This window comes from Crinia signifera, chromosome 9, assembly GCF_055691185.1.
Source record: "Crinia signifera chromosome 9, ASM5569118v1, whole genome shotgun sequence".
In the NCBI taxonomy this organism is placed as follows: domain Eukaryota; kingdom Metazoa; phylum Chordata; class Amphibia; order Anura; family Myobatrachidae; genus Crinia; species Crinia signifera.
Window position 1 is genome coordinate 103,405,785 of NC_139225.1, and position 72,089 is coordinate 103,477,873.

Genomic DNA, 72,089 nt, shown 5'->3' on the forward strand with positions numbered 1-72,089 from the left:
TGGGTAAAAATAATTTGACACATAAGAATTGGTTTCTTTGGTCCTATGCTCATACATGACAATACACCTGTTGTCGGTAAGAACTACTTCCACTTGTGCCTTACTGACACAAACAACATCCTCATCAACTTCCTTATTTGTGGCAATCGTTTACACTGCAAAACCAAGTCGATTTTCCCATGTAATTGATTGGCGATTTAATTTTTTTTTTTAAACTCTCCCAAAATCTCTCACTTTCTGATTTTGATACCGTATTACATTTCACCCTTATACTCCTCAGTGGTATGAGACATTTCTGAACACACTGTTTGTTCTACTGCCTTATTGAGAGTTTTTTTTTAGTGCATATTTTCCAGTATTCATATTTGTGACATGTCTTCTAGACTTCTAGGCAAAAGAAGATGCCTCATTGACAGTGGTAAAACCACCAATCATAAAGAATGCCCAGGTCTAATGCTGCCCATACACGCTGCGATCCCATCGTGTGTTATGGGCTTAAATAGCATCCATCACATCGCATTGCATGCCTTGTGCATGCCTTGTGCATGCCTTGTGCATGCAATGCGATGCGATGTGATGAAAGGCAAGTAGGAAGCGCGCACCTCAAAGCACACATTGCACCGCCGGGAAACGCAACGTGTATGGGCGGCTTAAGTCTTTCTGTGACACTTCATGTGGTAAATGGCATGTTAGAAGTTTTATGTTCTACAGCTTTAAAAACGCTGCTGTGTGCTGGGCTGTCATGTGGCCAGGGATGCACGTAAAGTATTATTTTTTATCTGTATTTTATTTTAAGGGTGCATGGACATGTCTCCCATAATTAGGACATGTCCCCAGAAAAATACTTGGTCCCGACTAGGCTCTCTACTGCCCTGCCTCAACCCCCCCATACCCAGCCACCCATTACCATCCCCTGCATACTTACCCGTCAGAGTGCCAGCTGTCTGTATTATGACGTTGGCATCCTGATCCCTTCAACTTTCCAGAGCTGGTCTTCATTTGGGAGTAGGGATGGCAGTATTGGTATATTGAACACCGGCATCCTAACTGCTGGATGCCACCTTGCAGTTTTGATTGACTTTGTCCTATTCTTTGATCAATTCACATAAATACTCGCAAACAGGAAAATCTTATCTACAAGATAAACATTTTTTTTTACCTTTCGTTAAAAAGCAGTCTAAATGCAAACTGTATAGAGTGGATCCCTTCCTTCTGTTTTTACAAAAGTTTAAAACAGAATTGAATTCTGGAAACCCATTTTCACTAGAATCTGCCTGTCAAATAAAGGTGTCACTCTGAATGTATCTAATGTCTGATATTTTTTCATTTGATTTTGTGTAATGCCTGATACTGTTCAAAAACATTTTTCAAGATAAATGTCTATAATAAAATATGTTTTAATGTGCAGTTATGAATTGCCAGATGGAAATGTAATTTTATGTTACTGTAATGCACAATGGCAATTTACAATGTAATGTACTGTATAATGCAAAATCTGCACATGTTTTTCAGGGAGCGGATAAAGAAAATCCATGCACTTGTTTAGAAAGACGCTGTTTAGTTAGTATGATACTGTATATAATTTTATCTTCATATACTAATGTACAGATGTGTTCTCCTTATACACTGCCGCTTTTATCACACCAAGTAGCCCTACTCAGAATGGCAGACCCAGAAGTCATATATGTTCCAAGTATCTTATTTGCTCGAATACAAAAACTGTAAGTGATAAATCTACTAGATTGTACTGATTGATTTGATGTGCAATAAATGTACAACTGAACCTGAATCCATTTACAAAGTGCTACAATGCAGTGGTCATAGTTCCATTGTGCTTCATCTGTGACTTTGTACCAGTTTAACCATTTCGGAGGTATGGTATGCCCAGAAATTTGCAGCTTGGCTTTCCCGGAAAATTTCGGGGCATACCACAATACAGTATGTAGGTGAGCACCAGTGGTGCCTTCAGCACTAACGTGCACCTACTTGCTGTTCACCTCCCCCCTCACCTGTCCCATCCCAGTCATCCCAGCACTCCCAGCCACCACTGATCATCAGTCTCCGCCACCTGCCGCCGCCAATCATCACTCCCCTCTGTCGCCACCCAGCACCAGGAAAATCCACAACTCAAGGGTTTAAACCTAATTCCTGTGTGGTTTAAGTTGCAGCCCAGCATCTCCAGCATATAAATGGGCTGATTCAGACCCGCTCAAAGCGGGCCAAATGAGGCCCCATCACCTATGTCTGGGGTTTGCGCTTACATGTTAATGAGCATGTACAAACCCCTGGAGCGAACAGCTTTGGCGATTTTCACACTCGCTGGGTCATTCGCTCCAGAGGGGCGAGTGGGGGCAGACAGGGGGCTGAAGCAGGGGAACACTCAGTGTCTTATGGGTGTACCCATAAAAACTTGTGACGTTCCCCTGGGAATGCTGGTGTGGCATTACCTGTTCAGAGCAGGTGGCTGAAATCACAGGGTGTCAGCACCTTGCCCCATATTCCTGGATCAGCTGCAGAAATAAAAGTCAGTTTAGGTTGACTTTTATTACCAAAGGAATGAAATATCATTTGATGGTCAGCGACCATGTGAGTATACACAGCGAAGCGCACAGCTCTGGATGAGGCTTAAAGAGAGTTATGTCACTGCCTCTGCAATGCACATGAGACAAAATAAAAAAATGATACTCTACACCTACTGTAGGTGTATCACCGTATGAAGCTAAGGGGTTTATATATGAAAAGTCATGTTGTTAAACCCAAATTATTTTGAGCATGTTAATGCCAGATATTTAAAAGTGCAATGCTTTTACTAGCTGTATCGTTCAAGCAAAAACATTGTTCTTTTAATATTCCAGCACAAACATGCTCAGAAGTGTCAGGTTAAAATCCTTCCTCTTCATAAATTAACCTCAAGGTGTATATGGATCCATTTATAATACTTATTGGTTGTATATGCAATCTTTAATGGCTGGGGGTGCCCGATGACGCTCTGACCGGGGGATCCTGACAATCAGTATCCCTACTGCCGGTGCTCCGACAATGGGGATCCCGACTCACAGGGGCTGTTCTTCCTTGTGGGGGTCCATGACCCACATAAAGGGAGAATAGAACCTGTGGCGAGTGTAGTGAGCCAACAAGCACGCAACATGGTGAGCACAGCGAGCCCACAAGGAGCTACTTTGCGCTTGCCCCCCTGTCGGAGCAATGGCAGTTGGGATTCCAACCATCGGGATCCCCCCTGTCAGAGCACCATACCACATCCAAATTACCATTTTTTAAAGGTTGAACACTTGATATGCCCAATGATATATATGTTCCTTAAAATACAATAATATTTGATAAAGCCACCAAAACATCTGGCAAAATTTGCCAATAGTTTCTTACAACTGTATTCAAAATTTCTTAAAACATCCTGAACACAATGACTATTTTGAACTGCTTAAAACCCCTGGTAATATCCCAGATACAAGTCACATTGGATGTCAATTCTTTATATACTATGATTTCAAGCTTTTAGTCAAGCTCTTCAGAGTAGCCTGCATCATGGTCCGTCCTCTGAACTGATGAGTTTGGTGTTAAGTAAGAATTATTTTTAATATGCTGGTGAATAATGTATCCAAAATACCAGTGCTGCCATGGGATCTAATTTGGTGCTAATGTTTACCAGTGTTTATGGTACATCTGGAGAACATGTATATTTACCCTAAATATGGTGATAAAATAATGTATTTTAAACATTTTATTAATTCATAGTTCCTAAATTAAATAATTTGGGCAGTCTTCTTGCTTTTAATTCCACCAACAAAGACACTTTTTGGATGTGACGTATCATAGAAACCAATGTTTGGGTACTTCTCTTTAATGTTTATCTATCAGGTTCAACCAACACTCTTATGCTGCTTTCAGACCGCATAACTGGCTTTGACCCTGTATTTGGAAACGTTTCCAAAAACGGGTCTGCCAGGTATAACCCCTTTCACACCGCATCTCTTAAACTTCTTAAATGGTATATTACCGTTTAAGTGGCTTTTTTTGACACTGGCAGACCCGTTTTTGGAAGCTTTCCAAATACAGGGTCAAAGCCAGTGCGGTCTTCAGCGCCCCCCCCCCCCCCCCCCCGGGTTAACACACACAACCCCCCCCCCCCAATGTGTTTAAGGAACCCCCCCACCCGACAACTGTCTTTCGTATGGGGGCAGCCATTTTCTTAAAGTCACTTTTCTTATAAGAAAAGTGACTTTCGGAAAATGGCTGCCCCCATATGAAAGACAGTTTTTTTTAAACAGGTTTTCCTATGGGGCAGCCATTTTCCGAAAGACACTTTTTTTTACAAGTGCAATGCATCCGTCCATACTGCCTGGATCCTCAACGCGTCGCAGGAGGTACCGGCTGCCCCGGGGGGATGTTAACCGGTGTGTGGCAGGGGGGATGTTAACCGGCGCGGGGGGGGGCTCCAGGGGGTGAAGTGCAGTGAATTTTGAATGAGCACTCATTAAATATTCACTGCGCTGGGTCCGCTCATTGGCTGGGTCACAAATACCATTTCGGACCCGATTTTGATGCCAAAATACCGGGTCTGAAACGGGTACGACCATCCTTTTTAACCGTTTTAAAAAACTGCTTTTTTAAAATGGTAAAGTGGTTCTGCACCTTTCAGACCGCACAGATTACCATTTTCAAACGGTTAAAAATCGTCAAAATACCGGTTTTTAAGTGTGGTCTGAAAGGGGCATTATAAACATGTTGCTAAACACTCTTTTACAGTTTGGACACTCTATTTAAAATTTAAAAATCATAAAAAAAACATCAAATCTGATAATTGGATACTTAGATAATCTTATCTATTTAAGGGGAAAGGGGTAGGGTGATGGACCAGTGCACAGGTTGAATTTGAATTTAATAATACTTAGTATGTTCAACCCACGGTTAGGTTTATTTTAGAGGGAGAGTGCAAGTCTCATCCCTCATTTAGCACATGGGTCCGTATTCTAGTTCACTCTTTCTGACAAAATCCTTCTTAGATGGACAAAACCATGTGCACTGCAGGGGGGCATATGTAAAATGTGCAGAGAGAATTAGATTTGGGTGAGTTATTTTGTTTCTGTGCAGGGTAAATACTGGCTGCTTTATTTTTACACTGCAATATAGATCTCACTTTGAAGTAAAACCCCACCCAAATCTAATTCTCTCTGCACAAGTTACATCTGTCCCACCTGCAGTGCACATGGTTTTGTCCATCTAAGAAGGATTTTGTCAGAAAGAGTGAACTAGAATAAGGCCCATGGTGTGGAGGTGCACCCTTGAGAGTAGGTTAAGTATTTCAAAAGAAGAAGGGAAATACTCTCTTTTTTGTCAGGGTACTCCTAAAACAATGATTATAAAATACAATCTATGTGTATAATTTGTGGTTGTGATATGAGTTAGGATAGGACTGGCAAGGTTATCAACTCAAATAAAAAAAAAAAACTATATGGTAGGTAACTTATTAATAACACGTAACAGCAGTGTATAAAATACATGAGAGAATAGCACCATGCCTTCTCTCATGTATTTTATCTATTTATATCAGGGGTTCCCAATCTTTTTCTAATCACGGCACCCTTGAGTATCAGAATTTTTCCAAGGCACCACCCCTAGGCCCCAAGAAATATATATCAAATTAAGTAGATTGTGTTTATATGTGCTTCTTAGGTTCAGTTATGTGGTAAAGGGCAGGATTTGCTTCTGATTGTGCACATTTTATGATTGGCAGCCACCAGCACTGGTTTTGTCCAGAAATAATTGATCATAGATAATTTAATTGGTCCTGGACGACCAACCCAAGGCACCCCTGCAAGTGTCCCGAGGCACCCCAGGGAGCCTAGGTGCACAGTTTGGGAACCACTGATTTATATGCTTGAAACATGTCTCAGTAACTTTAATCGCTGGCCTGGATGTTTTTACACATCAGACACTTTGTTTCAATTTATAAACTCTGTGGTGGCTGGTTTTGAAACATTTGTATCACACTTTCCCTCTCTATGCCAAATGTTATGTCTGCTTACCTTGTATCAAAATAATATTTATGATCTAGGTATACTAGCAGTACTTTGGGTACACACAGAGTGTCCCCAATAAATGTACCATATTTAGAGAGTGCTACTACTTCTAGAGAGTACAACCCTGATCCAACATTATCACTCTCTAACATATTGTATTTTGTGTGTATTTGTTTGTGTGTCCATGTCTAATGCTCATTTTAAATATTAACAAATAAAGATTATGTTTTAGTATACTCAATTCAAACAAGAGAACATCCCATTCACTGCTGTTACATGATACTAATAAGTTACCTACCATATAGGTTTTTTTGAGTTGATAACCTTGCCAGTCCTATCCTAACTCATATCACAACCACAAATTATGCGCATACTGTAGATTATATTTTTATAATCATTGTTTTAAGAGTGCCCTGACACTCTTCTTCTTTTGAATTACTTAGTTATTCTTGTCTTTTAACAACCCCCCTCCCCCCAACCACACACACACATATACACACAAACTGTCCTGCCAAACCATGGGTGCGCCTCTTTGGTTTCTAAATGCAAACCAACTTGCTGCTTTGTAAATTTAATCAGATAAATTGGAATTGGTCTTCAATAGCAAATTTAGGGTTCATAATATGAATTTGGCACTAGGGAGTGTATTGAACCATTTTAAATTCTTTTTTTTCTGCACCTATATAAAGGGGTACTGTATTTATCAAAGTATGGAGAGAGAGATAAAGTGTAAAGATATAAAGCTAATACTAACTAACTCTAAGAGGCTTTGTTTGAAAAATTATATTTAGGAGCTGAATGATTAGTGATTTATTTCTCTCCACTTTAATTATCTTAATTATTTGATAAATACCCCCTCTAAACTCCATAGCGTGCCACTTAATTTTACCCTGGGCTGACCTGGCAAGACATAGGAGTCTGAACCAAAAGTTAAGAAAACATTTTTTATTGTGAACAGTATTTTTATACTACTAACATTAACACTTTACAGGCAAAATTCAGTCAATGGCATACTGTAAAGCTGGCCATACATCTACAGATCGATTGTCAGATTGGGCTGGTTGGAACAAAATCCTGGTAATGATGAGAGCAAAAATGCTAAAAAACTGCCAAAAGCTGTCATTCAGATATTAACAGGTTTTTGTTCAAATCAGCCCAATCTGACAATCGATCTGTAGATGTATGGGCCCCATTAGTCTCTGGATCAGTCTATTTTTCCTACATACAGGCATACTTAATAAAATTCCGTACGTACAGACAAACTTAATATGATGACATACAGTCAGACATACTTAATAAGATTCCCGAAATACATACAAACTTCATATGATTCTCTACATACATACATACAGAAATACATATGATGATCCCCTACATACAGTACAGACATACTTCTGGGAGCAGACTTCCTGCCATCCAGTTAATTTATCACCAGCGGTGTCTGCAGAAAGTTCATAGCATTATCAAAGATCATAGCCATCCAGTCCGCAGCCTTTTCTCCTTGTTACCATCGGGTAGAAGGTAAAGGAGCACGGCTGCCTGCACTACTGTACTCAAAAATAGTTTTTATCATCAACGTATTAGGTTATTGAATTCTAATCCATAGCACTGTATTTTCAATCTCGACTTTGACACTTCACTACTGATGAATCATATGTATCAGTTATATATTTTTTATTTAGATTCAGTTCTTTTAAATGTGTTATTCTTATACAGAATATGGAGCCCCTCTCAGTCAGCTCCAGCGCTCTTCAGAATGTCCCAACTGGTGAGCACTGGCTGAGAGGGACTCCATTAGACTGGGACACGCGAGCATCACACACGCAGGTGCATCCCAGTCTCTCAAGGTGCGTGTGAGACTCTCGCGCATCCCAGTCTAATGGAGTCTAGTGGTTAGGGAGGGTGTGGGGGGGCAGCAGCGACTGTCGGGGACCAGCGGCGAGGTGGCTCAGTCGGAACGGGCCGCGCCTCCATCTAATGGATGGCGGGGCCTGGCAGCTGGTGGGGGCTGGCGATTCTATCTATTTTTGGTGTGTTGACCGACATTTCGCCCAGCACATGTCTTTATATCTCTACCTTGTGTTAACTGCATATGAAAAATAAACTGAACTTGAACTTGAACTACAAAGTCTCAGCAGCTGTGCAATAGTGTCCATTGCTGAATCAGGCATATTGTCAATATTATGGTTGCTGTTTGGTACTGCTTTACATCACTTCTTGTGGATCAGAGAAGTTGACAGGAGTTCTATATTTACACAAGACGCTTCTTGTGGCATTACCATATTATTGCACAAGTGCTGCATACAAAGTCGCAGTGGCTGTGCAAGAGAATCCATCACTGAATCAGACCCACTGTCAGGAATCACATTGCTGCTCTATGCCACTTCTTGTAGCCCAAAAAAAGGCGGCTAGCTTCTAGAACAAAATTACACTACCTATAAAAGTGACATTAACATTTGATTCAAAATAAATTATTTACTTAATATCACAATTATTTATTTACTATTATTAAAAGGCATAATTGTGTTAATGGTAAGACAGACATAACAGGAGCACTTTTTATAATGTTGATATAATGAAAGAACAATTACAACAAAAGTAATAACTTGCAAAGACATTCTTCAAAAATTAATATTTGCTGGCTCTTATAAGAGGATAAAGTCATTTTTAATCAGTGGTATTGTTAAAATGTGCCTGGCAAAGATCAAAGCCGTTTTTTCTTACTTATCCACTACTGCTAAAATATTTTTGAATAATGGGTTTCACAAACAATATCCGTGTTGTTTACAATTAATGTGCTAATTGAGAATTTATGCTTACAAGAAAGACTGCTCTCCAAGCAATTATACATGTTAGCATGATTGCTAATAAATCAGCTTGCTGTCGCTATAAAAATTGGAAATTAATATACCTCCTAAGATACTGTATCCTCTGCAAGACAGGCAAAGGGGAACAAGCTGGATTCAAATGGTGTATTATCCTTAAATTAAATTGCTTTTTAACACTTATAAAGATGTATTTAATTGGAATACTTGTAGAATATAGCTTACACAAATCACTAATTATATAAAATATATGTAAAGTAGTTTGTATGAGAATTTATGTGAAGCACATAAACCTCAAGCACACAAAGAAACATATTTTAATAATAATTATTTTAAAAGAATATTTAATTTGCGGGGGGGGGGGGGGGTTCCCAACTATGGATACAGTTTTCTCTCTAAAGGTGCTCACTCATGGGCCAGTATTGTAGATGACTTGGACAGATGCGTATTTTCAGAAGGCCACCGAGTGTTCTTAGCCCCGCCTACGGATCGCTCACACCGTCCGAATGTGGTAAGATGCAGAGCGAATGGATGTTTCATGTGAACAACTCCCCCATCTGTGGAAACCTCCCCATCCTCCAATGGTCACTGACCATCGAATGATGGACCGAGCGGTCAGACAGCTCCGAGTGCTCCAGACCACTTGGACATTTCTCCGTGCGAACGCATTGATATAAGCAGGCAGCTGGCATCTGGCTGTCAGCTGTCCGCCCCCCACACGTGCATCACGGCCGGATTACCATACGCACGCCCAGCATTTTAATGGGAATGTCCATGAAACACAGGGTGTACGCATATGGTAATGAGCCCAAATAGCCCTTCGCGCCCCTCTCTACCCCCTGTTCGGATTGTTCCAACCGATCGTTTTCTGTACGGAATTCATGCCGTATCTGGATGTGCGTGGCATTCGCACATGCGCAGAAATGCCTCTGCACATGCACAAACACAATACATCCGCCAGCCTTCCCACTCAATCAGAATAAGGGCCATGGTGCAATATGTGCACTGTGTATTTTGTATGTATCTAGTTCAAATCACATGCGATAGGCTACATCAGTGTGCAATTTGAACTACATGCGATGTGATCTAGTACAATAAGTACTGCATGTACATACATTTTGTACTTTGTGATATGCTATAAGTGGGAGCGCGCATTGCAAGCCTACAGAAATGAACTAAAAGGTTTAAAACGTATCCGACCATCGGACTGTGTGTGGGCACCTTTATAAGACTATAAGGCAGGGGTGGCCAACCTTTTTGCAAAGAGGGCCAGATTTGGTGAGGTGAAAATGTGTGGGGGCCTACAAATCAGCCTGAACCATGAATCACATCAGAAGACTAAGCAACTTGTCTTACCTGCTCTATTGTGAAGGGTGATACTGAGATCTTGACAGCAGTTAATAGTACAGGTCCGCTCCCCCTTCTCTGTATGTCCCCCACTCTGCCACATTCAATCTATTTCCCCCAGCCTGCTCCCCCCCTTCTCTGCATGTCCCCAACTCTGCCCCCTTCCAGTGTATTTCCCCCAGCCTGCTCCCTGCATGTCCCCCACTCTGCTCCCATTCAGTGTAATTCCCCCAGCCTGCTCCCCCCTTCTCTGCATGTCCCCCACTCTGCCACCTTCAAGTGTATTTCCCCCAGCCTGCTCCCCCATTCTCTGCATGTCTCCCACTATGCCCCCATTCAGTGTATTTCCCCCAGACTGCTCCCTGCTTCTCTGTATGTCCCCCACTCTGCCCCCCATTCAGTATATTCCCCCTGCCTGACCCTCCTTCTCTTTATGGCCCCTTTTGTAAGCCAAGCAGGCACCACAAGGAGAGAAGACAGATGCCTGTGCTCCCCGCTCCTGCCTTCGCCCTCCTCTGCTGAGTCTGCTCTATATGCTGCTCCTTCCTCCCAGGATACTGTGATCGCGCGCAGGTGGATAGATTGCAGATGGAAATGGAGTGGAGCCCTTGCGGGAGACAGGGGTTGGACACATACTTACATGAAGATGCCGAACAGTAGCTGCCGACACCCTCTCACCATTGCACACAAGGTAATGCCCGCTTGCTGTAGGGCCCGCCTTTACAGTCCCGCACTGTGCGTCCTGCTTCTAATGCTTGGCTTGCTTCCGGCTGGAGGCTGCGGGCCACTTAATTGTGACATCATGGGCCGCAATTGGCCCCCATGCTGGACTTTGGACATGCCTGCTATAAGGCTATAAATCTGAATAATACAGCTGTTAAAACTAATGTTACTAATAACATGCCTAAAAGTTATTTTCTACATTTCAAAAAAAAAATCTTAAACATCTTCATTTCTCCTTTTAAACTGTTGTACAGTTTGTTTTATTTCCGGTGGTTGAAATTGAACATGGTATAGTCAATTTACCTATATCCCAAAATAGTTTAATTCTAAAAACACAAAATGGCACACAAAGAGGAACAGCAGGTGCTGAATTACCTTAAGGAAACAAAGCAATAAATAATTATATTATGTATACTGACCGTTACTTTTGCATTGTAGCTAACTCCATAATGACCATACAGTAGATACTGTACAGGGGGCAGGGCCAGCGATGGGGGGTCAAGGGGGACAAGTGTGATGGGCCCCAGTGATCTGAAGGGCCCAGAGCTGACTGACTCACTATGTGCCATTGCCATCTACTGTGTGTGCGCCCTTCCGCTTCGTGCTCAGAGCCGTCTACTCTGTGTGTGCAAACTGCTTGGGGCCACAGGCGCACAGCTGTACACACCGATGGTGCTGTGGCCTCAGTCTCTGGCTCCTGTATTTTTACTGCGCATGCTCGGTCATCTGTTCTGCGCTCTTCTAACAACCTGCCCTGTCTGCTCGTAGTGCTCGGTGTTCTTTTGTGAAAGTGGCAGGCCAGCAGCAACAGCCAGGAGCCAAGCCAGCAGGATTGAGAACAAGAGAAGTCTGCATCGGAAAGCAGGATCTGGAGCAGCAAAAGGTTAAATGAGGCTCATGCAGAAGTGGGTCGTGTGGATTTGGGATTATGTGGGGGCCCCAGAAATATCATTGTACAGGGCCCCAAGATTTCTGTTGCCGGCCCTGACAGGGGGAACCAGAATTTGGATCGACATGCATTAGGTTGTAAATCAAAACAGTTGGTCCATCATCATACATTAGGTTGACATGGACAATAAGTTGACAAAAGCAAAAGATAGACTCAGTAACGGTCAACACCACAAAAGGTCAAAATTATTATTATTTTTGTCATTTTTTTAACTTTGGTTTAGTTGCATTACACACAAGAAAATTCAGAGGGTTAGAGTGTGGCTGCAGTGTGACTGATGACTCCATTACTTACTGCAGTGTTAATAATTGGGCTTAAAGTGGTCCTGGAAAAGTGGTGCTCAATTCTCCTGTCACCAGTGTCATTGCTGGGGTTATCAGCACCCCCTTGTAAACTAAAAAGGTGTACCCAATAGTTCCCCAATTCAAATTATGCCACACATTAGCATAATATTATTTACATTACAGAGCATGTAGTTACCCTGTTTAATGCCACACTGAATTGTTATGCCCCTTATGCACATTACATCACTCAGTAGTGCCACTATTTTTGTTACACTTGTAGTACCTCTTAAATGTTTTGCTATAAAGTAGTGCCTCTTGCACATAATGCCCAAGAAGAAGTGCCCCTAAAAAACATAATGCCAACAGTAGTACCCCTTATATGCATCTCTATAACTGTCATTACAGCAGCTTAATCCACATGTGGCTCCCGTAGCTTCATGCCCTGTATCCCTTCAGCTGCTTCCACACCCCGCTTCAGCAAGCACAGGACCTGCTCCTAAGTGGTTTAGCAGTGGTGATAGGATGTGTAATATACCAATGAGAAGCAGTGCAATATCTGTGCCACTTTTTCTAATAAGCCAACGGCTTCCAGTAAGTTCATGTGGAAAACACACAGTAATACATACAATAAGCATACTATGAAAACACTTTATATTACAAAATAGAAGCCACTTAAGCCACAACCGACACATTTTACCACTGTCTGGACTTTGGTCATATATATAAATTGGTTGTTGCCAATTGTTATTTCTGTTTTGCTCTTTTGTCCATTTTTGTGCAATTTGCTAAAACATTAAGGTTCTTTGTACAAAGAAAAATGAACATATTGAACCTTACTTTATTTGACTTTTGTCTCCTGTATTGCATATCTTTGTACTTATTTTTGTTATATTAATAGGATGCACCAATAAAATATTTTCAAACAATGTTTAACTCTAAATCCATTCTCCATGCTATGTAGCTGTATTATTTATTTATTAACAGTTTCTTATATAGTACACATATTCTGCAGTGCTTAACAGAGCATATTTGAACATTCACATCAGTCCGTGCCCCAGTTGAGCTTACAATCTATATTCCCTACCACATGTACACACACACACAGACATTCTAGGGTTAATTTATTTGAAGCCAATTAACCTACCAGTATATTTTTGGATTGTTAGAGGAAACCAGAGTACCCTGAGGAAACCCACGCAAGTACGGGGAGAAAATACAAACTCCGCACAGTTAGGGCCATGGTAGGTAGTATCAAACTAAACCATAATCCTTATTCTATTCCAGTGGTTCCCAAACGTTTTGGCATCACAATGCCATAGAACAGTGGTCTCCAACCTTATTTGAGCAAGAGCTACTCGCGACAGAAAAAGACAAAAAAAACCTCGAGGAGAGCTACTAAAATTTTACCAATTCCCCTGATACTATCCTGCACACCGTAATGCCCCTGTGCAATATGCTGCACACTGAAAAGCCGACACATTATGCCACAAATTGCAATGTACCTCACACCTAATGCATACCTTCCAACTTTGGCAGTGGATATAGGAATATATATGCGTGAGCACCGTTTTGTGACTGTGAGGGCAAGGCCAGTGCTGTGTGAACTGCCCCCAGCTCCACTGCCAGCCTGATTAGACCATTGCACAGTGTCTAATCCCCGCAGGACAGTCCCCCCAAAAATGGGATGTCACACAAAAATTGTTTGTGTTGGGAGGAATGCATTATGCCACACCGCAATGCCCGACACCCTGGTGTTATTGCTCGTTGCCAAGGGGGGTTAATGTCCATTGCCAGGGGTTCTTGCTCAATGCCAAGGGATCACTGCCTGCATCTTCCCCCACACACCTCTGTAGGGCTGGATTAAGGTCTGTGGGCGCCAGGTACCCCATCCCCCCCCCCTCAGACAGGGGCATCATTTCCCCTGCCCCCCTACCTGTGCAGCGCAGGGAAGGGATGAAGGGATCCAGACAGTAGCGCTGACGGGCAGGGGGTCCTTTGCTGCGTATGTGAAGTCAGCGTCGGGGTCCCTGCGGCGGATGAGAACTAGTAGTACCCATCCGCTGCAGGGACCCCGCCGCTGATCTCACATACGCTGCAGGGACCCCCTGCCCACTGCTGCACTTACGTATGTAAAGCAACGAGAACACCATCTATGACAAATGTAAAAAAAAAATAAAGAAAAAAAAAATATGTCACTTTATACATAAGATATTTTACTGAAATGTCCAATAATATTATCATTAATAATGTATAAATTCTATGGTCTCAATTTTAGTCATATGGGATGAAAGTTTAGAAGTTCTCTCTCCAACTTAAGTTCACTTCTCCAGTCTGCAGTGGCACCATACCCTAATACAGCTGTAAGATGTACACCACTGCTTGTGCCTGGCTGGCATCATAAAGGTTTATTGTGAAAGCTAATGGATGGGTTACACCGCGCTCACCCACGGGGGGGAAGATGGCACCACTCTCACATTACATATTAATAGAACAATGGACGCTGCAGGGTTCTGTGCAATGCAGACACAGAATGAGATCTGTGATTAGACTTCACAAAAGATATCACTTACCACCAGCCAAACCCGCGCCCTGCTCTCTATTCATGAGTATTTCTCCTCGGATGGAGGGAGCTTCCAGGGCATTGCTTCTGCAGCTTCCAGAAATAGCCATGCTGAGATCCAGCAGCCCATGCCCTCCCTCCGCTGCCGCCAATGCTGCTCCACCATTCAGTCTGTCATTCCGGGATGCTCTGTCTTCTGTAGGGTAGCGCTGGCGGGCAGGGGGTCCCTGCGGCATATGTTAAGTCAGTGGCGGGGTCCCTGCAGTGGATGGGAAGTTACTACTGCCTGCCTGCGCTACCCGACATAGGACAGATCATGATGCGGTATGACGGACTGAATGGTGGAGCAGCATTGGCGGTAGCGGAGGGAGGGCATGGGCTGCTGGATCTCTGCATGGCTATTTCTGGAAGCTGCAGGCGGGCAATAGTGGTCGAGCCACCCGTTTTGCTCAGGCGAGCTACTGGTAGCTCGCGAGCGACGGGTTGGCGACCACTGCTAGAATATCTGATTTTTTTATGGCACCCCTAGGCCAAAAGTTTCCTATTGAGAGTTTTGACATTTTATTTTTAGAAACAAAAATTAAATTAAGTATATTGTGTTTATGTGTCATCCATAGGGTCAGTTATGTGGTAAGGAACAGGATTCACTTGTGTACTCATATCTTATGAATGGAAGTCAGAAAAACTGGTTTTGTCTATTTCATTGGCCATTAAAATTTTAATTGGTCCTGGAGCACCAACTCGGGCACCCCTGGAAGGTTTGGAAACCACTGTTCTATGCTCTTGATGTAATTTAAATCTAATACTCTTCTGTAATATGTAATACATTTAAAAGTTTAAATAGTTGTTAAATTTTTAATGCTTTTAAGACTATTGAATATACAATAAGTAAATATAGCTCCAACACATATATATTTATATACAAATTTAACCTACAAAACAAAGTTTACTGCCATGCATTCAGATAAATAGACTATTGAGAAAATTAGAGAATGTATTTTTTATACAATTCCTTCTGTCTGTCCAGTCTTCTTCCTAATAGACACACTTTCTCCATTACATTACCTTTTAATATATATATATACTAAATATGAGAAAGATAACTTTTACGGGTGAAATAATTCTATGATGCCTTTGTCTGAGCTTATACTAAGTTAAAGGTCTTGGGCCCTTATTCAGATCACTTTGCTTGGATGCGATTTTGGGAAGCGTATCAATGTTGTGCGTCTACGCATGCGCAGAACCATTTCTGTGTATGTCTGTACGTAGGGAGCATGTGAACTCGGGGAGAAGTCCAGTCGCCGAGTGCTCACTCCTGGCCTTCCGAGCAGGGGGTGGAGAGGGGCATTGTGGCCTTATTAGAGTCATTACCATATATGCATGCCCTGCGTTTCATGGGCGTTCAGATGAAAATGCAGGGCGTGTGTATGGAAATGCGGTTCTGATGTGCATGGGGGGGGGGGGAGTTCAGCTGACTTAACCGGATGTCAGCTGCCCACCCATATCCCTGCTTTTCATCACTCATATGTGCGAGTGGTCTAGACTGGTGCTTTCCACATCATTCGATGGGGGAGGTTCCCACAGGTATGCAAACGGATGTTCACATAAAACATCCATTCACATGCCGAGCGGCCGAATTCTTTGTGCGAATAGGTGGCGCGCGTGATCCATTTGCTAGGCGGGTTTGGTACATTTGCTTTGGCCCATACACGCATCCGAGCGAAGCAAGCTGAATAAGGGCCGTGGTCCGTAGATTTGCAGAAAAATATTGGCCGTGTAATCGGTTGCTTTGTTTCAGAGTTATGTATAAAATCGTCCGTCCGCCAGCCATTTTCAAAGCATCTTTATTGTGCTTTGGAAAATGTGACCGTGAATTCTCCCAGTTTACCTGCTGGATGACCTGGAACATGTGACCTGCTGAGTGGTATGGAAACTGTAACAGCTATTTGAGGCACCCACTAAGGAGGGACTTTTTGAAATTTGACTCCTACGATCATGAAAAGGGATAAGATATTTTTCCCAGCAAACCTTTGCCCGTTTGATACTGGGCAAATCAGCTGGTGAAACCTAATTTGCATTTCATAATCAACTGTTCTTCTTTGCTGGGAGTTGTTTGACTACTTTTTACCTAATTCTATGGTGAACCGCCCACAATCTGGTTTAATACCCATGTAGGAAAAAGTCTTAGCCATTGTCTTATTTATTTATTGTTACATCCAAAATGTTTGTACTTTTTCACCTTGATCTATCTGCAGCCTTTAACAGATAATAAATTTTTGATACTCCAGCCCTTTCTTCTTTGGAAACCCAGATTCTCATAGAATTTAGGGCCTAATTCAGACCTGTTCGCTAGGCTGTGTATACTCGCATTCTAGCGAACAGGTCAGCTATTTGTGACCGGATTACAAAGCCTTTCTGTCTAGTAGTTTCACAGTTTTATTTTAACTGCAAATATGTTCTCTGCAATCTCAAGATTTATTTCCTTTCCTTCTCATAACTACTACCCCAATTGGATTCCTTTCTAATCACAAATATTTTCTATTTTCCATTTCTGATAACCGAGAAGTACAAAGTCAAGAAGAATGGACTACTATACGTGTCATTCTGGTCTAAATAATGTTATTTGATTTTTTTTTTTTTTGTTTAAGTGGCTACTGTACATCACTTTTTCATTAATTACTTAATTAATTTATGTTCATGCCTCCATTAACCCTTTAAGTGCCAATGTTGCTGTGAGAGATCCTCAAAATATCCACTAATAAATACCAGCGTCGCTCACAATGACTGTTTTTTTAGGGTGCGATATTTAACTAAACTTCAACTGATTGACTTACTTGGCTGTACTTGTATTTATTTATACTAACAGAACAGTTGCTGTAAGCGACACTGGCATTTTTAGCGGATATTTTAAGGATCTCTCAGAGCAACGTTGGCACTCAAAGGGTTAAATTTGTTTTAGATACTCAAAACATCAGTTACAGTATATCCCAAAACATCTAGCTAACATCTAAAGCAGTGTTTTTCAACCAGTGTGCGGTGGCACACTAGTGTGCCTTGAGCTGTTCTCAAGTGTGCCCCCAGATCTAGAGATACCCAATCCAGTTTACAGCCACCACCAGTTCAACTGTAATTTACTGGTCTCTTCTTTTTATCTAAAGGGCCAATGTATTTTATTTTTGTTACCTGTGGGGACCAGTGTGATTGTTTTTAATGTGGGGGCCAATAGGTTTGTTTTTTTCCTGTGGTGGCCAATGTGTTTTGGCCTGTGGGAATCTTAGGGTGTGCCTTGGCAATTTTAAAGTCCTATTTAGTGTGCCGCATGGTAAAAAGGTTGAAAATCACTGATCTAAAGAAATTTGTACTATTCAGAACTAATATTTACAGCATATCCAATTTTGCACAGAAGCATATATAGATAGAGTGGTCCCTATTAATTTAGGTTTATACATTTGTGTGTTTTAAACATTTGAAATGATATGCATGGAAAATCAAAAGTTGATTTTCATAATGAAACAGCCCTTTGCTGAACTTAGACATGTGAAACAATCCTTGAATGGAATATCTATGTTTTTATAGGAAAATAAGTATTTTTTTATGTTAAGTATTTTTAAGGGACAAGCAGTAACTGCCACTGACCCCCGCTCATAGCACATGGTTATTCCTAGGTGTGACCGTCCTACTTTCACTGCTCTGAGAAATACTGTAGTTGTCAAATTAAAAAAAGAAGTTCCCAAATTACTTCTGTACAGTGAATATGTGAATATGTGTAGTTTAATTTAAAAAAGAAAAAAAAAACATGTCATTCCTCCTGATACTTCAGATTCCAGCCACTATGTTAGTAGGTTAGTTGATTTTCATGTACATGCTTGCAGGAAATAAATTAGATTTTTAGTGTAGATTGAAAACTGGCAAACACAGTATTTCAGGAGAGGAAATTTAAAAACTTTATTTTTGAAAGGAAAAAGACAAATAAAGTCACCTTATTCCTGAAGTATGACAGCCAGGGTCAAGCTAGCCACAGGCCTGTCAGGAACATACCCATTGGGCTGATGTGCCTATATATTTTTTCTAAATTGTCTCTGCCCACCAGCGATCATCCCACTCAAACATTGCATTGTCCACATTCAAATTGTTATTCCATCTGAGTATTGTCCGCAGTGCAGCAACTCTGCAAGACATCATCTATATAGGTGTATTTACAGTATCTGTATGTCTTGCATAAGAATAAACATTTCATCTTTTTGTACTTTCATAAAGTACAACTTTACCCTCTCTCTGCATGAACCTACAGTAGCAACTGGACTGATTCAGCCCTTCTAAATGTATGTGTACTCTATAAATAACTGTTAATTATTGCTGCACTAGCAGTCATAACACTCATATAAGCATAATGGCAGTAGCAACCAATAGTTAGATGCCATTGTAGTAGTAGATGATAGTATAAGTAAGATGAGAAACAAATGAGGTAAGAGGGCCCTGCTGATGGGAGCTTGCATTTTAAAGGATAGGAGCAAACAGACAGAAGTAACACAGAAGGGGTAGTCAGTTAGCATTGAATCGAGCAGGAATTCCCAACCTTGGTCATCAAGGTATACTAACAGTACAGGTTTTAGGAATATCAATGTGAGTACAGGTGGCTTAAATAATACCTTGGTTATTTGAAGCCTGGATATCACTAAAACCTTAATTATTATTGAGCCTTGAGGACACAGGTTGTTATGGGATGTAGTTATTATCCCGGAGGGCGGAATCCCAGCGGTCGAAATCCCGGCGGTCAAAATCCCGGCGGTCGAAATCCCGACGTCGGAATTCCGACCACCGAAATCCTTGCACTTTTTCCCTCTATGGGTGTCCACGACACCCATAGAGGGAGAATAAATTAGTGAGCCGAGCATAGCGAAGCTCCGGGCCCACTGTGTGGCGAGCGCAGTGAGCCTGCAGAGGAAGGGGGGGGCCACGATCCACACCCCCCCTTGTCGAGATTTCGGCATCATGATTTTGACCGCCAGGATTCTGACCACCGGGATTTCATACCGATCCCGTTGGGAATGCCTGGAATAGAGGGTTAGGGTAAGAGATGGCTAAGATTTATGATGAAGTAGATCTTGAGAGACAGCATGAAGTTTGTAGATAGGCATAGCAGCATGTGCAAAATCTTGTACTTGGGAGTGTGAAAAAGTAATAAGTTGTCATAAGTGGCAGTGTTCATTTGTAGAGCGAAGAAGGAAGGTGGGGCCATGAAGCAAGATGATGTCAGATGTAAATGGGAAAGAAATGATTGTGGGCTTTGAAAGTGTGAATACAAATCTTAAAATGGATTCTGAAGGGAAGCTAATGAAGGACTTGCAGTTGAAGGGTGGCAGACATAATATGTTTAGAGGGGAAGAGCAGCATCATTGAGTACAGAAGGTTAAAGTAGTCCAATCTGGAGATGACCAGTGAAAGGATGAGTCTAAGTAGCATCTATTGTGAGAAAAATGTTTGATTCTGGAAATATTTGAGATGGAAATGAATGGTCTGCAATAGTTACTGAATGTGTGGTTTGAAGTAGAGGGAGGAGTTGAAGATAACTCCAGGACTGCACACTTGGGTGCTAGAGGACATAGTCATGACATCAATAGATAACAACATTGTGGGATGTGAGAATAAGGGATGAGCTCACCTAAAGATGATTTATACTAAAAGTAGAATTGGAAAAGTCCAAGATCAGAACATTGAGGGACATCTACTCTTAGTGGAAGTGAAGTCATGACATAAGAGGAGACAGTGAAAAGACAGTCAGAGAAGGAGGAGAACAGTCAAGACAGGACAGTCTATGCAGTCCAAGAAAGTGGGAAACATATTCCGGAGGAGAGGGTGGGCCCAGATGCGGGTCATGACTTCATCTGGTAAGTCATGGCCCTTCATATGGGAAAGCAGGTGCTTGGATGCTGAGGGTCTGTTGGGACATGATGTACTCAGCCTTTTTTAAGTGCTAATCATTTACAAGTCAAAACCACACCAAGTCAAAAAGTCAAAACCAAAAGATCAGGATTTGGCCAGGACACCTTGCACACCTGCCAAACTTGGATGCTATTACATATATCCCATTGTGTCAAATGAATAGAACTCAAGGAGTGGTTCTGAAGAATTGGTAGGAGTATTCAGAGGATAGAACAACCCCAACACCACTACCATACAACCCACAGGTTGGATGAGGGTGTGAGAATGTGAATAAAAACTGATCTTCCTAAAAGCCAGACATTATACTGGTAATTTATGACATAAGCAAGTACACTGTTTTGGAGAATGCTTAACCAGTAAGGAGCGTTAACAGTTTGCTTTAGTCCATTGCCTATGGCAGGTATACAGACAGCTGTTACTGTGTAAACAGAAGGAGATTCTACTTTCTGACATCATATAATATTACAAAGAAACTAGAATTGGTCATTTAAGATATTGATATCTGTGTGAGAACACTATTTATTATATACTGCAGATATAGCAACACCCATCTATCATCCCTATGGCACATAGATCAATACACAAGACGCACTGTGCCTAGTTGCAGGGTTACATATTATGTTGGCATTGCTGCAGAAGCTAGTAGAATGCAACTTCTCACTTTACATTACTTGACTTTAAAATAAAAGAACACAGTATAAGGAAATATTTAAAGCACAATATTGGACGATAGAAAACAAATGCACATACTATACTGTACATTTCCACATGATTAAATCAACATGTCTGACATAAGGCTTCAGTACTGTACAGTATATGTGTTGTGACAGCAAAATAGGGACAGAAGCTGATGCAGGGGACAGATGTAGAGCTATTTGTAGTGAGCTCTCAGGCTCTATGGGGATTACATAGAAGAGAGCGATCCTGGGGATGAGGAGGTCCTGAGCATTTGCTGAACTAAGCTCACTGTGTAAATGGTTTTGCAAGAATCTCTTCTGCAGAAATTAAGTTTCGGTATCACTTTCCGATCAAGCATTTTGCATCTCTATAAAGTTTAGTGCATTATATGCTCAATAGCGGTTTAGCTGACCGCCGACTGACCTCTCACCTTATCACCTCCTCCCACTCCCGTGTCCAAGACTTCTCTCGCGCTGCCCCCCTGCACTGGAACAACCTCCCGCCACCCATCAGGCTTTCTGATTCCCTTACCTCCTTCAAGCGCTCCCTCAAAACCCACTTTTTTCGACTAGCCTATCCCTCCTCCTAACCTCTTTTGATCCTCCTATCCTGCCTCTGTTCCCATCCATTCCTACTTATCCTATTGTTTTTCATTTGTCCACCCATCTCCATTTAGTATGTTAACTCATATGAGTAGGGCCCTCCTTCCTCACATACTCACTCTACCTCTTTACCTCACCAGTGCTCCTGCCCTGTTCTTCCCTTCCTCTACTTCATCTTCAGTCTCCTCGACAATTTCGACACCTACTTCTGAACTGATGCTGATTTTAGTTCTACCAGCTATACCCCTATTTATACTGTATTTTATCAACACACCCTGTACGTTACCTTGTAATTTGTTTTTTTGTTTGCTATGTACGGCGCTGCGGACACTTTGTGGCGCCTTATAAATAAACGTACTACTACTACTACATAGCATCCAATGTAGCTAAGAGGCAAAGCATAGCAGTTGTTCCCAAACTGTGTGATGTGGCACCCTGGGGTGCCTCTGGACACTTGCAGGGGTACCTTCGACTGGTGGTCCAGGTCCAATTCAAAATTTTTAATTGTCATTGTAATAGACAAGCCAGTGTTGGTGGCTGCTAATCATAAAATATGTGAACAAACAGAAGCGAGTCCAGTCCCTCACCACATCTCTGAACTTAAGGGGGACATATAAACACTATCTACTTAAGTTTATTTAATTTTTTTCTTGGCCTAGGGGTGCCTTGATAAAATTCTGATACTCTCGGGTACCATGATTAAAAAAGATTGGAAACCAATGGCATAGAGGTTAAAGCTTGAAGGAGGAGCCTAGCTATGTATACGGTTGAGCAGAGTCCCTAAACATTAGTCAACTCACATAGAACACACTCTGCGTAAAGCTGCCTGAGATATTTTTTCCACACCAAAATTATGTGTGCCAGCTTGCACAAGTTAAAAAAAAAAAAAAAAATTATATATACATATATATATATATATATATATATATATATATATATATATAACACATTTTAATGTTAAAAACAGCAGAAATATTACATTTTTATTGCTACTTGAGTGAGATCTGAACCCCAGTGCAGTGCCTAGCATGCTGTAGCCTTATCCACTAGGCCATTATGGCTCCTGTAACTGCAGCCTGTCGGTTCATTCACATCTGATGTAGTATAGTGATCCTGGAACCCAGAATTCTTTTGTAAGGCAGGCTGTAAATGATAGTCAAGGTTTGCCAAATTTCACAATGTAGTAATGTTATTGTATTAAAAAAAAAAGTAATGTAATGTGCACTGGGGTGTTTGTCAGGGCTTGGTACATTACATTCAGTACATTGCCTGTATCTGTCCATTGCATTCTGTAGTGCAATATAACTTGGTAGCAGCTATTCATAACGGTACTGCAGCTTTCATTACTGGAGCATTCGCCACCCAGCAGTCAAGCAGTGTAATCACCTGAGATGGCTGAGAGGCGCTACATCTATACAAAGGTGCAGTATTATGTAATATACTGCTGAGCATTTTGTGCAGAGAAGGTAGGCAGAGGAGGCAATGCCTTACCTGTAACAGACTTTTTGCTCCAAAGTTTTGACTATAAAAATTATTAGAATAATACAAAGAAGATATTTGTAATATATTCACAACTCCAGTTGTATTCTGGAGTATGACGAAGAGCTCTGCCTCACCTCACTGCACGTCAATGCGGCCCATAGGTTTTATAAGTGAACGAAAGGTGAATAAGGACAAAGCATGTGTAGTCTCGGTTTGTTGCATTGTTTAAGGGGCTGCACTATCTTCAAGGGTGGGCGAAAATCCAGATGCCGTTTTACAAAAAGGTTTTTTGTTCACACGGGTGCGCTCACAGGCAGGCAACAGATATATCAGAGATACAAAGGAGGTTTTCCCACAAACCCTCCGGTGAAAAGATTTAAGACAAAAGGTATATATCTCCAACACTTTAGTGCACCAGAACCTTTCACATGTGTTATATAAAAAAGGAATGGTCTTATCTTATTCCAATCGATAATGTTTCACTTCTCCTTCTTCCAAAATCTCTTGGTGTGTATCATACAAGAGAGAGAAGTAGAGCTTCCATAGCGTAATAACGTTTTTTTAATCACACAATTATTTCGATAATGTTTCACTTCTCCTTCTTCCAAAATCTCTTGGTGTGTATCATACAAGAGAGAGAAGTAGAGCTTCCATAGCGTAATAACGTTTTTTTAATCACACAATTATTTCACACAATGATAAAATACAAAAAAACTTTCACAATAAATCCTAAAAATGCAATTACCAAGCACTGTTGAGAACTATGATAATAAGTTCTCTATATAAGCATGAAAATAGGCCTATTGAAGGACCAGTGAGACCCACCACCAGGAGCGACAGCCGGAAGAAAGGAACGCCGCCCAGGGACCGACTGCAGGGTTCCAGGAAACGGTCTGAAACTGCCTGGAGTGGATCTCCTATTTTCATGCTTATATAGAGAACTTATTATCATAGTTCTCAACAGTGCTTGGTAATTGCATTTTTAGGATTTATTGTGAAAGTTTTTTTGTATTTTATCATTGTGTGAAATAATTGTGTGATTAAAAAAACTTTATTACGCTATGGAAGCTCTACTTCTCTCTCTTGTATGATACACATCAAGAGATTTTGGAAGAAGGAGAAGTGAAACATTATCGATTGGAATAAGATAAGACCATTCCTTTTTTATATAACACATGTGAAAGGTTCTGGTGCACTAAAGTGTTGGAGATATATACCTTTTGTCGAAAATCCAGATGCCAATGGTGGTCGCAGCACTGGCGTTGGTGAAGGCGCTGGATCCGCTGAAGAACAATGCAACTGAGCTGACGGGTGAAATTTACTAAGGCAACTACGCCTAAAAAATTTGTATTTTAATAGTAAAATACAAATTGTTTAGGCATATTCGTATTTTTGGCATTTACTATGCCAAAATACGCATATTCGTATTCATATTTACTGTATGGCACATTTGTATTTGTATTTACAAATAGGAATGTACTGTATACGCCATCGGAAAATACGAATAGGAATCACTGTTCAAAAGAATGGGGATTCCTAATTTACTAAGCGGCCGTATTGAAAATACAGCTGCTAATTAGCGTAAATTGTCCACAATGGCCGGCCAAATACACCAGGAAAATACTGGCATATTTGGCTTTAGCCTGCATGGATCAGTTAGATCCATGCAGGCTTTAGTGTAAAAAAATTAGAAAAATAAATAAATAAAATGGCGTGGGGTCCCTCCATGGCCATAACCAGCACCAGGCTCAAAAAGCCAGGGCTGGTTCTAAAAAATCAGGAAACCACCAACATAGGGCTTTGCTGACTTTTTGAAACCAGCTACCGGCTCCAGGGCCAGGGCTGGTTCCCAAAATAAAAGGGACAAAATGAATAGGGGTCCCCCGTTTTTTAAGAACCAGCCCCAGGCCTGACCAGCCAGCAGGGTAATGCCACAGCCGGGGGGAGACTTTTTATACAAGTCCCCCCAGCCAAAGCGTTAACCCCTGGAGCCTGGGGTTGGTTTTAAAAATTCAGCGAAGCCCTATGTCGGTGGTTTCCTGATTTTATTAGAACCAGCTCCGGCTCTTTGAGCCTGGTGCTGGTCACAGCAGTGGGGGTGGGGGGGGGGGTCCCACTCCGTTTCTTTCTTTATCATTATTATTTTTTTAATTCTGACTGATCCGTGCAGACTGCCAATACGAATTTGTATTAGCGACCGTATATATGGCTGCTAATACGAATGGATACGACATTGGGGATTACAAAGCAGTATTTGACTGCTTTGTAAATTCCCCCCTGGAATTCCAATTTGAATACGGCTAAAACAGCTGTATGCAGTCATATTCATTTGTATTAAGAATACGAATATGAAAAATCGTATTCGTATTCTTAGTAAATTTCCCCCGACGTATTCAGGATGTCATCTTGTGCTGAGCATGAATCTATGTCACAACTGTCTGAGGCCTCAATAACAATGGTTGATGCTGCAGCATTTTCATAGCCCTCACGTGCTGCACTGCCAGCACAACAGCTAGAGGAGAACAGTGAAATGGGGTTATCCAGGGCTGAGTTCCCAAAGATGATGTTGCACTGCTCATAAAAGGGCTGGTCCATACGGATATTCCATTCTTCCTGTGATTGAGGTCATGAACCTTGGAATACTGCTTGCAAAGTGCTATGAGTTTGTTCAATACCTGTTGCTGGGTTTTAATGATACCACAGGCAGACAGTATTTTGGAGATGTTATAGACACTGTCGAAGCTTTGACAGTGCCAGTTACTTGCTTTTTGATCTCCTCCTCCCCTCTCACAACCAGCAGCTCCAAAACTTCCTCATCATTCCAGTGCACCACCTCTCCTATCCTCTCCGCAGCATTAAATGGACATCACATGTCACATGATTTCATTCATGCTTTTTTCTGTCCTCTGTGAAAAACCCGGGTCTCGCCTGTTCACAATGTCGTACACCCGTGTTACCTGGAATAACCCTGCAAAAAACCAGTGTGAAATTACTGGTGCATTACACTCATTCACACTGAGACACGATACTGGAAATGACCCTGGCAAATACCCGGGTTTTTGCGGCAGCAAGAATGGAATATTAGAAGCTTGTACACAACCATGAGTGTGATCAGTGGTGCACACAGAGGGGGGGGGGACGGGGGGGTATTCTTTACCTGGACCCAATCCTGTTGGAGGTGCTCAGTGGTTGTGGGGGTCCCACTCATGTAACAGGCAGCAACACTGTACTTTGTACATAGAGAAATAAGTGGTTGCTGCCATAGCAGCCTCTCTGCCAAGCCCTGAACAAACTGGCTTACATTTTTGCACAGAGGGGCTTGTCCACATCTCACTGAGTTGGCCACACCCTCTCATAGGGCCTTATTCTAGTTCACTCTTTCTGACAAAATCCTTCTTAGATGGACAAAACCATTTGCATTGCAGGTATTGCAGATGTAACTTGTGCAGAGAGAGTTAGATTTGGGTGGGGTTTTACTTCAAAGTAAGATCTATATTGCAGAGTAAAAATAAAACAGCCAGTATTTACCCTGCACAGAAACAAAATAACTCACCCAAATCTAATTATTTCTGCACAAGTAACATCTGCCCCCTGCAGTGCACATGGTTTTGTCCATCTAAGAAGGATTTTGTCAGAAAGAGTGAACTAAAATAAGGCCCATAGTACCGGGGGACAACAAAGCTTTCAGCAGCCCTAAATGTAATATAAAAGATTAATTGAATATTGTCCTGTGATCTCCCATCACTTGACATGGGATATCAGGTGCAATAACAATTGGATATTGCTCTTAGTGATTTATGTTTAGGTGTTTTGGGTGCAAAACAGTGTATACTAAAAAATACACATAAATCAGTACACCTAAAGAAGTCCAGAATAGTTCATCCCAAATGTCACCATACAATATTATGACCATATAATATGGTCCTTTTTCCCGGCGGACCATAAACACACAAAATACATAATGCAGATACATAATGGTAGCAGCCTTTCTCTAGAAATATTTGTAGATGTTTGTTCACCTTTGAAAAGAACACTACTGGGCCAATGCTTTGCATGTGGTAAGTATAGTAATATGTTTTAAAACAATTTAGAATGTTTTTAAAACAGTTTCTGATCCTTTAGTGAACCCTTTTTTTTGTTATACATGACTTGCAGTAACACAATACAGTGCAAATCCATGTCAACCAGCAAAATGCCACAACTCTTTTACCATCTAATATCCTATTCTATGCGTGTAGATTATATGGACACTCATAAATAAATGATAAAATAGTAATTGTAGACTATGATTATTGAGATAATTTAGTGCAGGGTTACCCAACCCTGTCCTCATGGGTCCCTGGTCTGCCAGAACTGAAGAATTAATCATTGTAATTTAATTGTTACATAGATCACTGTGATGTAGGTGCCCTTTCATTTTCTCCCCAGGTAACCCTTTTGTACAGTATCACTGGAGAGTCGCCTCCAGTCACTTCCTTCAATGCTTGCTTTTTTGTGAAATACTGTAATATATATATATATATATATATATATATATATATATATATATATATATATATATACATATATACCGTATATGTGTGTGTGTGTGTATAGCTATCTATATACAGCATATGTGGTTTTCTCCCACGATCTAAAAATATACTAGACGGTTAATTGGCTTTCAACAAAATTAATCCCAGAATGAAAGTGTGTGTGTATATAGATGTGGTATGGAATATAGATTGTAAGCTCCACTGGGGCAGGGACTGATGTGAATGTTGAAATATTCTCTGTAATGCTGCAGAATACATGTGTGCTTTAAAGGTAACTGTTAATATATATATATATACTCAAAGAAATAGCAGGCATCACTCAGAGGCTTGTGATGAAAGTGTCACAGTGCTTTTAATTCACATCTACGTTTCGGGGCAGCCCCCTTCGTCAGGATAAGTGAGTCAAGTGTATAAACAGTTTAAATACATGTATTTAAACTGTTTATACACTTGACTCACTTATCCTGACGAAGGGGACTGCCCCGAAACGTAGATGTGAATTAAAAGCACTGTGACACTTTCATCACAAGCCTCTGAGTGACGCCTGCTATTTCTTTGAGTATACAACACACCCAGCGACGGCAGGGCCGGTGCAAGGCACCGGAGCGCCCCAGGCGAGTCGGGGTGGGGGTGTACCTGTCCTGCGGCTGTGTATATAAAGCTTGCGGCGGTGGCGGCAGCGGGTGGTCCCTGCAGTCAAGAAATAACGAGCGCTATCCGCCTGACTACGCGGAGGCGCTTCTGTTGTGAAAACACTGGCCGCACGGCGCACGCTGATTGGCTGAATCTCAGGCAATCAGCGTGCGGCCAGTGTTTCCACAACAGAAGCGCTTCCGCGTAGTCAGGCGGATATCGCTCGTTATTTCTTGACTGCAGGGACCCCCCGCTGCCACCGCCGCCGCAAGCTTTATATACACAGCCGCAGGACAGGTACCCCCGTGGCACGGCGGGGGGGGGGGCGAAATGCTGCCCTCCAGTGGCCGGCGCCCTAGGCAAATGCCTAGATTTGCCTAGTGGTGGCGCCGGCCCTGAGCAACGGGTGATCGGGATGGAACCAGAGCAAGTGACTCCTTGAGGAGAGTCTAGAGTGCCGGGACACGGAGATTGTATGTATGTATATATATATATATATATATATATATATATAAATATATATATATATATATATAAATATATATCTATATACACACGCACACACACAAAGCAATCTGATATTGCAGTAAATTGAAAAAGTATAAGCACAAACTTTAATGAAGAAGAAAGGCAGAGGATTTATTTAAACATACAAGGAGACATTGGGGGATATTCAATACCAGGTCATGACTGTCGGGACGTCCCGACCGCCGTGACCCTGTCTTGCTCTCTGTCTCCTCTACTTATAAACGGCAGGCGGGATTTAATGTTTTACTTTTTATTGTATATATTTTGTGTAATTGTGTTCATTCTTATGCTTGTATTCTGCAGAAATATTAAATATACTTTTGTTTATGTTCCAGTATTTTAAAGAAAACTTTGAAAATTGTAAAGTTTCTATAATATCATGTGACAATAAGGCTTCTCTTAAATTAAATTTTTGTGTAAGTACAGTAATACATTTTATTTTAGGAGTTAATAGCAATTTACACTACATGATTTGTTTACATTTAATTCCCTTTAAGACCAAAATCTGATGATGAAGAGAACACATTGCAGAAAGGGCCCTTAGCAGATGTTCAGATGATTCTGATCTCACATCAGGACAGAGCTGTCTGAGAATAATGGAGCTTCTTGGCAAAAAGGTAGAATCATCAAAACTCCCTGATCTGCAGTCATCATTATGCTGAGTCTGCAGTACCACAGCATACTGTTGTTCCCTTTTGCAATCTAGTATAAACAAGATTCCCAGAGCTGCAGAATGAGTTGGTGCATATTTCTAGCATTTCTGACCTATATTTCTTTTCATTTTTTTGTTGTTGTTTTAGTTGAGGCAGGAAGTAAAGTATAAAAGCTTGTGAATTTAAAAATGGTTGCTTGCATTCATGGATTAGCAAAATATTGTACAGAACAAAGCTTTACTCTCTGGTCTGTGCACTTATCCCCGTTAAACTAACAGATGTGTCTTAGGCCCTTATTCTAATCGGATCGGTACGGCCCGCGTGCGGCCGTACCGCCGATGTTTTTACTCTGCACATGCGCAGAGGTCAATCTGCGCATGTGCAGCCCCCTTCGCCGCAGACGGATTTCGTCCGCCGCAAAGGGGGCGTATAGGGGCGTGAGAGGCTTCATGCCCTCATTTCCCTATGTGTACGCCCCGCGTTTCATGGGCGTTCCCATGCAAACGCGGGGCGTATGCATGGTTATGAGGGCATGACGCAACTCATGGGGGCGGAAAGCTGACGTCGCCGGATGTCAGCTTTCAGCCCCCATACAAGCTACCACACGGACGATTGTCCATGTGGTCTCAGCTTGCGGGAGCTGCCGGGGCGTGCGGACCTGCCTTCGATGGTCGACGACCATCGAATGCAGGGGGCAGCTCCCACCATGGTGGAGGCGTACGCCTCCACCATTTTTATGCGGATCGCCAGCCGTCCGTGTACGGACGGCCGTGGCGATCCGTAGGGTGGGCGGGGATTGGTTTGTGCGGCCGGAGCCCCGTGTGCGGCTCTGGCCGCACCAACCAGAATAAGGGCCTTAGTGATGTCAGTGCAATGGGCCTATATCAGACATAATTGCTTGGCTGCACATGTGTACGGTCCGCAGTGAGCATTTGCGAGTCGTCCGTGCGACCACAAGCCATTCACACGTTGAGTTACAGGTGCCGAGAATGTGGGGCGGCACATCTGCATCTTGTGGGAGTGCCCCAGAAAATGCAGGCGCTGCCCAGCCATTTGGAGGGATGCCCATCGTAGCACCAAGAAAGTCTAGACTTACTCTGTGGCTGCAAATGGGGAAAACCATTTGATGGTGAATGATTGTGAATGATTTTCCCTCGTGTGAAGAATGAAGCCCAGCGATCAGATCTGAATCAGGCCCAAGGTTAAAAAGTATTATACATAACAATTTATTTTAGTTTTTGCAGCTGAAGTTACTGTTAATTGTGATAAGAGGGGAGATGGTACTAATTACCTGGAGTAGGCTAGTGGTGACCTGTGTTTTCACCCCATACCATCCCCATCCCACTTTTACTACCTGTCAGCCAACTGTAGCCTCTCTCTGCAGGTAGGCTGCTGTGCTGAGTGCAGCAGTCTCTACCTACCCAGGGGTATCGATCACTGATTCTGCCTTGTGGTTTACAGAACCTCCCATTGAAGACCAGCACCACTTAGCAGCACATTAAAAGTAAAATTTTTGTGTGCTTTTGTTTAAAGGGGGCATTGTCACCACCTCTGTTTAAGACCCCCCCCCCCCTCCCCCCTGCTTTACAGAGGCCCTGACATTCTATCTACAGCTCTGGTCACTGTGCACCATTGGTTTCCATAATAATAAGTACACCGGTAAATGCTGTTCAATAATACTGTATTTCTCAAATATAAAAATCTGCAACAAACTGTAGTAACTAATAATCAATTTCAACAATCTGTTTAATGCAAGTCAAAAGATTTCTGCAGTGTGAGTAATTTGTAATGAAATATGCACTACTCCTTGATCCTGGCTGACACTAATAGGGCCAATCAAATTGTCTCCATAATCTGTATGCACAGCCCTTTAACTGCCCACTTACTGATTGTGAACAGAGTAAATAAAATTAAAATGTTAAGACTTAACGTGCTCATAAACTGTACAATTATTGTATGAAATTTGGACTAGATCATATCACATCACATACCGTTTGCAATGCAATGAGATGTAATATAGTACACAAAGTATGTGCAGCACATACTTTTTGAGCTGTGCGATGGGATGTACACTGGAGTGTGCATCTCATTGCACCTGGCAATTGTACCGTGTATGGGCACCTTTAGTTACTGTATAATAAGTATGTTTTTTTTAAACATTTTCCTTGTTTGATTATGTAAGAAAAGTTTAATTTAAAAAAAAATTGTTCTTAGCATATCTAAAAATATCCGTTGTGAATGAAATGTTGTGGTTAAGCTCAAAATTATTTTTTTCATACTGACATACAGGTATATTTGAATATGATTTAAACTTGCTGTATTGAGATTTATTTTATTATAGGTGTATTTTATTCATTCTTGACCATACATTTTCTACTGCACATTTTTATTATTTGAGCTACACATTTTTATTCTTTGATTCTTCAGCTGTATTAGCTTGCTGCCAGCTGGGCATCATTCAGTGGCTGGACCTCACTTCCTAAAAGGCTGTAGTGCAGTGTGACCGCAGTGTCAGGCTGTGCAGGATACACAACTAGGGGTGTGTATTCAGACAGGGACAGGTGGCCTTTTCTTTAAACTGCCGGCCCCAATTGCTTAAAGGTTAACCAGCCCAGGAGTTATATCACCCCTACCCCTGGTCCAGCCGGTCACTACATGCTACATCTTCTCCTGATAGTTGTTTTAATTTTTTCCTCTACAAAGTTTGTCCTCTGTCCTTTTACAGCATTTTGACAATTTAATCTGCATCCACATGAGCAGGGAGATTATAAACCCATCTAATAAGTGAAAACTGGCTCACCATAATTTTGGAAAGTTATTTAGTACTTTCTAATGCATTCGACCCTACAAGTCCCAGATTTATTGCCATATCGAGTGCTCTCCTTGGTATTCAATATTTATTTTTACCACTACATTTGCTTTAGTTTAGAATGTATGGTAAATGTCACACAGTTCCCAAGGTATAATGTTTAGGACTGAGATAAAGTGATGTCTTGTATTACCTAACCTTGATTTTTTAACCCCTTCCCGCCGCAGCCTGTTTTTGCCTTCCTGACAGAGCCCTTTTTTTCAAATCTGACATGTATCACTTAAGAGGGGATAACTTTTTTTTGCTTTTACTTATCCCAGTGATTTTGAGATTGTTTTCTCGTGACACATTGTACTTCAAATTAGTGGTAAATTTGGGTCGATACAGTCTGTGTTTTTTTGTGAAAAATACCAAAATGTCGTAAAAAATGGAAAATTTAGCAATTTTCAAAATGTTAAATTTTCTGCTTGTGAGACAAATAATCATACCACTCAGAATAGTTAATAACTAACATAGACCATATGTCTACTTTATGTTTCCATCATTATTTCAACCTCCTTTCAATTTTTTTGGACACTAGGAGGCTTAAAATATGAATAGCAAATTCTCAAATTTTCAAGAAAATTTCAAACACTGATTTTTTTTGGGACCAGTTCAGTTCTGATGTGACTTTGAGGGACTTGTATGTGAGACACCCCCATAAATGATGCCATTTCAAAAACTGCACCCCTCACAGTATTCAAAACAGCATTTTGGAAGTTTGTTAACCCTTTAGGTGTTTCACAGGAATTAAAACAAAGTGTAGGTGAAATTTCAAAATTTCATTTTTTTTTTGCAGATTTTTAATTTTAATACATTTTTCTAAGGAACACAGTAGATTTTACTAGAGAAATGTGACTAAAAATTGATTCCCCCAATTCTTTTGTTTTCATAAATATCCTATATGTGGCCCTAGTGTGCACGTTGACCAAACCACAGGCTTCATAATAGAAGGAGCACCTACTTGATTTTGGAGCCTCCTTTTTATGAGATTATTTTTTAGGCACCATGTAGGTTTCTAGGCACCATAAGATGCTAAAAGTTAGGAACCCCCCACAAGTGACCCCATTTTGCAAACTACACCCCTCAGGGAATTCATCTAGGGGTATAGTGTACATTTCAAACCCCCAGGGGTTTCACCAATTGTGGTACAACTGGGCAGTGAAAATGAAAAATTACATTTTTTACACAAAAATGCAGTTCTGGCTCAAAATTTTTCATTTTCACAAGGAATGAAGGAGACAAAGCACCCCAAAATCTGTGCCCCAATTTCTCCCGAGTACGGCAATGCCTCACATGTGACCAAAAAATATAATTTGGGTGCATGGCAGGACTCAGAAGGGAAGGAGTGATATTTGCATTTTGCAGCACAGATTCTGGTGGAATGTTGGTGGGTGCTATGTCGCATTAGCAAGACCCCCGAAGCACAAATACAGTGGAACCCCCCACAAGTGACCCCATTTTGCAAACTACACCCCTCAGGGAATTCAACTAGGGGTATAATGTACATTTCAAACCCCCAGGGGTTTCACCAATTGTGGTACAACTGGGCAGTGAAAATGAAAAATTAAATTTTTTACACAAAAATGCAGTTCTGGCTCAAAATTTTTCATTTTCACAAGGAATGAAGGAGACAAAGCACCCCGAAATCTGTGCCCCAATTTCTCCCGAGTACGGCAATGCCTCACATGTGACCAAAAAATACCAGTTGGGTGCATGGCAGGACTCAGAAGGGAAGGAGTGATTTTTGGATTTTGCAGCTCAGATTCTGGTGGAATGAATGGTGGGTGCTATGTCGCATTAGCAAGACCCCCGAAGCACCAATACAGTGGAACCCCCCCACAAGTGACCCCATTTTGCAAACTACACCCCTCAGGGAATTCATCTAGGGGTATAGTGTACATTTAAAACCCCCAGGGGTTTCACCAATTGTGGTACAACTGGGCAATGAAAATGAAAAATTACATTTTTTACACAAAAATGCAGTTCTGGCTCAAAATCTTTCATTTTCACAAGGAATGAAGGAGACAAAGCACCGCAAAATCTGTGCCCCAATTTCTCCCGAGTACGGCAATGCCTCACATGTGACCAAAAAATACCATTTGGGTGCATGGCAGGACTCAGAAGGGAAGGAGTGATTTTTGGATTTTGCAGCTCAGATTCTGGTGGAATGTTGGTGGGTGCTATGTCGCATTAGCAAGACCCCCGAAGCACCAATACAGTGGAACCCCCCCACAAGTGACCCCATTTTGCAAACTACACCCCTCAGGGAATTAATCTAGGGGTATAGTGTACATTTCAAACCCCCAGGGGTTTCACCAATTGTGGTACAACTGGGCAGTGAAAATGAAAAATTAAATTTTTTACACAAAAATGCAGTTCTGGCTCAAAATTTTTCATTTTCACAAGGAATGAAGGAGACAAAGCACCCCAAAATCTGTGCCCCAATTTCTCCCGAGTACGGCAATGCCTCACATGTGACCAAAAATAACCAGTTGGGTGCATGGCAGGACTCAGAAGGGAAGAAGTGATTTTTGGATTTTGCAGCTCAGATTCTGGTGGAATGAATGGTGGGTGCTATGTCGCATTAGCAAGACCCCCGAAGCACCAATACAGTGGAACCCCCCCACAATTGACCCCATTTTGCAAACTACACCCCTCAGGGAATTCATCTAGGGGTATAGTGTACATTTCAAACCCCCAGGGGGTTTCACCAATTGTGGTACAACTGGGCAGTGAAAATGAAAAATTAAATTTTTTACACAAAAATGCAGTTCTGGCTCAAAATATTTCATTTTCACAAGGAATGAAGGAGACAAAGCACCCTAAAATCTGTGCCCCAATTTCTCCCGAGTACGGCAATGCCTCATGTGTGACCAAAAAATGGCAGGACTCAGAAGGGAAGGAGTGATATTTGGATTTTGCAGCACAGATTCTGGTGGAATGTTGGTGGGTGCTATGTCGCATTAGCAAGACTCCCAAAGCACCAATACAGTGGAACCCCCCCACAAGTGACCCCATTTTGCAAACTACACCCCTCAGGGAATTCATCTAGGGGTATAGTGTACATTTAAAACCCCCAGGGGTTTCACCAATTGTGGTACAACTGGGCTGTGCAAATGAAAAATTACATTTTTTTACACAAAAATGCAGTTCTGGCTCAAAATTTTTCATTTTCATAAGGTATGAAGGAGAAAAAGCACCCAAACATCTGTGCCCCAATTTCTCCCGAGTATGGCAATGCCTCATATGTGACCAAAAAATACCAGTTGGGTGCATGGCAGGACTCAGAAGGGAAGGAGTGGTTTTTGGATTTTGCAGCTCAGATTCTGGTGGAATGAATGGTTTGTGCTATGTGGCATTAGCAAGACCCCCGAAGCACGGTGAAATGATGAACCTAATAATCCATAGATGTGTAGTATATTTTAAAACACTCCTTTATACATAGGCCGGGTTTGTCGGGGCAAGTTTCACAGTGGAAAATAGTATCCTTTCTTATTCCCTTTTTATAGCAAACTTTGCACCTTTTTTGTGTCCTGCCCTTTTTTGCAGTGGAGGGGATTTCGTTAGGAAAATGCTGCCCTGGTACAATACGGGGGCCAGTACTAGAAGTACTGGGGCCCTCTGACTGCTGGTTCCCAAATATTAGGCCCTTTATGACTTCCTCTTGAAAGTGCATAAATGTCCCCCTCTGGCTGGTAGAACGGAATAGCACGTAAGCGTTATACAGTGCCATCTGGATGATATACACGGCCAGCTTCTTGTACCACATTTTTGTTTTCCGCAGGGCACTGTACGGCTTCAGTACCTGATCTGAAAGATCCACTCCGCCCATGTACTTATTGTAATCTAGGATACAATTCGGTTTTGAGGTGTGGGTACTGGTACCTCGTACAGGGACGGAGGTGGTACTGTCTCCGTGAATTGTTGTCAGTATAAGGACATCCCTCTTGTCCTTATATTTGACCAACAACATATTTTCGGTGCATATTTCCCTGCTTTCACCCCTTCTCAGTACTTGGGCAATGTGCGTTTTTGGGAGGCCTCTTTGGTTCTTGCGCACAGTACCGCAAGCTGCTGTACCTCTTGAACCAAGGGCCTTAAACAGGGGGATGCTAGTGTAAAAGTTATCCACATAGAGGTGATAACCTTTATCCAGGAAGGGGTGCACTAAATCCCAGACAATTTTTCCACTAACACCTACGAGGGAGGGGGGGCATTCTGGCGGTTCAATTCTTGAATCCTTCCCTTCATATACCCTAAACCTGTGGGTGTACCCTGAGGTGCTTTCACACAGTTTATACATTTTTATGCCATACCTTGCCCTCTTACTGGGAAGGTACTGGTGGAATTTAACCCTTCCATTAAAATGTATAAGGGACTCGTCGATACAAATAAATTTTTCAGGGATGTACAACTCTGCAAATTTGGCACTGAAATGATCAATGACCGGCCTGACTTTGAATAGCCGGTCAAAGGTGGGATCATCTCTGGGTGGGCACTGTGCATTATCGGTGTAATGTAAAAATTTAAGGATTATCTCAAAACGAGTCCGAGTCATGGCCATACGGTAAAGTGGGGTGCTGTACAGAACATCTATACTCCAATATTGCCTAATTTCTGGCTTTTTTACTATGCCCATATGTAACACCAGACCCCAAAACGTCATCATCTCTACTGCATCTACAGGGGTCCACCTAGCAAATGATGACGTGGGGTTTTGAGCAATAAACTGCTGGGCATATAAATTACTTTGGTCCACCATTAAATTTATAAAATCATCAGAGAAAAATAATTGGAAAAAGTCAATTTCTCTGAGACCTGTTGAATCAAATTGGATTCCTGGGATGGCCAAAAACTCAGGAACCTGGGGCTCTAAGTTGTCTGGTGGTGGGGTCCATACGGGATCAATCATTTGGGGGGGTCTCAGCTGCTCTACGGGGGCATCTTTGAGGGGGTCCCTCATCACTAGAGGAGGAAGAGGAGCTTAAGACGAATCCTTCAAATTCCCCGCTTGCATCACTGGCTGTGTCAGAGTCAGAGGCAAGCATGGCATATGCCTCTTCCGCTGAATACATTCTTCTGGATGACTGGGATGACATTTGGGATGACATTTGGGATGCCATTTTTATTTTTGTGTTTCTGTAAGTGTAATGTTTCAACACGTGTATAGTGTAGGGGGGGTACAAACTTTATTTCAACACTGGGGGTATGTAGTGTGTAGTGTGTATGTAGTGCAGAAAAAAAAATACTTTATACAGGAATTTGATCCCAATAAAAAAATAAAAAATTGAAGGGGTAGAAAAAAAAAAAAAAGGTCCTGCGCCAAAAATTTAGCACAGATGTTGGTCAGTAACGTCCGTCACTGAACAGCGCTCAAAGGCAACAGGAATTTGATAAAAAAAAAAAAAAAAATATATCAACCCTGTGCCAAAAATGCTGTTCAGTGATGTACGTCACTGATCAGCGCTCAGCGGCCACAGGACACCCACAAAAGCAACGTGGGTGTAAAAACTATTTAAAAAAAATAAACCACAGCACTCTCCAAAAAAAACAATTTAAAAAAACTGCAGAAAAAAAATTATATCAACCCTGTGCCAAAAATGCTGTTCAGTGATGTACGTCACTGATCAGCGCTCAGCGGCCACAGGACACCCACAAAAGCAACGTGGGTGTAAAAACAAAACCCCACTGCACTCTCCAAAAAAAACCCTGCAGATCAGTGATGCAGTGATGCAACACTGATTAGCAGTGAGGGGCAGCAGGCACACAACTGTGGGTGCAACCTGACAGGGTATATATAAAAAAAAAACCCTGGACCCCAAAAAAGTTGCTGATCAGTTAATTTATACTGATCAGCACAAAAGGGGGGGCAGCAGGGGGGCAGCAGTCAGTTGCACAGGCAGCACAAGCTTTGGTGCAACTGACAGGTATATATATAAAAAAAATAACCCCTGCACCCCCAAAAAGTTGCTGATCAGCACAGATATACTGATCAGCACAAAAGGGGGTGCAGCAGACACAAAATATAGCACTCTCTATCACTCTCTATCACTCTCTGTCACTATCTCTCACTATCTCTCACTATCTGTCACTCTATGACACTGCAGCAGCAGCACACAGGAAGTGACAAGATCCAGGAAGCATCCAGCTGCTGGCAGCACGCTACCAGCGGTGATCAGGTAAGTATCAGGCAAGGATCAGGTATGTATATCACGACAGATTGGCCGGTGACCGCTCTGCACGCAATTCCAGACCAGAATGGCGTCTGCAGCGCAGTCACCGTTAGTTTAAATCACGCGCTATGGCTGTGATTGGTCCGTCGGTCCGACGGACCAATCACAGCCTTGGGGGCAGGTGGGGTGAGGTGTGGTCATCACCCCTCACCCCCTCACGCCCCCTCACACCCGGCGGTGATTGACACCTGTGTTACCGAACGTCTGATTCGCCGGTAACACAGGAAAACGCTGCGACTGGCTTTTCACATTGAACAGCCAATCACAGCGATCGCCGACGGGGGGGAGGCATCGCCGCCCCCCCTGGACATGCTGGGACATGTCTGCTGTCAGGGACAGCAGACATGTTTAAACTGTCACCGCGTCTATAGACGGGGGGACAGTTTAAAGTCATGACGTATATATACGTCATGTGTCGGGAAGTACATCCCGGCCATGACGTATATATACGTCAAATTTCGGGAAGGGGTTAATAGTTTTTTTTGGTACTTGTTTCGTTTCACGGCGGCAGCATGGCCGCCGCGAACTTCCGGGTACAGCACTCACCAAATTATCTAAAATAAACGAAATTAAATCTATGCCAACGTAGATAGCTCATACCCCTACTATCCACGTTGGCACAGAGTTGATTTTAGATAGCGTGGCGAGCGCAGCGAGCCACCGAGCCAGCAGCGTAGGTGAGCGAAGCAAGCCCCGCAAGGGGACTCAGACGCACGCCCGCTGCCGCTGTGAAACTAAACAAGTACCTTTTTTTTTTACCAATTTAGAGATGAATTCACTACTGTTTCTCCTAAACTGTGGGTGTTCTCTTTCTGAGAAATTGTTGTGCTTTAACAAATCTATATTAATCCTTGGATGACCATATGAATCATTTCATGCACAGGAGCCACTACAGTGGACAGCTGATCTTAAGTCATTCTTATCTATAGAAACATTTTATTTACATCACTAGTGAATGGTATTCTCTTCTTTGGATCTCTACCAAACTTTAAAGTTATGCCACCTAGTGGCAGCATTTAATTCATACATAAACAATAGGGTAAAAAAAATGGCAGAAAAACTTTCACCAGCACCAAATAGTTCTGGGAATTTTGTAAAATATATATTTTTAATTTACTTTATCTTTATTTACATTTATTCACTTTAAAACAAACACCGCATTGTCAATTTCTTAAAAGCATTTGTGAATAACAGTGACAGTGGTAGCAGACAATGTGTTATCACATCAGTTTACTATAAACATTTAGCTTGCCTTCCATCTCACTTTGTCAATGGCCCCGGTTTCAAAGCCTAACCACCCTTAATCACCACTATTAAATATCCATTTTCCTTTTCTATTGTTTCATAATGTATTTTGCATGTATCTATATCAATTTACTATATAATAAACTTTAATCAGTATTCAAACCTTTATATTTATTTTATATTCCATTATTAATTTTGTGTTTTAATATATACTTAATACTTTGAAAGCAAATGTTGACTTCCCCTCATATCCCTTAGTGTTACCTTTATATCATATATTATCAGTGATTATCAATTTAGCTAAATATATCCCAACTTAATTCCTATTCTACTATGCAAGTGGCACTCAGGAGATGGAAGTTCACAATTCTTAATCCTCAATGCATGGTTTTTACCTATTTTGATTTACCAGTTGTTATACCACTTGTGTTTTATTTTCACCTTTTACTTACTTATAACCCACCCCCTAATCTCACCCTCTCTGCCCCTGTTAGGCTAACCATAACTCCTTCCTCCTATCTCCAGCCCACTACTTCAAAATCACTTATGGGCTGTATACCTTAATCCAAGGATAGCCAACTCCAGTCCTCAAGAGCTACCAATAGTTCACGTTTTCAAGCTCACCTCACCACCACAGGTGTACTCAGTACTAACACATTTTAAAAGATCCACAGGTGGAGCTAAATACTTCACTTGTTATTCTGTGAGGAGACATGGAAAAGGGTAGCTCTCATGCTAATTATACATATATTTCATGCTTTATTAACCAGACTTTACCAATTCCAATGATTTCAATGTCATAAATTGCCCAACTTCAATAATGCCTTTACCCCCCCAAACCTTCCATACTTGCATTTTTTCCAACTCTACAAGACTTTGGGTGTTATGCAATGGCGTCTCCGTATTCACCCCTGACTCCCCATTAACCCCTTTTATTGTCTCGTGCCATAGCTGATTGCCTGACTAGCAGTGACCACTTATATCATATTCTTCCACTCAGTAACATCTGCAAGGTGGTATGCCCAGGAGATATGTGCCCTAATAGTGCCTGTATTAGATTGCTTTGCTTCCACTTTCCTATCCACACTTTAAGATGAGCCATTTGGACGGACAAGTAATTTTTCCAAAAGTCCTCCTTGATCTGTAGGTCTCATGAGTGCATCCATTTTAAGCCATACCCTCTTATTGACGACCCATAACAAAGAGGATATTAAACCTTCCATTGCTTTAAAGGTACATCGGGGGAGGCATATTGGTGGGTGTTGTTTTATATATGGTATTTTTGGTTGTATAATTGTCTTGACTAAGTTTGCTTAACCTGTCAGAGTTAATGGTAACCTACTCCATGGGCCTATTTAAGATTTGATGTAATTTATTTGGGGGATTACACGAAGAGTCTCAAACATCGTAATGTCCCTAGATACCCAAATTTCCATGTATTGAAATTCCTCCACCCATTTTAAAGGCAGAGTATCCAAATGTACCGGTGAACAGGGACCTCCCAGCTGTAGAACATAAGATTTGCCCCAATTAATCCTGATGGATTGTATCCAAAATCCCAGGTATTTTAACATGACTATGTAATAAAATAAGATGTCATCTGCGTATAAGGCAATATGTTCTTCTAGCGCTCCTAATTTTAGGCCCTTAATCATTGAACTTCCCCTTATTAAACATGCAAGCGGTTCCATAGCTACTGCATATAGGCCTGGAGACATCGAGCAACCTTGCCATGTGCCTCTTCCAAAAGTGGGTAATATGTAATTATTGACCGACACACTTGCTACCATTGCTGTATATAGCTGTTTTACCCACTTGGTGAATACTGGGCCTATTCCCACCCATTTCATAGCTTCTCATAGAAATGCCCACTCAATGGTATCGAACGCTTTAGCTGTTTTGAGAGATATTACGGCTGCCTCTTCCCTATCCTCTTGATGGTTCTGGAGATCAACATGTAGTCTTCTTAAGTTAGATGTTGATCTCACAATCATAAAGCCTGTTTGATCACTTTGTATAAATTCATTAAATACCTCATTTAACCTGGTTGCAAGAACTTTGGCAAGTATGTTAACATCATTATTTAAAAGGGAGATCTCCCTGTAGGATTCCAAAAGTCTGGGATCTTTTTTGGGTAAAATTATTATTAAGGCTTCTGTCATTGATGTTGGTAGGACCCTTTTGCCATATATTTCATTAAATAAATCGAGAATTTTTTTGAGAAAAGTATTTGTAATGCTTTTTATACAGCTCTGAGGAATCCCATCCATTCTGGGCGCTTTCCCTCTAGGAATTGACTTTATAGCCTCTTCTATTTCCAGGAGAGTTAATGGGTCATCCAACCTATAGAGTCAGGGGACAATGTTGGGTGCTCAATTTCTCCTAGATATGTACAGATTTCTTCAGGAGTATATTTGTGTTCAGATGTATACAACTGGTGATAATATTGCATACATTTCTCAGCTACATTTGGGGTCTGACAATCTACTTTCCATCATATATCTAGAAATTCCTTTACTACATCTGCTGGTCGATCCATTTTTTTTCAAGCAAAGATTTTTCAAGTATACCTGTACTCCTCCACAGAATTAAATTGCAAACACAAAAACATCTTCTTCTGGCTTTATGGGGTGAGGCAGCGCTTGCCGGAGCTCCGCTGACTAATTGCATTTTATCAGCTATCGCAGGCTCCACACACTGCAGCATCCTCCCCTCCCCACTCGGTGCCTCCTATGGACAAATTTATGATGCCTGCAAAGGAGCCGACCAGGAGAAATGGCACACTGACCCCAATATCGCTGAGCTCCCAGAGCCACCTAACCAAGGTAAACCAATCCCTAGACGTGCCTGTCACATATGGCGATGTAGTGGATTGCATAGAAAGCCCCATGGCCTCCTTACATCCCAGCTAAAATCTCTCACCCAGCATGTAACAATAACCGACGACCACCTGGGCTCCCTCTCTCATGACTTTGAGGACATGAAACATTCCGTGAAATTGCTAACCTCTGATAACCTCTGATAATTACCATATCCAGAATAAGCTAGATGATATTGAAAATCAATCAAGGAGAAATAATATCAGACTTGTGGGTCTCCCAGATTAGATTAAGGGCACGGCTCTCTCTCACTTTGTTAAAAACACCCTGCCCTCCATTTTGGGCATTGAGAAAGACTGCAGGGGCATGGTGATTGAGAGAGCCAACAGAGTTGGACCCACCCCCTCCCCCAACAAACCCAGGCCACGGGTCACACTGTCTAGGTGTATGAACTATCTCCACAAACATCTTATATGGTCCGCATCACATTGCATGAAGAACTTGCAGTGGGAAGGTCATAACTTTTTTATATTCCAGTATTACTCAGTGGAGCTGACTAAGGCCTGTAAAGTCTTCTCCCCTGTTTGCTCTCAGCTAGTCGCAGAAGGTCGTAAATTTGGCCTACTCTATGCCGCTAGATTGCGCATATATGACGGATCCTCCCACAAGGTCCTTCTCTCTCTCTCCAATTGATGCTGAGGCCTACCTCTGTGAACTCACGACTGCCTGGCCACTGACTCTGCACTGAACTTATGAATTATCTCACTATGCTCTGATTTTCTCCTACTGGATCGTCTTTTCTTACGTACCAACTCTAATCTCACATGTTGCTAATGATTGCCCCTACTACTGATAATGTATAAATCACAGAAAATGTCACAACATGCCTGCTCCTGCCCTCACAGTCCCCTCAGAACATCTTCATGGCTCGTGTCTTCTGTCCCCCTGTATTGGATTTAGCATTTTATGTTGTTTGTCGATCACTCCATCCCTCCTATATCTCCATTGCTCCCCTCCCCACGTGGGCAATGCTCACCTCTCAATCACCCCTATCCTGCCTCCTCCCTCCTTCAGGCTATGGCCCATCATATTCTCATATTCAGTATCCAGCAGTCTCTAGATGGACACTATACCAAAGTTGAAATTATATACCCCTGCCCCCACCCCCCCACCACCACCACCACACACACACACACACACATACACACACCACATGATTATCTGGGTTATGTACTAAGGTAGATGATTGTGAGGTTTATTTCTGTTTACTATTTATTACTAACCTTTGACAATATACTTTACAGTCTGAATGATAAGCCACTCATAATTTTGGTTCTGTGCTCCCCTGCATTACTCCCATTGACAATGTTCTTTGAGGGATTCCTGCAAACTCTAGGTGAAATATATCTTTTCTCTACAAATTATGAGCTTCATAAACTTGGAAATCCAACCTTCTGAATGTCACTAGTCCCCCCACTGTACATTAATGAACAACTTTCTGTCTATGAGTCAGGTATTTAAGATTATAAACTGCACTCACTCACAGCCCCCAGCTCAGGTATCGTAACCCTTTCCAAATCAGTTATTAGTGTAACTCAACTGTCAGATCGGCTCTTCTGGTCATATACGCAGGGGCTGGCTAATTACTTTTCCCATTCTCCTTGAAGCTGGGAAGTAAGGTATGGTAATCATGATATTGACACTTGTTCAGACCCTTATCGCATTGACCCTTATCTCATTGTATAGTCCCAGATACTATGTTCCTTTGTTTCTGGGATAATTAGATACTAGCCAAGCTAATACAAACATTCCATTTCCTGGGAAGACATTTACAAAAAAAGGAGCATGAATATCATAAACAGGGTTTATGTATCTAAAAGGAAGAAGATTCCTTGAGCTTTATCTGCTTGACTTATCAAGGAGCTGGGATACATACACATACAGTAGACCCCTGCATACCTCCACATAGGGCAAATACAGATTACAGTATTTCAATAAACTACCATTTGCACTTATTTGTCAATGTAATATTATGTACAGGTATGCCCATTCTGGCATCAGAATGGCATCCTAACATAACACTCATGATATTAGTCATTCTTGCCAAAAAAATCCACCTCTCACACTCCACTCCCTATATTGCAGAAGTCTATAGTAAATTAATACTAGAGATGTACTTTGACAGGAAATACACCTCAATTAACATTGAAAAGGGTGCAGTCTCATTTTATAGAAAATGGGGCCTATATATTGACACCCTACCTCAGGGCTGGGCAATTGCGGCCCTCCAGATGTTGATGAACTACACATCCCAGCATGCCTTGCATCAGTTTCAGCATGGCCACATAGCAAAACTAATGCAAAGCATACTGGGATGTGTAGTTCATCAACATCTGGAGGGCCGCAATTGCCCAGCCCTGCCCTACCTGGACCCACCCAGGATCAAATTTTCTGTATCTTTGAATCTACGGAATAGTATTTCCACATTCAAATCCTACTGAATCAAGATTGATCTTTTTGGTACACCTCACATGGTTCATAGTTCCATATTTATTTTAATATATACGCTTATAGTCTCCTCCCCCTGCTTCACCTCCCTCTTCTTCCCCTTGTGTGTCCTTTGTTGATCGTCTTTCAGTTTTCTCTCTATTTATTCATAGTTATATAGAGTTATGTGTATGTGTTGAACAAAAACAATAAAAAACACAGACATATCGTGGTTGTGTTAAACAGTTGTCATTTATTTTGACTGTTGTCTTACAAGCCTGATGATATTAAAATTATTTAGATACAATCTTTACTGTTCCTTGATGATAACACATTGGCCAGTATTCAATGCTCCCGATTCACCGTTTTTTTTCCCTCTGCGAATCGGGCTGTTTTCACTCCTTGCAGTGAATTTTTTTCACTGAAAATATGATTCACCCTATTCAATGTTCACTGTTCGCCGAAAGCGAACAGTGAATGCCGGCCAGTTCTCCGTTTCATGCTCGCTGCAATTCGCTGGTGTATTTCAATGGGGTTTTCCCTGGGATTCGCCAAGGATGGCGAATTGCTTTCTCCCTGATTTTTGCCATGATTCACCATTTTGCATTCGACATCTTTTAAAGGTGAACTGGAAAGTGATCTTTCAAAATAAAGGGGTTTTTTTTGGTGTAAAAAAATCTGATTTTTTTCCCGTGAAGGGGCATGCTATTTTTATTCATGTGCTTCAAGAACATTAATATATATTTAATTATTTTTTTTTAAACATTTTTTTTTTACACTTTCACCAGCAGGGGGCCGGGAGACGGGAGACGCTCATTAGATATTCATTTATTCATTTCACTCTGGTCCCAGCTTGTTACGTTCGGAACCAGAGGAGCAGATCCCTACCCCTGCCCCGTGCCAGCATTCTCGGGGGGCAGCCTCTGCTGCCTGTGCCCCGGGAGCCCTCCACCACAAATTTTGGGGCAGGCAGGGAGGTTTACATCTCCCTGCCTGCCTCTGTCCCCCAGCTCCCTGCGGCATTCACCGCAGGGGTTAAAATTCACCAGCAGGGGTAGCGAGCCCCTGCTGCATTGAATAGGGTGACAGGGAGGGCTGCCAGCGAATGCTGCAGCCCTCCTGAACCCTCTGAATGTGCAGCAAATTCTAAACAGGATTCGCTGCACATGGAGAAAAAAAACATTGAATACTCCCCATTGTACAATGCCTCTCGTCTCAAATAACAAAAGTGACATTTCTTGCTAATGTACATTTTCTCTCCACAATCTTCTTGAAATATTGTTTGACTTACCTATTCAAATAAATTAGGAAACACATAGATTAGATTGCATGGAACTTTTGAACATCTATATATGGTTGCTGCCCATTTTGACATCCAGATTGTGTAAAATGCAGCAAACTGTTTTTTTTTTATTTTCTTCCAGGGTGCTCAAACTCTTTAGTATAAAGTTATGTTTTATTTATTGAATCTATGTAGCTGAGAAATTGTATTAACTTATTAGATGGCAAAAATAAAACCTTGTTAGTTTAACATTCTTCCTAATTTGAAAACTTAGTAGGATGTTTCTGTATTTCATCAATTTTGCGTAAATATGTCACATAAATGTAATTTATAGAGAAATTCCAGGCTGTGGAAATTAACTGCGGTTGGACGATTCATAATAATGATTCTAGAAAGTGTAACTCTGTTATGCTGTCTTATATTCAATGCAGACAGCAAAATTAAACAAAAATATATATTTAAAAGCTAAAATTTTAATGCTGAATACTTATTTTATGATTGTTTTGCTATTACCATCATACATTATCACCTCTGATCATTTTCCTCCGCAACAAATCCATTATTTAATTTCCAATGTTAATGATTTCTTAGATTTATGTTTGGTGCTTAATAACGCATGCCAAATACATTAAGAAGGGAATACAACTTTTGTATTTATTAGGATAATGGTTTATTTTATATTAATAATCATAAACACTGCAGACATATGTTTCACAAAGTTTTGTTATGCTCAGGAATTTAGAGAGAGAAACTATATCTAATGGCTGTCAAAACAAATAAGAACAAAAACAAACTTAAATGTGCAGACCAAAGCATCTTTCATTGTTCATTTAATACTTTTACATCGAATATTTTTATGCAAAATCTCTGCTCCCTCTGAAAGTATTTGTTGGCAGGCTGCCTGCTTCCAGGGCTCATCTCCTCCTTTTATAACTCTGTTTTGCTCCCTACTTCTTTAAAACTATGTGTACAAACCACAGTGGGAAAGCGATTTCCGTGAGTCTCTCAACAATGATGACTGGTCCGACACCTGGACTGGAGCCTCAAAATGCTCTTTATGAGTATGCCTTAAGTAAAACTCACATTTACATTTCTTTATTAATGTTACCTGGTACTGAATGAAGGGGAGAATTAGCATATTTTGTTAGATAAAGATAATGGGGATAGATAAGGTACCCAACCAATCAGTGCCTGTCATTTTCTAAACAGCCTGCGAGATTGGTTACTACTTTATTTCTCTTCACTTTATCTCTCCAATTTCTTTATACTTTGTGTTGGAGAGGTTGCGGGAACTCTTACTATTTCCTTCACACTGGACATGCCGTTTCTCCAAGATCTCTAGCTATATGTCCAATCTCTCCTAAACACCCTTCTTGGTACTTCCATTTTTACCCAAGCATTTATTACCCCTCTTCCATTCAATAACCTCGCACACCATCAGAACAGCTTGACAGTGGCTGATGCTTGTCTTATTGCTTTCCATGGGAAGTCTACAGAAGTCTGTAGACAATTGTGTTTGATTATGATATGGAGTGTCGGAAGAACCGTAAATGAAACTTATATGATACATTTTATACGACATGAAGCATGCAATATAATCATGTATATTATCTACTCTTCCATTCTCATGGTTTAATTTTCAATGTTCTACAGTAACTGCTAATGTTTCTGTGTCCTGATGTCCTTTTGTGCACTTACTCCTTTCCTTTCCCACTACTCCCCTCTTTATTGACAATAAGGCATCTGCTGTTCTTGGGGGGGGGGGGGGGGGGGGGGAGGGTTTGGCTTCTATGTTTTTTTAACACCCCTGAAGGCAATAATTTCTATTTCCTTTACCTGTTATTTGATGCCTCAATTATCTTAATTTAGAAAAAAATTGTATTACATACCAGTGGGGATGACAAAAAAGTTTGGTACTTGTGGATTATCACGGCTCCCACGATGGCCATCGTATGCGAAAAAATCGCATTGCATCGCATGCGATTTTTCACTGAAAAGCATCCAAATGCATTGGAATTAGTATGAAACATGTTCAATGGCCCCCAAATGGCATTTTTGAGGCTGTACCAACCCCACTATCAACGCAAACCCAAAGCGTGGCCCGAGGGGCGGCGGTACGCGTCCTACAACATTTTCATACCCCCACTATCCACATTGGCGTGGAGTTGAGAATAGAAAGTGTGGCGAGCGCAGCGAGCCACCGAGCCCGAAGCGTGGCGAGGGGACGCGGATACCTTCACAGGTATTCGCGTCCCCTCACGGGCTTCGCAGGTGTCCGCGTCCCCTCGTGGGGCTCGCTGCAGTCGCCACGCTTCGGGCTCGGGCTTTCAAAACAGGTACAACAATCAATACAGTGCTTACCATTTAAATACCTACACCGTTGCCGCCATTCCACCCTCAGCCACGCTCAGCACGCCCATCAGCCACACGTCCACCGGCTCTGGCGCATAGCAGCAGTGTCACCACCTCACACAAGCTGACCCACTGCCATGGTAACCAGAGTCCAGTAGACAACCAGCACAGAACCCTCAGGCGCGGACGAACCCAACTCTCACTATGCGGACATCCACAGCCCAGGGACCGGCGCCAGCCTGCGGCGCAGTATGTGTCATTGCTGGCACCTCTATCGATCGCCCCCATGTCCGGAGCAGGCACCAGGATCATACGTTGGCATCTCCCACATTAATCTTGGGTAAGGTGTAGAGCAATGGGATCTTAGGATGTTCAACTGATAGGGCATAACAAATTTTATCTGGGATGATGGACGCTTCTATGCCCTCTTGCAATAGATCGTCCAATTCAGACTTGAAAAGTTGTGAAAGATCTTCTTTCAGTTCCTTGTAGTATTATAATTATTATTTGTTGGCAAATAAAAAGTTACAGAACTAAATTTAATTTAAAGTGATTGTGTACTACTGAGTAGTGTTTGAACAAAATATTGTAAAATGCAGGGGATTTTGTAAATTCCTCTGTCAGTCATTCCCAAATTCGGTACTCAAGGATGACCAAATGAGTATTCTCTTTAATTGATAAAGTAATATGCATTTGTGGGAGTAGTTTTGGGGAGCAATGGAGATAGATTTCCATTTTCAGTATTTGATATTGATTATATAAAGTAGTTGGGACTGAACATTTTTTAGGCTTGCCGCTTGGTATGAAAATTGATGTGCAGCGCTATTCATAAGTGTATTTTTATTGTGCACCAGCTGAGGTCCAAGTTATATTGGTGATGAATAGAGACAGGATTATATGCAACATAAAAAGCTTGAAATATGCATGCAAATATGCAAGAAAAATACTTAAAATATGCATGAAAAGTGTTAAAATATGCTACATTAAATAATAAAAAAAAAGTAATTTTGAACTTATTTATTTAAAAATCAGCATACAATTAGTTGCAATAAACCTTAAAAATAGGCCCACAACATCTGCAGATGTCTAGTGCTGTACACAGGATTTTTTTTCTTCCTGGCTGCTACAGCATACGGCAGCATCCAAAGCTCTTATTGCATCAACTACACGGACCCCATCTCCAGCGCCAATGGATCAAATGTCAGCATAGCGTGTGAGGGCGGCGCAGTGGAAGGTTTCCTCCCTGCTCCGCATACTCACTGTGACACAGCATTTCCTCCGCGCCGTGTGATGTCACAACCCTTCTGCCCACCTCCTCTGCTGCAGAAGTCTGTCTCTTGGTGTAAAGTCACAGGCCAGGGGCAGGCAACGGTTCAGGCATCCGCCCGACTGACTTTTATCGACCTGGATTGGCAGCCTAGAGCAGTCTCAGACATAGCGTACATCCAAGGTTCCCCACACCGCGCACATATTGCCCCAGCCTGCACACTCTACCACTACCTGGCCAGCAGCAGCAGGGCAAAGCAGTGCTGTGACTCGCGGGTGGAAAGGGGGCAGAGCCTAAAATATGCACCATCACTAGATTTTAGGTAAAATATGCAATAACTAGTGAGAATGGGCAAAATATGCAAATGCATATGCAAATATGCAAATGCATATAATCCTGTCTCTAGTGATGAACGTCCATCTGCCATTGAAAAATTGCAGTAATGGAATGATGATAATGACTAGTTGCAAACATACTGTATAAGTGAGTGCAAGAAAGAGGTAAGTACTGTATGCATTGTTTCCAAGCATGCAATTAAGGAACAATTCTTAATTGTTAAGGAACAACTCATTAATTTCCAACCCTATCTCATATAGTTGGGTAGAAAAGTATTTGGACAGCCACCAATTGTGCAAGTTGACCCACTTAAAAAGATGAGAGAGGTCTGACATTTCCATCATAGGTACATTTCAATTGTGAGAGACAGAATATGGAAAAAAAACAGGAAATCACATGGTATGATTTTTAAACAATTTATTTATATATTCTTGCAGAAAATAAATATTTGGACACCTACCAACCAGCAAGATTTCTGGCTCACAGACCTGTTACTACTTCTTTAAGAAGTTCTTCTATCCACTCCTGTATTAATGGCACCCATTTGAACTGGTTATCTGTATAAAAGACACCTGACCACACCCTGAAAACTGCAATCTCTTCACCATGGCCAAGACCAGAGAGATGTCTACGGACAACAGGGACAAAATTGTAAAGCTGCACAAGGCTGGGATGAGCTACTCAACAATATGCAAGCAGCTTGGTGAAAAGAGATCAACTGTTGTTGCAATTATTAAAAAATTTAAGAAATACAAGATCACTGACAATCTCCCTCGACCTGGGGCTCCATCTCACCTCATGGGGTATTAATGATCTTGAGAACGGTGAGGAATCAGCCCAGAATTACACAGGGGGACCAGGTAAATGACCTCAAGAGAGCTGGGACCACAGTCACAAAGGTTACGATTAGTAACACACTACGTCACCATGAATTCAAATCCTGCAGTACTCAAAAGGTACCACTGCTTAAGCCATCATGTGTCCAGGTGCATCTAAAGTTTGCCAGTGACCATCTGGATGATCCAGAAGAGGATTCAGAGAATGTCATGTGGTCAGATGTGAGCAAGATAGAACTTTTTGGTATACACTCCACTCGCCGCTCTGAAGAATGGAGGTGTAAACATCATGCTTTTGGGCAGCTTTTCTGCAAAGGATAAGAGGAAACCTGATCCTTATTAAGGAGACAATGAATAAGGCTATGTATTTTGAGATATTGGCCATGTCGACTTAAGACATGTCAACATTTTTCATGTGTCTGCATATGGCCTGTCACCCAATAGTGGTTGACCTATTGACCACATCCCACCCAGATAGATTTTCTGGGCATGCACAATACGTACATGATTATGATTCTGGTGTTTAGGACAGTGTGGACTTGAACTGTTGCCCGAGCAGCCCCCTCACACTACAAAAGGTAGAAACCACCACAAACTTTTAGGCACAGGATAGAACAGTAATTGTAAATCATTTCATTTTCTTAGGGGGTATTCAATTAGTGATGATTTTTCTGACAGAAAATCGTCACTTTCCAACAATTGTCTGTCGAATTTAAAGTTGACGTATTCCGCCTATGTAGATTCAACTTTTTAACAAAGCAGAATTACTTTGATGAAAATACAGTCCAAAAATGGCTTCAGTTGAACAAATACTGTATATCCGGCTTTCCAGACATAATTGAATACCCCCATAATATTGCATATTATGAGTGTTTTCTCTATGTAATAAATACTTTTTTTTTTTTAAACTTTAGAAGTTAAACATATTGTAATAAAGGAAAAATTAGGAATGCAGGCACACAGTTGAACAGCATGTACAAACTCTACAATCTGATAAGTAGAAAATGAAAAAAAGATATGTGTAAACCCCCTAGGGTAGATAAACTTAAAAGTTAATTTAATTTCTTATCTTTGAGATGCTAGAGAAATATAAAAAGAGGATCATATCGTCAAAACAGCTTCTGATCACAGGATGTTATATTATTTCAAGAGTTCTTATTGGTATATGTAACCAAATTATCATAGAATGATACAATTATTGCAAAACAATTTTACATAGACAAAGCAGAAGTTGCTTGGTTACAATTTTAAAAGAATAGATTGTTATTTATTACTGCTTGCATTCACACTGCAAAACTATAACTTTTGATGAAGTCTTAATAAACAAGCTAATGTCTATACATGATATTTTGTTTTCTAAATTCTGTCGATGAAATAACTCGTTTTATATTCTAAATCTGTTAATTTGTTCACAAAAAAAATACACACCACTATACCAGCTTATTAATGCATATATTTCATCAACAAACCAACGGATAAAAGCATGAAGTCAGAGCCAACAGTTACAGAATTTTTTTTAAAGAATGGTCACCAAATAAAAAAAAAATTTCTAGCAGCGGTTTTATGTGTGAAAACATATTGTTAAAAAGAGAGATCAGAAGAGAATGCCCAGATGTTTTAACCACTTGAATGGTGTGCTCTAATCTGAGGCAACCAGTCAGAAATGCCCATTATTTTACTAAAGGATCATCTTACAGCAGCTGTCAATATCATAGGGACCTCCAGATCCACACCACCTGGTTGATACCAACATTTATTATTTTTACAAAGATAAAGGGCCAAATGTAATAGGGTGTGAATATCAGAAAGCGAGAGATTTTGAGAGAGTTTTCAATTTTTTTTTAAAGTGGCAATCATTTACAATGGATAAAAAGGTTGATTTTGCCATGAAGATGATTGCCGCTTTAAAAAAATCTCACTTTCTGATTCTCACATCCTATTAGATTTGGCCTAAATAGATCAACAGAGACATGAGGACAACAGGCAACTGGCACTGGCAATTTCGGTCACGGACTGTCATGCTGCTTTCCGTTACATGTTCTCAATAATTTGAATAATGTATATAGAAAGAAAATTGCACAGCAAAGCATTTCTATATCCCTGTAAGATAAGATGGTACTTGTGTATTATAGCGGCGCCCCCGATGTACATCACGCAATGTTTTTATCGCATCGCATGCCATGCACCTGATGGCATGCGATGCAACGCGATTTTTGACCCCTATGCGATGAAACATTGTATAAGCACCCTAAAGGGTGCTTTTAAGCACACAAATGGGTGCTTACAATGTTAAATGCACCCCCAGGCCACCCCCCCACTATAAACGTGAACCCGAAGCGTGGCGAGCGTAGCGAGCCCGCGAGGGGCGCGGTACGCGTCCTCCGACCTTTTCATACCCCAACTATCCACGTCGGAGCGGAGTTGAGAATAGAAAGTGTGGCGAGCGCAGCGAGCCACTGAGCCGGAAGCGTAGCAAGTGTAGCGAGCCCCGCGAGGGGACGCTGATACCTGTGAAGCTCACGAGGGGACGCCGATACCTGTGAAGGTATCCGTGTCCGCTCGCCACGCTTTGGGTTCGGTGGCTCGCTGCGCTCGCCACACTTTCTATTCTCAACTCCACGCCGACGTGGATAGTGGGGGTATGAAAAGGACGGAGGAAGCGTACCGCCGCCCCTCGCGGGCTCGCTGCGCTCGCCACGCTTCGGGTTCACGTTTATAGTGGGGGGGTGGCGTGGGGGTGCATTTAACATTGTAAGCACCCATTAGGGTGCTTATACAATTGTTTATCGCATCGCATCGCATTGTATGGCATTGTATGCCATACACAATGTCATACAATTTTAAAATTGTATGACATTGTACAATATCGCGCGATATCGTGTCGCATCGCATACCATCGCATGCCTTATGGTATGCAGTGCGATGGGCGCCGCTTTAATACACAAGTACCGATAAGATATTATTATTCACAATATTATTTAGAATCTAGACAAACAGGAACAGGAAGTACTGCCATCTTGCCTGACTACCCTTTAAATAGACTCCATGCCTTGATAAAAAGACATATCTTAAAATGCATTGGCAGGTGGGAGTCTTCTGGTTTGGAGGCGCATTGTGTCGGATGAACCTGTGAGAAGGCAGAATCAAACTTTTTTACCATCTTTATTGAGTGTATACCGGTACAAATCCTTATGGTCCTAACCCAATCCCAAAGTCTCCCCAATTTCCAGACAAACAGAACTCCAGAAGATTATATTTTTTCTATATTCATTTATATATTTTATACTACCCATTTTTACTATTATTTACATATATTTTGCAAAAGATATGATAAGCTTCCGGGCCTCGTCAAGGCTTCTCTGATATCGGAAGTCCTACACTGCATGATAACAGCACCCAATCTGGGCCATATAATTGTCCATTGTAAGGCTACATGATAACAGGACTTTCCAATATATCTAAGTTGAGGGGTAGCCTATCAGGAGTTACCGCTAAATCCTCCTTGTGGCAGTACAGGAACCAGCATGCCCTTCAAATGCAGGTCCAAACAAATGCCTCTTGCATATAAAAACAATGAGAGAGAGAATTTTTTCACTGAAATGTAGATTTAGTTTGAACACACCCCATGCAAATTTGAATCTGTCAACACATTTTGCCTCTTACCCACCAGTAGTGCAACATAGTTTGTCCAGTTGCTTAATTCATTCAATAACAAAAAGTACAGCTTATACTGTATACGGGTCTACACATGGGAAGATGCTGAAGCATTCTGAGGGATGCTAGATCATTCAAAATGCTTCAGCAAGATCGCTCAGCAAGATCGCTCAGCACACAGTGATGTGTCAGCACTGTGTGCTGAGCGATTTGGAAGTGGAAGGCCAATGTTCTCCAGAGAGAACATTGGTACTGACACTGAGGATTATAGATTTATCTAGCATGCTGGATATTAATGGTCAGGTGATAGCGATGTGGGGTGTGGATTATTTGGTCAGCAGCAAGTTGTAAAGGAGCCCACACACGCACCGTTGCCGGCGGTGCGATGCTGTACGATGGGGTGCGCGCTCCCGCGGCACCTCATCGTACAGTACAAAAAGTATGTGCTGCACATACTTTTTGTACTAGCTTTTTCTAGCATAGCATCGCATCGCATGCACATCGTATGCACAAGGCATACGATGCGATGCTATGTGTGCTAGTTAAGCCCACAACGCACGCCGGGATCGGTGCGTTTGTGGGCTGCATTAGACATTCATTAGGTCAACATGTTTCTAGGTCGACATGCAGGAAGGTCGACATGGTCATAAGGTTGACAGGGTCATTAGGTAGACAGAGGTAAGGTCGACAAGGTCATTAGGTCGACATGGGTAAGGTCGACAGTGAAAAAGTCAATATTTTTTAAAATTTTATTAATTTCCTAGTGGATGGTAGGGCATGAAATACTGCCTGTCCGCATATATTGGGTGAGATTTAATAGGATGAGATATTCAGAAAGTGAGAGATTTGGGAAGAAATCTCCAGTTTTTTAAAGCGGCAATCATTTACACTGCTAAATCAAACTGGATTGCATTAAAAAAACTGGAGATTTCTTCCCAAATCTCTCACTTTCTGAATCGCTCATCCTATCAAATCTCACCCGTTGTGCATAGGCGTGCGCAGCACATTTCATTAGGGGGTGTCTTAAACGCCCATTGGGTGTGTCTAACACCACCAATCAGACGTGTCTACCATCAGCTATTCGCACTCGCTACAATATACTGTAAAACATCTATCAGCCGCAACATAATCTCCTGCCTAGTTCAGTTTTAATCTTCTAATTACTCTGTGTAACAGTACATGCAAATAAAGTCATAAACATATATGGATGACACAGGTATGTAGTGATATGACAATGGTCTAACAATTAACAATGCAAAACACACATACTTGATTGATGGGCGCTTGTTTTAAAGGAATACCAGTTCTAAAAAGCAAAAGTATATAAGGGTGGGCACAGCATTAGGGTGTGCCTGTGCACCCCTAACACTCTACGTGCGCACGCCTATGCCGTTGTGTCAATATGGACACCAAAACGCACCACCACATCCCCTCATATGGCTCGCTGCGCTCGCCATGCTTCGGGCATGTTCCCTCGCTACGCTCGGCACACTATTTTATTCTCACATCACTCCCTAGTGAATGGTAGGGCAAGAAATACCGCCTGTCGGCACATGTCGGCTCAAAAAAACAGTAAAAAAAACCCATGTTGTCCTAATGACCCTGTTGACCTAATGACCCTGTCGACCTAACTTATGTCCACCTAATGACCCTGTCGACCTAACCCATGTTGACATATTGACCCTGTCGACCTAACACATGTCGACCTAAAGTCTTGTAGACCTTAATGCGTGTCGACCTAAAATCATGTTGAACAAAGCTCATGTCGACCTATTTGCTTGTTGACCTAGTGGTGTCGACCTAATGCTTGTCGACCTACTTGGTGGTGACCCAATGACCATATCCCACAATGTGCGGGGCTGCGTATCGCTACCACTATGTCCCCTACACATGAAGTGATGTACTGTAGGTGCATTTTCTAAGCGATCTAGTGAGATCGCTTAGAAAATGTCCTCCAATCACCCCGTGCGTAGGCCCCATAACAGTAGTTTTCATTGCACCTGAGAGTTGTTTTGACATGCTGTTTGCCATTTGAATGCGGACCGATTGTTATTAAGTTGTAGTTCTAGCAAGTTACTAATACCAGTTTTCCTCACACACAGTTGCATACAGATGTGGATTCCCTTTATATATCAAGCAGAGAGCCTAGTACAAAAAGGACTGTGACACTGTATAAACAATTTCACTTCTTTCAACCCCAGCTTCTTAAATTTCATGACTTTTTAAATCTTAAATCTTTAGTAAATCTTGTGAATATCACGCCAAAAATCACAAAAAAAAAACTCAGTTACTAAATATCCAACTTGATATATAAACGGGTATATAAACGGGATTAGAACATAGAATTAAATGTAATTATACTCATTGAGACAAATTAAATTTTATTTAAAATTTGTTATACAGTATGTTTTTTTAGAAAATGTGCAATGAACAAACACAAATGTACCTTAATATCATAACTTTAATGATTTAGTACACACAAATCAGAAATGTAATGACAATTTTTGCCAGACATACAACTTATACATTTATGTTATACAGATTGCATATTACTTGTATTTTATACAACAATATATAACGTACAGTATGTATCTACTGAATGTTAGACCCTTTGCAAATTTAATGAATTGTATTCAGAATTCATGTGATTGTGTTCTATCTAAAATGATGCATTATAAAAGCAAAACTACTGAAGTAGTTACAATCAAGGACACCATCCAGCATTCAGTTGAAAAGCACATGGTTTCAAATGGGCTTTAAACATTTAAAGAATGTTACTGATTTTTAGAATCTAACTCCTCTGCACGGGATGTGATTGACAGTAATAAGGTCAACAGTCAATAGATGAATCACAATTGGCCGACACCTGAAAAAGGTTGACATAGGTTGGCGTGATCTATAGGTCAACACAAGCAATAGTTCAACATGGAAAAGGTCAACATTAGTTTTTTTTTAAGTCGTTTTGCCAAAAAGGTGTTTTATCGGTACTTGTTTCCTAGCACGGCGCACATCACGTTGATTGTATGCCTTAAGTTTAAGGTACTTAAGGCATACAATCAACGCGATGAACCCGATTTTCTGTCAATCACCAGCTAATTTGCCGGTGAAAGAGAAAATCGCGTTGATCGCGTCCATCGCGGCCCTTAATAAGGGGCCTCGATGAGACCGACGCGATCAACGCGATTTTCCCATAGGGAACAATGTTAAATTATTTTTAAAGTGAAAATCGGGTTGATCAACCCGATTTTACATAGGTGACAATGTGAAATGGGCCAATATGGCCCATTTCACATTGAATATGGTTAAAAAGTAGGTTTAATGCCCCCCATTGTTAACGCCACCCCACTATTGACGCCAACCATGCTAGAAAACAAGTATCGTTTTTTCATAATTTATTATCCAATTGGTTATGGATATAGATTATAATAGTGGCCCTTATTCATATCGGCACGGTACGGCCCGCGTGCGGCCGTACCGCCGATGTTTGTGGTCTGCACATGCGCAGAGGTCATTCTGCGCATGTGCAGCCCCCTTCGCCGCAGACGGATTTCGTCCGCCGCAAAGGGGGCGTATAGGGGCGTGAGGGGCTTCAGCCCCTCATTTCCCTATGTGTACGCCCCGCGTTTCATGGGCGTTCCCATGAAAACGCGGGGCGTATGCATGGTAATGAGGGCATGACGCCCTCATTACCATGACATGGGGGCGGAAAGCTGACGTCGCCGGATGTCAGCTTTCAGCCCCCTTACAAGCTCCCACACGGACGATTGTCCGTGTGGTCTGAGCTTGCGGGAGCTGCCGCGGCGTGCGGGCCTGCCTTCGATGGTCGTCGACCATCGAAGGCAGGGGGCAGCTCCCACCATGGTGGAGGCGTAGCCTCCACCATTTTTGTGCGGATCGCCAGCCGTCCGTGTACGGACGGCCGTGGCGATCCGTCCGGTGGGCGGCCCTTGGTTTGTGCGGTCGGAGCCCCGTGTGCGGCTCTGACCGCACCAACCAGAATAAGGGCCAGTGTTACAATCATGGCCCTTATTCTGCTTGGTGCGGCCGGAGCCGCATATGCGGCTCCGACCGTGCAGGCGAATCCCCGCCTTCCATACGGATCGCCACGGCCGTCCGTACGCGGACATGTGGCGGTCCGCATGAAAATGGCGGGGGATACGCCTCCACCATCTTGGAGCAGCCCCCTGCATTCGATGGTCGCCGACCATCGAAGGCAGGGCCGCACGCTCCACCAGCTCCCGCACCCATAGACCTCACGGACACTTGTCCGTGTGAAAGCATGTATGGGGGCGGGCAGCTGACATCCGGCGATGTCAGATGCCCGCCCCCAACACATGCGTCACAGCCTCATTACCATGCGTACGCCCCGCGTTTGCATGGGAACGCCCATGAAACGCGGGGCGTATGCATAGGGAAATGAGGCTAAGTAGCCCCTCACGCCCCTATCCACCCCCTTTGCGGCGGTAAAAAAAATTGTGCGGCGATTTCGCCTGCACATGCGCAGAGTGCCCTCTGCACATGCGCAGAGCAAAAACATCGGCGGAACGGCTGCATGCGGCCGTTACCGCTTAGATCGGAATAAGGGCCATAGTGAGGCACCATGCCCAAAGCATGGCAAGCAGATGCCATACACAAATACAGTATACGGTGTCCATGTCAATCTATGTTGACATAAACACACAAAAAACTTTTTTCATGTCAACCTACATATGGCCTGTCGACCAATAGTGAATGATCTATTGACTGTCGACGTTATTACTGTCAACCCTATGACCCATACACCTCTGCACATGCTTAGTAAAGAAAAATTTAGAGCAATTATTTTTAACAGTGAAACAGGTTGAAATGACAGGTAGGCAGGCTCAAAGTATAGCCAGATATATCAGATATAGCTTCACCCGTATCAATTTTGATAAAAGGTGAAGCTACAGAATGCCCAAATTATGGCTATGTAGGAATATCCCAGTGTTAATTTACAGGTACGTATTGATCCACCCTCGTATATATGTCTAATGTCCATTTGTCTCCGAAAAACACTGCTGGCAGTGAGTGAAACTACATCTCTTTTTCACACATGCACAAACACAGAAGGTAGCAGACTAGCTTCGAACGGGCTTACTAGTTTATATATAAATTCTACAAATCCTAAAATCTAATTAATAAAAACAAGCAATATCAAAACAGATACATAACAAATTAACATTTTTTATTGAAACACCAATATTGTGCTGAGTGATCAAATTAAAATTAAACTCTATACATTGCAAGATTTGGGCTATAACCTGGGTAAACAATAAATCCAAAGTCAAATAGCAAAACACATGCCAAAAAAATCTTCACCTTTGTATCTATTAATCATCCACTTAATGACCTGACAATGATAATGACTGAATGGAGATCACTGTATAGAAGATAATAGAGTCACTCAAATTTAGTAATACGGTAAAAAAATCCTTGAGGGACACTATCAATTATCCAGTTTATTATCTGCTACATTCTTGATCTTGATCACAATATACTGTATAGCATTGAATACTGGATTAAAGGTTTCGTAAGGTTTTGTTAATTATTTCTTCAGATTGTAGACTGAAATTAAATTAATTGCTGCAGGTTAAATTTGAGATTATGCCAGGCTGGTTACTTATAGAGTCAAGTGCTGATTTTCATATGCTGATAGTTTGTTTTGCAATTGTGAGGCTGTAATTTCCACCACAGTTAATAAGAATGTTAAGGAAATTGGTCAAGCACCCATTCCCTGCACCGGATTCAGTATGACCCAGTGTTTGAAATACCGACGCCGGAATCCCGACTGTCGAAATGCTGACAAGGGGGGCCGTGGTTCACATTATTTTATTCTCCCTCTATGGGTGTCGTGGACACCCTTAGAGGGAGAAAGTGCCGGCATTGCGACGGTCGGGATTCCAGCGTCGGTATTTCGACCGTCGGGATTCCGACCGCCGGGATTTTGACCGAATCCCCCTGCACCAGCTGACCCAGAATCATTTAGAAAGGTGAATTATTTGAAAGCCTGCCTTTTAATCTCACCTGATATATTAAATACCTAATTTAAAGCATGGAATTAGAACCGGATTTAGAACTGGATTTGGATTTTGGCCTATTCTCATTATTTGGGATTATTTTATTTTATTTGAATTATTTATTTTATACTACCTTGGTGGTTATTCTGTTACTATGTACTTCAGAGACTAGGTTTGGAAATAGTCCTGTGCTGCATCTAAAAGTTGCACTCAAAAGACTCCTGGAAATAACAAGAATATATACTTGATCAAGGTGCCATTAATCTTGGATTTAGCTGTCTATATAGGGTTATCATTGCTGTATCCGAAGATTCCTACAGACTTTCTCAGTGATTATGTTTCACCTAGCTGCTAACCTGTAAAGCCTGACCAAAGAACTGACAACACTCCCTATATTATACTCATATCCTGTATAACCTATCAGTAAGATTAACATAAAGCCTACTCATTTCCTGTACATCTCATACCCATGGTCCTGTTCTGGATCCAAAGAATACCAGAACCGTGGCATAAGGGAGACGCAGGTCATGAGTTATGCACCTTGTTGCGGTTTACTTCATTATATTACATTTTTATGTTTTTTATTAACTTAACCAAAGTTTACTTAGTTCTGTTATCGTAGTTTTAAACTGACAATCCTGACTTTTTGTTCCCTCTACTGTACCTGAATGTTGACTGAAAGAAAAGAAAAAGCACTCTCTTTGGGGTTTATTCTAGTTCATTCTTTCTGACAAAATCCTTCTTAGATGGACAAAACCATGTGCACTGCAGGGGGGCAGATGTAACATGTGCAGAGAGAATTAGATTTGGGTGAGTTATTTTGTTTCTGTGCAGGGAAAATACTGACTGCATGATTTTACACTTCAATATAGATCTCACTTTGAAGAAAAACCCCACCCAAATTTAATTCTCTCTGCACAAGTTACATCTGCCCCACCCGCAGTGCACATGGTTTAGTCCATCTAAGAAGGATTTTGTCAGAAAGAATGGACTAGAATAACCCCCTTTGTTTGGGGACACACTTAATCAATAAAACTTAACATTTTACCTTTACTATATTTTTTAAAACTTGACGAAGGGTAGTCACAAAATACATACATACTGTACAGATGTGTCCACATACATCTTGGCTTTTTTCTTAATTTGTCACAACATGTAAACACGGCTTAGCTGTTTTTCCAAATGGAGCAAGTGGATGGAATCTGAAAATTGTTTGCAGCAGCAGAATTTATATAAAGTAATAGATTAGAGGTGGAAATTTTTAGAAAAATCACAAAGCGTGACTTTTGCAGAGTCCAAAATGTGCCAAATTGTGCCATACATGGCGCAATAAAACCAAGATGTATGTAGAACATTGTAACACATGTATACATACAACACATAAATTGAATCAATACATTTGGTTTGAATATATGATTGAATAATTATCATCTACTGATGTTTGTAATAATATGCTGTAGACTGAAAAATGTACCTCTATGACAGACAATAGTATTAAGCAGTAAAGTACTGTAGATTATGTTGCCTGGTACACTTCATTTAGTCTGGTGAACTGCGAAAATATTCAAATTTTTTTATATATTGGCCCATAGCCCTATTGGGTACTAACATTTATTTTAACCAGTTGTTTCTTGGGGGAATTTAATATTGGGAGTTTTTTCTATGTGTCACCTCTGCTTTAAGTGTAATGGTTTGGTGCCAGCCGGTGGTCTAACAAGTAAAAAAGGGGAAAAGAAAAAGACAAAAAGAAGAAATAGTGGTGTCAGTATATCCCTGCAAGTTGATTGATACGTGGTAACTGCTTCTACTTGCTGTGTATGTATTGGCTTGCCCAATTCCAGCACTTGTGTGGGTTGGTCCGTGTTACAGTTGCAGATGGGGATATAGAAATAGGAGGTATCTTTTCACATTAGAAAGTGGTGAGCCCCCTGGTTGGCTGATAGCCCTTGCAGGAGTGTCCCCACAGTCGTAGATGACTGTACCCAGAAAGTGATGTACAGAAAAAAGAGTGGACTACACTGTTTGATTACTGAATTTGCTGATTTTTTCCCATTTGCTTGTAGCATTGATGGACGATGAGTGGTATCTTTTGCACACAATGTATCTGGAAATGGAAGAAGAAGAAAAAGAAAGAGAAGGAAAGGAACAAAGGAAAAAAAAGGGTAAAAAAAGGGGAGGGGGTATCTTATTGCCACTAAGATAGTCTTGAGCAAAATGATTTGACAGATGTAACGGCACTTGGCTATATTAATATCTCACTTAGATCAAAACATACAGGAGAATAAGAAATTATCGACCTTCATTAGGTAAGCAGGAGATTGTGGTAGTTTTGAAAGTGGTGCTGCAAGTAAGCTATCACTTAATTATGTACCACGAATGGCATTGGTGTTGAAAGGATCACGTTTTAGAACATTGTGTGACAGATGGATATACTGTGACACTGGAAACAGAGTGGCAGATATATGCCGTCCAAAGCCGACCTTATCGCCACCCAGAGGTTACTCTTGTGGCTGTTGCTTCCTCCTTGCACCTTGGTGGTATCCCACAGAGCCTGGTACTATCAACATCATCATCATGTACCTGAATGATATAATACCACTAATTGCACACCTGGCCAGATGTAACCTATGCAGTGCAACTCCATCGGCTTCCTCAAATGTTTCTTTCTAGAGTGGGATACAAGGTAGATCTATTCATACAGTACATATCATATTACATGTTTCAGTTATCCATACTGTATGCATCTTAGTTCCTTGTATGGATTATCTCACACATTGTAACCTTTGTAGTCAATGTGTGGTTCAATTCATGAAGTGCATATCATCTTGCACATTTCAGTCATCCGTATGTCTTAGTTCCTTGAATGATTTACCTCACACATGGTAAGCTTTGTCATTCACCCAAAATGGCTGCCTCACCTGGAACACCCATAGGTGGGATGTAAAATACTTGGAACTGAGAGGCAGATTTATTAAGCTTGGTGAAGTGATAAAGTGTCTGGTACTTTATCACCAGCCAATAAGCTCCTAACTTTGAAGTTACAGGCTGTGTTTGAAAAAATTACAGTTATGAGCTGATTGGCCAGTGATAAAATTCCAGCCACATATCACTTTACCTGCCTTAATAAATTTACCCCTCAAAATTATGTAAGGGATCTGTCTCTAGCTTAAATGCAATTTACCAATTTTGTTCACACTCTTATTAGAGAAACAAAATAATCCAATAGTAGTGCACAATAAAACCCAAATGGCAGCTGACACTGGGCCTTTTTCTAGTTCACTCTTTCTGACAAAATCCTTCTTAGATGTACAAAACTATGCGCACTGCAGGGGGGCAGATGTAAAATGTGCAGAGAGAATTAGATTTGGGTGAGTTATTTGGTTTCTGTGCAAGGAAAATACTGGTTGCTTTATTTTTACACTGCAATATAGATCTCACTTTGATGTAAAATCCCACCCAAATCTAATTCTCTCTGCACAAGTTACATCTGCCCCACCTGCAGTGCACATGGTTTTGTCCATCTAAGAAGGATTTATTTTGTCAGAAAGAGTGAACTAGAATAACACTGTGTAAATAGAGTAAATATCCACAAATTCAATCAAGAGGATAAATGTGATCAAGTGATAACAAACACAGACATAAGCACTCTTAGGGTATCCAACAATGAATAATTAAAGTAAATGTCACCAAACACTTCTTTAGAGTTCAATCCTTAGGATCCAGGTGATATAATGCAGCATTCATAAAAATTGCATGGAACACACATCACAGGCAAAGCAGCTACAGATGATGATGGAAGATGGAATTTCCAGTCCACCCTCCAGTTCAAAACGGTGGTCAGTCAGAGTGAAGATTGTGCCAGGGTAGCCTGAATGGTGCAGAGTCAATGTCCAGGTCCCATAAAGTTAAGGCTTAAGCTGTTCCTTTATCAGAAACATAAAGACCAATGGAGAAAAATCAAGTATTTATACCCACAGGTAGATATCCAAACACCTGCATTCAATATGCTACTGATCGGCATTTGTGATCACCTGTGCATGTGCACCTGACCTGAAGTACGATGAGCATGCATGTCATGGAAACAGGAAGTGCCATATACTGCGTTACACATGGAAAATGGCAGCTCATGGGCAGAGGGGAAACTTTTATTGGCAGTGCCAATTTCACACAGGCTGAGCTATGTAGCACACCAACAATGACTGCTTCACCTGTTACCTTTTTTGCACACATTATTTAACATTTGAATCTTTTTAATAAAACTGGCCTCCTCAACTCTGCATTAAGTCCACTGTGCCTGTTATTTGCACTATTTTCAGTTTGTTTTCTTCATACTGCAATACCCAACCCCTGTGCTATGTTGTTGAGGCTTGTGAAGTGACTTTGAGTCTTGCTGGTGTTATATAAATAAAATATATAATAAAGTGTTATATAAATAAAATATTATCATTTCAAATATTATTCCCTAATGTCATTAAGAGTAAGATGACTTAAAGGCCATACACATTGGCAGATCAGTTTTGTCCTTTGAGCTGCTTTTAGCTCAAAAACCGCCCAATGTGTAATGGGCAGCAATGAGTGGTGAGCGCTGCGGCACCTTCCCGCATCATAGAACCACCACTCATCTGCTGGTACTACCGGCAGATGAGCAATGGGGTGGACTGCTTTCCATAGTGTCCTGCTATGGAACCTTGTCCACCCCCCGTTAAAACGGGCGAAAATCGTTCAGTGTGTATGCACTAAGCGATTTTCAGCCCAGCGATTTTCCTCATCATCGCTATCCATACACACTGGGCAAAATACTCTTAAGAGTAAACTGGGTCATAAAAGAATATCTACAGTTATGTAGTATGCAATATTCTATAATAGCAATGATTCTGGGGACAGACTTTCATTTTCCTGTTATCAAAAATTATTATTTTTTTTATATAATTCTATCTTAAATTTTCTGCCCTCTTAACAAGTGTTGATCTATTTTTACTTCGTCTAGCATTGTCATGTCCATAGATCAATATGATGGATGCTATGTTGTGTGAGTATGAAAAAAAAATCTGTCCCCAATTTGTGCCTTTCACATCCTGTATTGCCAGTGCGTACATCCATAGTAAAGCTCAGAACAGCCTTAACAATGGTCTCTCCCCAAGTAAGTGACATTCCTCTATGGCTACATTGTGAAGAACTGAATAGAATACATTTTCTGTGTGGCCATATGCATCACATGAAGTGACACATATATAGAACCTAAGAGACACAACAGACATTGTATTACAAAGCATGAAAACATCTGAAACCTTCTAAATAATGTGATGTGAAACCAACAAATTAACAATGACACACTTTTGGTACTGCATACGCTGCCTCTAACCTTTCATTATTAATTGAAAAGTTGTCAAACAGATTCTGTGTTTGTGTTTGAGCCTCTCATAGACTAAATATAAATGTGTCCGTTTGACAGTATTAAATAATAATAATGATAATAATTATTATTTTTAGTAGTAGTTAGTAATAATTAGTATTATTATTTTGCATTTTTGCTGCAGAAATGAGTGCACTGATCTTGGGGGGCATATTTAATGTAATTATAGGTGTAACACAATTATGTTTCCACAGAAACATTGATGCCTAAAGACATGTATTTATTGTGAACTGACATTTATAATATACATGTTCTGACCTTGTCATCTTCAGTGAACTAGTTGTATCCCCCATTAACAGCTGACCCACTTCACAGCGTCATTGTGCAAACAAAATCATTGGATTTGATATACGTTTCATGTAGTACTACTTTATAAAAAATGTGAATGCCAGCAGATCATAGTACCAGAGCTTGGGTACATAAACTTGGTCTGTACCAGCCCCTGATTTCTTGGATCCCTCTACCTTGTTAAGCTCCTTTTTGAATACTGTGCTCATGTTGGCAATCCTTCCCCGCACCCACTCAATGTTAGCGGTGGGGTAGTAAGGGTGGCAGAGCTTCACGAACTCCTCCAGCACGACAGCTCTCTTCTGCCTATTCGAATAATCCCTCGAATTGCTGTTCCAAAGACAACTGTGGTCTCTGTAGGCCTCAATGAATCCCTTCATAAACTCCACGTTCTTCTCTGCCATTCTTGAAATGTCTGTTCAAAAATAAAACATAATGGACATTACTTTCATGATACACACAACATACATCAATAAAGCATTTGTCATAACAACAATAAACTGTGGTTGAGTACTCACCAAAGGAAAGCATGAAAGGAAGAGTGCGTATTCTGTTGTTTACGTCTACGTATTTCTCCAGAATGAAGATTCTTTTGTGCCGCAAGCATAGAAAACCTGCCGCATGCGTGCAGAGAAAACTGTGTGATTGGTTAATAGCGCTCGAATGTCCTGCACATGCACATGTTCAGTGGCACAAACAATGTGCCTACAAGGAGCCATGTACTGCTCTCACATCACAAAACTGGCTTTTGATCCTGTATTTTAAAACCATTTTAAAGATGGGGTACGCGTCATCCGGCAGGGTGACTATGGACAGATATGGCAAACTGACTGTAGTCGAATACCCCATCTTTATAGCAGTTTCCGTATCTGTCCATATTCACCCTGCCGGCTGACTGTGTAGACGCTTTCCCCCGTCTTTATAGCAGCCGGCAGGGTGACTATGGACAGATACGGCAACCTGCTATAAAGATGGGGTGCATGAATATTATGAGTATTTATTTAATTATACATGGGGGGAGGTGAACACTTATTGTGCTGTAGGAGACAGCCAGCTTTGGCAGTATAGTCGCAAGAACGGGCAGCATATCGATCTAACATGCGTACACACTGCACTTTTGTTCCGATATGGGCCCGTCCTGTCGGATGAATATTAAACAGCACTGATCCTTCGACCAACCGAGTATGGACAGACAAGACCATTTTTGGACATTTATCGCTCGTACAGAGGGAGTCGGGACAGCGTACACACCTATACAATCTGGATGGCCATCCCTCCCAGAACGGAAGAACGGCCGGACGATTGTAAAGATGTGTACCCAGCTTCACTGTTGATAAATACGGGTTGTAACAACATGCATAGGCATATTTTAGGCAGACTGACTGCACATTTTAATGGTAATGAGGATTTAATGTAGTTGTGGGTAGAGTTTACACACTATTGGGACACTCCACAGGAGTGAAGTAATTTCTTAGTACAGTATCTTAGTTTACACATTGTAACACTATACATAAAGGGCAAACATTTGTATATGTTAAAATGTACTTACCAAGTAGCCAGCCCTCTGGCATTTGTTGGTCCTGGAATCGGTCCCAGAGTGCTGAGTGCCGCAGAATATAGGTGTCATGGCAGTTCCCTGGGTAGCCTGCAACCACACTGAGTATTTTCAGAGTAGCAGCACATACCCCCTGCACGTTGAGGGAGTGACGTCCATGCCTATTTACATAGACATGTCCCCTCACGTGCGCTGCCCGAAGCCCAATGTGGGTGCAATCTATGGCTCCCAGAAATACTGAGAGCCGATAGAAAGCCGCCTTAAGGTCCTGCCACTCGGACTCACAATGTGGGAATCTAATGTATGTGCTCCACAACTTCTGGAAAGCAAGTAACACTTGAGTGAAATGCTTAGAGAAAGTGGCGTGTGAGACCCCAACGACCATGAGGTCACAGACTGAGTGGAGCCTGTGGCCAAGAAGAGGGCACACATTAATTTCTGCAGCCCAGACACTGCATAGTCGGCACCCCCATAAGGGTCCAAATCATCTCTCACCTGCTCAGGTTACTGCAGTTCAGCCAAAACATCCCCACAGGAGAGGGAGTCCAGGTACAGCCTAGCACGATACCTACGTGAAGCATGCAGTACACGGGGTACCTGGATCTGGCTCACAGCTTCCTCCCTCCTCCTGCAAAGCTCCTCCAAACGGGCAAAATCACAAAGAGCCAACTCCACACCACTCTGCACAATCTCCATCTCTCAAACCCTCACAGGTGTCCTTAATGATGTTGGGGTATATGTAGGGTCAGTTTATGAATAGAAATTAGGACACCTGTGAGCAAATTAACTATTTGTGCACTTGACCAAAGTTGCTTCTGGGCCAATTCGCCCATCAGAACCTGTGATTTTAAGACACCTCAAACATGCGATTTCCGTTTGCGCATGCCATTAAATAAGCGATTTGTATACTTTATAATGGGAAAACATCTGGATGCGATAAAAATGCTAATTTTTACCGGCAAGTGAGAAAGTGCGAGTTAGCACACAAAATGTGCGATTTACGGGACTTAGCCCACCCTATTAAATTGGCGATTTCTTAAAAAAAAGCGATAATGCCATTTTGTTGCCTAATTATCGCCAAAAATCACAAATCGCTTCCTATTAAATGTCACCCCAAGAGTCAACAATTTTTGGTCCAAACTTTTTAACTTAATTTTTTTTTAAGCAAATACGCAAGAAGCACAGAAATATCTGTTTTCTGGGGCACTCTATACTATTTCATTTGATTAAATGAACTGTTAAATCATACCTTTGAATATGTAAAACTTTTGAATAAAAGATAACTCTAACATTTGTTAAAATTATATTAATAACATTTTGTTAATTTAGGAGAAGAGGGAATAGAATGATGACAAAAGTGTGTGTATTTTAATGTAGTCACTTTTTTATAATTGAACCTTTATATTCCCATTTTATTAGCACCAAACATATAAGATAATTCTAATATAAAGATGGAGCTCCTCTCATTCAGCTGAGGGCCAGCCTCTGACAGCCCCCGCCAACCCACGGAAGGGGGCATGCGCACAAGATGATCATGTGCCCCATTCCAACAAGCTCCCTGTCAGTCCCCGCCACCTCCCCGCCAGTCCCTGCTGCCTCCCTGCTGCCTCCCTGCACCCTGCCAGTCTCCCTGAAGTGGAGACAGCAGGGTTTATGATCCCTGCCGCCGAGTGACTGGGGTGCGCGTCCCAGTCAGATGGAGCACCTCTCCAACAGTGCACGGCAGCAGGGACATTCTAGCAAGCCCTGGAGCTGCATGAGAGGTGCTCCATCTGAAGGGTTAGATTCAGAGTCAGTTGCAGTTTTGTAAAATGTTAAAACTTCACAAAACTGCATGTGGTGGCGCTAGGCAGCCTGGGGGTTGCCCTTGATGATGCCGCAAAAATTTGTGAACACTTTGCAAGTATGTAGCAAAGTGCTCACACATCACTGGATGCCCCTAGCTGCAAAGCCAGGCACAGGCCAGCCATGTCCCAGGTCACATCGGCTGTGTGTGACATCACAGAGCCATTGCGGCGATCCCCCGAGTGGTCTGGACATGCCAGCATTTTACAGCTCTCTCTCACAAAATGGACTGCCTCTGCCCCTGGCTGTGTCCTTGACGAACTCTTTTGCAGCTTAAACTGAAAGACCGCAGGTTAAGTGGTCACTGATCCGCGCTCTGGCGATCAGCAATGGGTCTGAATAAGCAATTAGGAAAAAAAAAAAAACAGTATGTTAGAACCAAACACAGTTACCATCTTAGGCTGCCAGGCCAAGCCATTCGTTGTGTGTTAAAAGATTGCCAGGGCATGCTGGAACTTATGAGATACAAATGCAAATTACAGTTCATTGTTGGCCACTGCCATAGGAATGGATTCAGATGTTTTGCTTGCTCTGACCAATCAGAACATACCACTGTATGCCTATTCCTATAGCAGTGACAATCAACAATTATGAATTATAAACCCCATTAAATACCCAGCTCTGTAAATGTAGCCTCAAATTTCTCTCTTCGGGGATTGTATAAAGATAAATATTAGACGTAATCAGTGTGTCAAAGTGTATCTTATTGAAAGATAGGATACAAAATGGCAGGGTAAGGACAGATAAAACCACAGCATTTTGCAGGCATGCTTTGCAAAACAACTTCAACTGCATAAATAAAAAAAATATATTACATTTATTGTATGAGTATTGGAGTTGAAAAAACAGCTTGCAAAAAAATAATAAAGCTGCTTTGTATTTGTATCTTAGTGCACACATCTTTTGTTTCTGTCAGTTTGTCTTTGAAAAGTGACTTCACAGCAAATTAAAGGCCTCGTTGTGTTCTGAAGCTTATGTGCTATATATGGAATCTTTTGGAAAATGTAAGTGAAGCTTCAAATACACAACATAAATTGTATTACCTCGGGCCCTTTACTCATTTGTAAAGTGAACTCCAAGCATATAATTGATGCCACAGCATTTCCTGTAACATTAAGGAAAACAAAACGTCCACAAAGAAGTAAAGGCGAGTGCTTTGGAGAACAGATGTAATCAGCATGAATTTTTTTATCTATAAAGAATAAAGATGTAGTGTACATGAAATATCATGCACGATTTATTTCCTGTGGTATAATGGTCCCAATATGTCTTGACATAACCAGAAAACACAGGGATTTGAGGTGTCTGGGCAGCAAAGACAAATGCAATCCACAGTCCTCCAAATGCTGTTTGAAGCTACACTAGCCTTTGGTCACAGCATGTCACAGGAAATTGTCAAATTTGAATTTAATTTGTTCACTGCGCCATGAAGCCTTACAGAGACCATGCAGAGATAGCCAAACATTATGTTATAAAGGCACAAGCGGAAAGTTTGCATTCCTTCTCAGCAAGTAAGCAAACCTTCATAAACATTGCCGATAATACCATTCTACACATATTCTTGAATACACAGTGGTATAGAAAAAAATAAATAATATTTTACTACCCAATATATAGCATATAAGAAAATACTGTGAAATACCAAACACCATAGAAGAGTATATTAGGCGAGGCTTTTTAACAAATATCTGAAAACATATTTTGAAGTTCAATTTTTATAATTACAGTAGCAAATAACACATTTTAATTTGAATGAAATATACATACTGTAATTGTGTGCAAGAAGATTTCATTTAAAACACACAAGT

The 72,089-nt window shown here is 41.5% G+C and overlaps 1 long non-coding RNA gene across 1 annotated transcript; it reads left to right on the forward strand.

Moving 5' to 3' along the window:
* The first annotated feature begins 29,622 nt into the window (after positions 1 to 29,622).
* Positions 29,623 to 52,833, forward strand: LOC146036669 (uncharacterized). Its single transcript, XR_014460917.1, has 2 exons — positions 29,623 to 29,744; positions 51,090 to 52,833. It is a non-coding gene; the product is annotated as an uncharacterized LOC146036669 (long non-coding RNA).
* Positions 52,834 to 72,089: the final 19,256 nt, after the last annotated feature.